Source organism: Myxine glutinosa, chromosome 7 (assembly GCF_964187855.1).
Source record: "Myxine glutinosa chromosome 7, kmMyxGlut1.1, whole genome shotgun sequence".
NCBI lineage: Eukaryota > Metazoa > Chordata > Myxini > Myxiniformes > Myxinidae > Myxine > Myxine glutinosa.
The window spans coordinates 97,634,760-97,706,848 of NC_136267.1; the positions used below are offsets into that span (position 1 = coordinate 97,634,760).

Here is a 72,089-nt window from a genome sequence, read left to right on the forward strand (position 1 = left end):
GCCAGGCCGCGTCCAGGACGCCCGGGCATGTCCAGACTCGCCTTTCCAGGACTCGCCCTTGACACCCGGGCATGCCCGGTCTCGGTTTTCCCGGGCAAACGCCCCGGCATAAATGTGTACATAGGATTTGGATTTGGGCTTCAGGAGAATCTCAGCGAAGTTCGTACCAAAGCTGCTAACGATGGAGCAGAAGCAACTCCATTTGGAGATCGCACAGGACATGCTGGAGACTGTGAACAGTGATCCCAGCTTCCTCAACACAGTGATCACTGGCGATGAGTCCTGGGTTTATGGGTACGACCCAGAAACCAAGTTGCAGTCATCACAATGGAAGCATCCAACATCCCCGAGGCCAAAAAACACAAAATTTGATGCAGTAGCGTTGTTCAGGTTTTTCCGTCATTTTGTCAAAAACGAAAATCCGACGGCGCTCGCTTACATGTCCTCACTCATCGGCGGTCTGCCGTCGAATGACAGCTTCTGCAGGTGGGAAAAAATTCACACGTGCACATTAGGATCGCCTACATACGTGCACCAATCAACGCCTCCCTAGCTTCTTTTTTTTACGCACGAAAAATAAAGGTCGGATACTTTTTGAACACACTACGTACATATATTGCTGCCCGATAAACTGGCTTTTGGGAGAATACCTGAGCTGTTTTGTTTCAATAAAGCAACTCGGACGAATTCCGTCTTTGGTCGCGTCAATTCTTTCGACTCGCGTTGGAGCGCAGCTCCTTCATATATATATATATATATATATATATATATATATATATATATATATATATATATATATATATATATATATATATATATATATATATATATATATACACACACACACACACACACACACACACACACACACACACACACACACACACACACACACACACACACACACACACACACACACACACACACACACACCGGTCCGTCAATTATACTTGTACTTGTAGTTGTATTTGTAAGGATTTAGCCATTTTTGCAATTAACGATTGTACATCATACAAAGGTGGAAATAATCGTCTAAATAAGTTAATTATCGTCGTCTGGCAACACTAAATAGGAGCATCAAGAGTAGGAGCAACGTCAACACTAAATAATTGTAAAGAAACGACGAGGCCGAAACACACCAGCTTTCCACAATTCGAGGTGTATAACATCAGTTTCATTCAGCTCGGTAGGTGATCTACTTATTGATATATTTTTGGTATCATATTGTGAAAACCGTGATCCCAATTGTACTTTGTGTTGATAGAAAATCAGCTTATTCATTGCGTTAGCATTTATACACAGGTAATAATTAACATTGTACAGGATGATGAGACAGGAGTTCATTTGGCTTGTGTAGGCCTTATGTTATTTTCAGTTTTGTTGGCCTGTTCATCCCATAAACGGTTTGTTCGACGTTGCGCGGCTATTGAAAGCGGCTCTTCGGGTTCGTTTTGTTTCTCATTGTTTTAACGTTAATTCTGGCATTTCAAACCGGTTTGTATTATATTGTCATTTTGCTTGCGCCAAGTCGGGGGCCTCAGTCGCTGTCATCGCGTTTAACTTTAAACTCGTGAATGAGTGTTAAGTTATAACAACAAGGTGAACAATTGTAATCTGAAATGAAATCACAATTGTAATTAATATTTAACAATTTATACTCTCTTCCAGAAGCACAAACTCCAAATCGTCAAAACATGACACAGGTAATGGTTGTATCGTTTATTTTTGTTATTATTACTTACCTTTGCCACCAAAGAGGTGGTTTTCACTCCTGTCTCTTTGTTCATCTGTCTGTTTGTGAACAGCATATCTCAAAACGTTGTGGATGGATTCGGTCGAAATTTGGTGGAGACGTTGGGTGTGTGGCAAGGACGAAATGATTCGATTTTGGTGAAGATCCGGATCCGAGAATTTACAAAGTGATTCTTCACCATTCAAAGATAGAGCAAAAAACGATATATGGCACTCTATTACAAAAAGTTGTGGACGGGTTCGAACGATACTTGGTGGATAGTTTGGATGTTTGAGGAGGAAGAATTCATTAAGTTTTGGTGAAGATTCAAATCCGGATCTGGATCAGAGAATTTTAAAGTGATTTTTCACCATTGAGGGATGGGGCTAAAAACGATATACAGAGTGTGCCCTAAGTCTGGAACGATAGGGCAATATTTAAGAAATTCATGATTTTTTCATTCAAGAATGATTTTTTTCGATTCTTGTAAGTGTCCATGATGTCGCTGATTAAGGAAGAACGCATCCCGGTAATCATGCTCATCGGAAATTAGTCAGAAGGAGGTCGCTGAGGAATTCAACAGATCCGGAATTATGGAATGATTCCAGACTTATGGGACACCCTGTGTATATAACATGATATCTCTAAAAGTTAGGGACAGGTTCGGACTAAATTTAGTGGATTGGTTGGGTCATTGATAAGAACCAGCCGATTAGATTTTGGTTCAGGTCCGAATCCAGATCAGGCCTATCGGTGGGATACAAAACGTAAACTGTTCAGCCTGGCGGAGGTATGCTCTATGCCAAGTGCTGTTCGTGTTGTTATTATTACCTTTTTGCATATCTTTTTTTTGTGTACAAAAATGCGATCCTTCCACAACGACGTGCATCCTTTCATGTTGTGGTTTGTTGAACTCCCCTTGAGCCAGTTTGTGTGTTTTATGGTCTAGGTGTTGGGCAGCTCCGTTCGGCTGGTGAGCTATGCTGCGGGCATGCAGTACTTGTTGCGGCGTCTGTCTGCCGCACGGCTCTTCTCAACACACCGCACCTGGGGGCCAGACCAGCTCGATATGGCAATGGCAGCGTCACACAGTGGTATGGTCTAAGCCCTTCGCCCGGCCATATGTTTTGCTATTTGTTGGTTGTAGCGTATTTCTTGTAGCAATAAGATGTCTAAAAGTCGACTTTCTCTTGTGCGTCGGTTTTTCCCATCCGGTCTGCGGCTGTCCTGTCCATCCTTTCGGCACTGGATTCTGTGGGGAGGCGGCCGTGGTCATGCAATTTTCTTTTTCAACACTGGAAGATAACCCGACTGAGGGTAACTTTAGCTCCCTTCCTCCCTTAGTGTAGCAGCATAGCAAACCTGTTGTGCATTTTGTGATACAAGCACCAAATTTGGCACAAATGTACATTAATATGTTGCGAACATTTTCAGATATTGGGCCACTTGAAATTCCGTAATTTTTTTTTTCAAATTTTTTCAAATTTCGTAATTTCAAATTTTTCGGGTGACACCGTCACAATTTCGGTCTTCGAGGCCGGCCGATATAGTGGGGCGGCTTAGCCCAAATATTCAAAAGAATTGTGCATTTTGTGATACAAGCACCAAATTTGGCACAAATGTACATTAATATGTTGCGAACATTGTGTGGTCAGCAATGAAGACGAGAGTCTGAATTACATGTATGCAAAAGACCTTGTGAACCAGTGAAGCAAATACACGGGTAAGCATGAATTAAATCTAGGGCATGATATAATTTCCATGATGTTTACCTCTACACTCAATGGTGGAAGGAGGTAATGTTTTGATCCCAGCTTGTCTGTATGTCTGTTTGTCTTAGTCCACAAAATTCCAGACAAAGCTTGTAGTAGTGGTAGTTGTAGTGGTAGTGGTGATAACAGAAATTGTTATATAGAACTGAACTTATATTATTATTATATGCAGAAAATAACTTCATTTCTATATGCCCTGCAGTGGACAGGTTAATTGGTTTATGCACTGAAGGGGTCACCCTGGTGTGCACTGCTGTGTTCTGCCTCACTGAGTTGTTCAGGTATGATGTACTCAGCACAAGCTTCCGGTCGGCCCGGAGGTGGGGGTGCGGGGCCTGTCACGGAACGTCAAAACAAACGGCCTGCCGGGGCCGCCCAAAAGTCGGGCGTGAGGGGCGCGTCCACTAATGGAACGCCTCTCGCTTCCCAGATCGAGGGCCACGTGGTCAGGAGAACCTCGTCCCTTCCGGTCACACTTTGCCTATCGGCCGGCCTCGAAGACCGAAATTGTGACGGTGTCACCCGAAAAATTTGAAATTACGAAATTTGAAAAAATTTGAAAAAAAAAATTACGGAATTTCAAGTGGCCCAATATCTGAAAATGTTCGCAACATATTAATGTACATTTGTGCCAAATTTGGTGCTTGTATCACAAAATGCACAATTCTTTTGAATATTTGGGCTAAGCCGCCCCACTACCTGTCCTCTCTCACCTCAAATAGCATTACTGCAGTGTCTGAATGAATGAATGAATATGAATGAGCGTTTTAAGGCCATTTTCCCCACTAGAGCGGGGGTTAGCCTTGCGGGCCCCATGACAATCATGGTTCTCTGTTTGAGGCAATGTTTTTATGGCCGGATGCCCTTCCTGACGCCAACCCTGAGTCGCCTCTTACGATGCGCAGGGATACGGTCTACCTATTCTAAACCGGGGTACACACCGGGATATAATATAAAGGCATGTCTGCCAGATATAATATAAAGCAGAATGTCTTGACTCTGTGTTTGCCTCCAAATGTCGTGTATCGAACCCATTATATACGTCTCACACGAGAAGGTGGAAAAGGTTCTGTGCAGTCTTGACCTTGCCTCGATGATCGTCGCAGATTGCATTACTGCCCATGTTCTCTAATCCTGCTCGCTGCCCTTGATTCTCCTTTAGTCAGCTCATGTCTTCTCGGAAATGGGCAAACCTCACTCCTGTACACAAGCAGAGTATAAAAACTGATTTCTCTCAACAACAGACAATTGCGCTTACTTCCAATATAATTAACGTCCTGGAATCCATCATTGCTGCTGATTTCAAGTCTTTCCTGGTTTCAAACGGTCTGATCATCGATGACCATCAGTTTGGATTTCGTCCTCGTCACTCAACTCAAGACATACTCCTACTTCTCTTTTGGCAATGGTGGAGGCCCTCAATCTCTAATAAAAGGTTAGGACCATCTCCCTAGACATATCAGGTGCATCCAACACAGTCTGACATCCTGCTTTGCTTGCCAAGCTCTCTGCCTGTGGCATTCATTCTTTCATTTCATTCATTCATTCCATACCATTTCATTTCATTTCATTCCATTCATTCATTCCATTCATTCATTCAATCTTTCATTCATTCCCTAAACTCTCCAGAACTCCACCCATCCTTCAGCATCCTCAAACGTATTTTTGACTCGAAGGTCGCAAGAATCTCATTTTGCAAGAAATGTTCGTTTCCCATTAATCCTACATTTTTCAAAATCCAATCTCATCCCTCCCCTTCAAATCTTCCCCATCACCCATCCCTTTCAAATCTTCCCCCTTGCCCCTCCCCTCCAAATCTTCCCCATCACCCATCCCTTTCAGATCTCCCCCCTTGCCCCTTCCCTCCTAAACTCCCCCCACACCCCTCCCCTCTGAGACCCTCCCTCACTCCTCCCCTCCTAGACTCCCCTCTCACCCCTCCTCCTCAAAGCGTCCTCCCCGCTTCTTCCCCCTTCCAACTCTCACCTTCAGCTCCCTCAACCTTCTGCCTCACTCTTCCCCCTCCTCAAACAACACCTCACTGCGCCTCACCCAATCACCATCAAACCTTTTGTCCGCCCCATACTTCCCTTTCTCCAAGCTGTTCTGAAATCTCTGACGCACCTTCAACAGCTCTCCCTACCTCTTCCTCCTCTTCCACATCATACCGTACCGCTCCCCCCCCCCCCCCCTGTTCTGTATCCGATGCTCCCCCTTCCTCTTCTTTAACAGTATGGACCTCAAACATCCGGGGCCTTCGCTCAAACTTGACTGATCTCTCCATACAGGTTGCTTCTGACAAACCAGACGTGATCTGCTTAACAGAAACTTTCCTCCTTCATGATGTCTCTGATTCCTTGGTATCTCTCCCAGGTTACTCCCTCCTCCGGTATGATAGACCTGAGCCTCGTCCTGGAGGGGGGGTTGCTATCTTTATAAAAAACTCTCTTCCTCACTCGCCCTGCACTGCCCTCTCTCCACCTCACCCCCAGGAATACCTTTGGCTACGGCTTCCCCTTCGCTCCCACCTTTTGTTCATATGTGTGTTGTACCGTCCACCAAACAGTGATGACTCCATCTACATCTCGCTGTCTGATAACATGGACCAACTTCTATCTACCCATCCCAACTCTCTCTTCCTCATATGTGGTGATTTCAATTGTCACCATGCCAGTTGGCTGGGTGTGGGTACCTCTCTCACCAGCCATGGCTCTTCAGCAAAGGACTTCTGTGACTCACTGGGACTGACACAATCTGTCAATTTCCCGACCCGGATCTCAATCAATGGAGCATCTTCTCTTCTGGACTTGGTTATGACTAACTTCCCTGAAAATGTCTGCTGCTCTTCTTCTGCTCCAATCGGCTCATCTGATCATGTGCTTGTTAAAGTAGACATCTCTCTGACCATTCTCAGAGAGCCTCCTCAGCGTCGACGAGTCTGTCATTTCACTCAGGCCAACTGGCATGGTCTTCAAGCAGCCATCAATCATCTGGACTGGTCTCCCATCTCTACCGCCTCTGACATCAACTCATCCTGGGAATTCTTCCAAAGTAAACTGCTCTCTCTCATGCACAGATTTATCCCATCTCGTCTTCAGTTGTCATACCGTTCCTCCCGTCCATGGTACACGGAATCTTTTGGTGAGGCTATTGCCCAGAAACAACTTGCTTTCGTCTCCTGGAAAGCAAATCCAACGGAAGGAAATCTCATTTCCTTTCACAAAGCCTGAAACAAGTGTGTGTCCACCCTCAGGAGAGCCAGGAAACAATATCTATCCGTTCTCAGGACAGCACTCTCTTATCTGTCTCCCTCTTCCAATTCCTGGTGGCATCTGGTCAAATCTGTTTCTGGTGTTTGTTCCCCCTCCATCCCCTCCCTCACCTCAAACGGCCACACGGCTGACCCCGCGCGTGAAAAAGCTGAATGCCTCAACTCTGTGTTTGCCTCTAAATCTTGTGTCCCAAACCCATCCCTCTCTGTACCCACCGTACCCAGTCGTACCCAGCTGCTCCTGGACTCTGTGTCCTTTCCTCCTGACAAGGTGGAAAAGTTCCTGTCAACCCTCGACTCTGATTCTGCAACTGGACCTGACGGCATCAGCCCACGGGTCCTAAAATCTTGTTCTTCCGCTCTTTCACTCCCTCTCTCTGTTCTCTTCACACTCTCTTTTGCTCAAGGTCATCTGCCATCTGCTTGGAAATCTGCCAACATCACCGCTTTGCACAAAAAAGGTGCAAAAACAGATCCTAGCAACTACAGACCAATCAGCCTTCTCTCAATTATCAGTAAAGTCATGGAATCCATCATTGCTTCAGATATGAAATCTTTCCTCTTCTCCAATGGCTTGATCTCTGATCATCAATTTGGTTTCAGACCTGGTCACTCTACTCTGGACATGCTGCTTCTGCTTTCTCAGCAATGGATGGAGGTCCTCAATGCCAAACAGGAAATTCGAGCTGTCTCCCTTGACATATCACGTGCCTTCGATACGGTCTGGCACCCCGCCCTGCTCACCAAACTCTCCTCTGTTGGTATCCATGGAAATCTCCACGCATGGCTGGCGGACTTCCTCTCTAGTCGTAGTCAACGTGTGGCGCTGAATGGGTTTCTCTCATCTCCTCTTCCTGTTCAGGCTGGAGTTCCCCAAGGCAGTGTTCTGGGCCCTGTGCTTTTTCTGGTCTTCATCAATGATCTCCCCGACTCTCTTGAAAATCCTCTATCTCTTTGCTGATGACTCTACTCTCTGTCGCTCCATTCTTCATCCCTCAGATCGACAGTCTGCAGCCTCCTCACTCTCTGCAGACCTGGACAAAATCACAGACTGGGCAAACAAGTGGAACATGTCTTTCAATCCTGACAAATCTCACACTCTTACAATGTCTCTCCGAAAAGACCGACTGGACAACCCTCCCATCTACTTTCTGAATAATCCTCTCCAAGAAGTTCTGTCACTCAAACTTTTGGGTCTCACTATCTGCCATGATCTTTCCTGGGAAAACCACATTTCAAATCTGGCCTCCAAAGCCAGTCGCCGACTGGGCATCCTCCGTCGTGCGAAGTCCTTCCTTGGCACACCTGAGCTCCTCACCACGTACAAGGCTTTCATCCGCAGCTCAATGGAATACTGCTCTCCCCTCTGGGCTGGTGCTCCTGCCTCACACCTAGCTCGTCTTCACGCTGTTGAAAGCAAAGCATTCAGAATCATTGGAATCTCCCGCGATGAAGCTAACTCCAAGGGCCTTTCACTCACTCACCGCAGGCAGGTTGGTGGTCTTTCCGTCTTCTACCGACTCCTCTCTGGCCTTGCCCCCCCAGCTCTCTCTGGGCTCTGTCCCGCAAATATTCCTACAGGTCGCACAAGATCTGCCTGCAACCCTCTTATGGTTAAACTGCCAAAATCAAGACTCTCTGCTCACCTTCGCTCCTTCATTCCTCTTTTCTCCCGCCTCTGGAACAAACTCCCTCACTCTCTTCAATCCCACTCCACCCTCCAGGTCTTTAAAACAGCTGTTCACCACCATCTCTTATCTTCCCCCATCCAAAACCTTGATCTTTTCTATCCCCGATAATTCCACCCCAATTCCACTTTTTGAAATACCAACTTCTGACCTGGAAGTCCTTGGTGTCCTTGTGTTTTATACTTCTCCCACCCCCCACCCCCCCACCCCTTCCCACGCCTCCTCCCCCCGAGCCCTCTCCCTCCCACACATCTCCCTGCTCTCAAATGTTGTGTGCTCTCAAGTGTTTGTGTGCTTCCCATTCTCTTGTCTTCCGCTCCCTTTTTTTATAAATTTTGTTTGTCTGGTTGATTTGTTTGTGAAGTAAATGTCAGCTCTTTCACGAGCCTCGATTCAGTATACAAAAAAAATAAATTCGAGGCCACTTTCATTCCTTGATTTCTGACTTCCTCCACTCGTAGTCAACCCGCTGCTGTTAATGGAACCCTCTCCTCCCTCTCCTCTTCCAGTGGAGGTTGGAGTTTCCCAAGGCTCAGCCCAGTCTTGTTTCTCGTCTACATGCATGACTGCTATGATGTTTCGGAAAACCAATCTCTTCTCCTTTGCAGATGATTTTTGTTTCATTCGTCAACAACATCTTTGCCTTTTTGCTAACTTCGCTTTGACCTTTTACCATATTTTTTGCCCGTCTTCGGTTTATTTAAAGCAAGGAGATGTATAAGCATGTGTTGGCCACACCATACGCACATCATTTTTTTAAATTACAAAAATGTGTTCTGCAGTTGAAGTTCTCAGATATGATGTACCCGCAGGTGTGCAAACAGTGTGGCCAGATGAAAGAATGGGACCATTTGGAATGTGCGACAGCCGCTTCAAGCTACCTGGCAACGTGGGCTTTGCCTCTCAACTGCATGATACTGAAGCGTGCAGCAAACCTTCATTGCCTGACATTTTGTCGCAGCCAATGGCACACGACCGCCAATCCCTTTTCCTGTCACAGGTCATCTGTGAATCTCAGGCAAGGCCTTAGTTTTGCTCTTGGAAGCAACATTCCTCATGTGTTTGGCAAATGCCAAGTAAAATCTATTAGAAATCCCTTTTGGGGAAACTACCGATATTCAGGATCAATGCTCACCTCCACTTATTTGTTCCTCTTTTTTCACACCTGTGGAATCCAACTTCTATGTTCTCTTCAATTTCATTCTTTCCTCCAGGTCTTCAAGACAGATGTTCACCATATCGGATCTTCCCACATCCAAATCCATGACCTTTTCGACCCTGTTAACCCCCACCCCCGCACCCAAGCCCACCTCCTTCCAAATTTCCATTTCTTTTTTCTTCCTGAGAGTTTCCTTCTGTATCCATGTTATCCTCCCCATGCATCACCCCTACTCCTCATTTGTCCACACATCCCTTATTTGTCCAAGTCTCTATCTGTTGGTGTTTATGCCAGGAAGAGGAACGACAGACGTGCTTTTTATTGTAAGGCAGTTGCAGGAGAAGTACAGTGCATTCAGAACGTATTCAGACCCCTTCACTTTTTTCACATTTTGTTATGTTGCAGCCTTATGCTGAAATCGTTTAAATTCATTTTTTCCCTCATCAATCTACACTCAATACCCCATAATGACAAAGAGAAAACAGGATTTTAGAAAGTTTTGCAAATTTATTAAAAAGAAAAAACTGAAATATCACATTGACATAAGTATTCAGAACCTTTGCTATGACACTTGAAATTTAGCTCAGGTGCCTCCCATTTCTCTTGATCATCTTTGAGATGTTTCTACACCTTGATTGGAGTCCACCTGTGGTAAATTCAATTGATTGGACATGATTTGGAAAGGCACACACCTGTCTATATAAGGTCTCACAGCTGACAATGCATATCAGAGCAAAAACCAAGCCATGAGGTGGAAGGAACTGCCTGCAGAGCTCAGAGACAGGATTGTGTCGAGGCACAGATCTGGGGAAGCCGACAAAAAAATTTGTGCTGCATTGAAGGATCCCAAGAGCACAGTGGCCTCCATAATTCTTAAATGGAAGAAGTTTGGAACAACCAGGACTCTTCCTAGAGCTGTCCGCTCGGCCACACTGAACCGCCCGGCCACAGAATGCTGTCCGCCCGGCCACAGAATCTTGTTTCTCACAGTCTGGGAGTCCTTTAGGTGCTTTTTTGCAAACTCCAAGCGGGTTTTCATGTGTCTTTCACTGAGGAGAGGCTTCCATCTGGTCACTCTGCCATAAAGCCCAGATCGGTGGAGTGTTGCAGTGATGGTTGTCCTTCTGGAAGTTTCTCCCATCTCCACACAGGATCTCTGGAGCTCAGCCAGAGTGACCAGCGGGTTCTTGGTCACCTCTCTTACCAAGGCCCTTCTCCCCCGATTGTTCAGTTTCGCCGGGCGGCCAGCTCTAGGAAGAGTCCTGGTTATTCCAAACTTCTTCCATTTTAGAATTATGGAGGCCACTGTGCTCCTTGGAACCTTCAATGCAGCAGAATTTTTTTTGTAGGCTTCCCCAAATCTGTGCCTCGACACAATCCTGTCTCTGAGCTCTTCAGGCAGTTCCTTCGACCTCATGGCTTGGTTTTTGCTCAGATATGCATTGCCAGCTGTGAGACCTTACATGGACAGGTGTGTACCTTTCCAAATCGTGTCCAATCAATTGAATTTACCACAGGTGGACTCCAATCAAGGTGTAGAAACATCTCAAAGATGATCAAGAGAAATGGGAGGCACCTGAGCTAAATTTCAAGTGTCATAGCAAAGGGTCTGAATACTTATGTCGATGTGATATTTCAGTTTTTTCTTTTTAATAAATTTGCAAAACTTTCTAAAATCCTGTTTTCTCTTTGTCATTATGGTGTATTGAGTGTAGATTGATAAGGGAAAAAATGAATTTTAACGATTTCAGCATGAGGCTGCAACATAACAAAATGTGAAAAAAGTGAAGGGTCTGAATACTTTCTGAATGCACTGTACATGGAGAAGAGGAAGACGTTGTTTCTTTGGTTTGTTGATCTGGAGAAAGCATTCAATAGGGTTCCACGTGAAGTCCTGACATGGGCATTGAGGAAGTTAGGAGTGGAGGAATGGTTGATCACAGTAGTGATGGCAATGTACGAGACAGCACGCACAGCTGTAAGGATGAAGGACGGGAACAGTGGTGAGTTTGAGGTGAAGGTGGGAGTGCATCAGGGGTCGGTACTAAGTCCACTACTATTTGTAGCTGTGATGGAGGTACTGGCTCGGAACATAAAGGAGGGTTTACCGTGGGAGTTGTTGTATGCAGATGGTCTGGTGTTGATTGGGGAGAGTATGGATGGACTGAAGGAGAAGATGAACACATTGAAGGAATGTATGGAGGCAAAAGGTCTGAAGGTGAATATTGGAAAGACGAAGGTGATGACAAGTGGTAAAGCATGTGGTGAGGTGGAAATAACTGGGAAGTGGCCATGTGCTGTGTGCAGGAAGGGTGTCGGAGTGAACTACATTCAATGTACAATGTGCGCTGATTGGGTTCCTCAAAAATGTAGTGGTCTGAGAGGGTCATTAACCAGTGTGGCAGCTACATTCAAGTGTAAGGTGTGCACAGAGGGAGCTGCAGATGGAGGAAATGTTGAGTTGGATCTTGGAGACTGTGTGAAGCTGGAAGGTGTGAAAACATTTTGCTACCTCGGAGACATGCTGAATGGAGAAGGTGGATCAGACTCTGCAACGGTTGATGGAGTGAGATGTGCATGGAAGAAGTTTCGGGAACTGAGTGGTGTGATGATGATGAGGTGAGTGTCGTTGAAGCTGAAGGGAAAGTGTATGCTGCATGTGTGAGAAGTGTTATGATTTATGGGAGCGAGACATGGGTAATGAACTTCGAGCAGCAACGAAGGCTGGAAAGAGTGGAAATGCGAATGGTTCGGTGGATGTGTGGAGTATCGTTGAGAGAGAGGAAGATAAATGATGAATTGTGAAAGATGATGGGAATAGAGCTTGTGATTGATGCTGAGAAGCAGGTTGAGATGGTTTGGTCATGTGTTGAGGAAGGATGAAAGTGAATGGTTGAGAAGAGTGATGGAAATGAATGTAGAAGGAAGTAGAGGATGGGGAAGACTGAGAAAGACCTGGCTAAAGGTGGTGGAAGAAGAAATGCGGGCAAGGGGGTTAACAAGGGGAGATGTAGAAAATAGGGCAAAATGGAGAAGATTGTCATGGGGCCAGCAAGGCTAACCCCCGGTCTCGCAGGGAAAATGGCCTTAAAATGCCTGTTGTTGTTTTAGAAGTCAGCTTGAAGGATTGATCCTCTGGGCATTGTCCTCTACCCACACATTTAATTCCTTCTCCATTGCTGAAATGTAATTGTCCCTGACCTGTGTAACTGCTTCGGTGCTGGGTACTACTGCGCTAGCCGCGACAATTTCGCAAATCGCCTTCTCGTTTTTCTTTTTGTAGCGCATGGTCAACTCGTTCACACCATAGTGCCTGCCCACAGAGACCACACTCTCACCTCTTGATAGTCGGTCAAGCAGCTCCACTTTCTGGCTCAGGCTAATGACTTTTTTTTGCCTCTTGGAAGCAGACACATCTCCTGCACGACTCGTATGCTTATTATCCATGATCGAACGATGTGCGCAAAAGTTCATGAGCACAAGGAAGCATAGCAGGTCAAGGCCGAGGGATGAGGACAAAGAATGAGATCCAGGACATGGTGTGCATAAGTGGTTGTGGGTAGATGGAGAATGGGTGGGTAGTATGACAATATTTATACGCACATACAGCTGCTTTATTTATGCGTGACGCGTGGGAGATACTTTTACAACTGTTATGCGCATGACTGGTGGGGGATGATTGGTTGGAGCTTCTTTGTGTTTATGTGTGGCTGTTGGAAGATGATTTTAGAACTGCATTATGTGCAATGCTGTTGGGAGATGGTTTTTGCGCCTGCCAAAAAACACAAATATGCGAAGCACAGGGCGAATGTAGAAGCAGGTCACATTTTATGAACCGCAAATACGCAGAGTTCCCGAATGTCGAATCCGCGAATGTCTGGGTTCCATACGATAACACGATATTTCAAAAAGTTATTGATGGGTTATAACAAACTAGGTGGATGAGTTGGTGAGATGAAAAGAACAAGCCAATTAGATTTTGGTTTAGGTCAGCAGTTCCAGCCTTTTTGGTGGGATACAAAACGTAAACCGTTCAGCCTGGCGGAGGTATGCCACATGCTGTTCTAGTTTAGTATGTTGACGCTCAATGAGATCATGAGCTCAGACATGAGCACTCCTTGTTTTCAGTGATCACTTTTGATTCAAGTTTGCATGAGTTTTCTGAAACTGATACTGAATTTTTTGCAGATGTGCCAGCGGATTACTCTACAAACTCTGTTGTGTCTCTGTGGGTACAGCTGTTATGACTTTTTTTTTCTTCTTCTTTTGCTTCTTCTTCTGCTTCTTCTTCTTCTTCTTCTTCTTCTCCACCCCTCCCCCCCCTCCCCCCCACATCCCAATAGGTGACTGTGCTTTCTGTTTCTACTTTGCAGAACCTGCACTTGTCTGATTGAATCAGTCTCTTCGCTCCATTTTATTAAAGCCATTGGTATAGCGCCCTTGGTCTTGGGCATTTATTATAATTTGTTCCTCAATCCCAGTTGAGCTGACCTTTTCTTCGACATTCCAATGAGCCTTCTTTGTATATGCCCAATCTGTCCAACCTTTTTTTTTCTTTCTTTCTTCTTGATATAATCTCTGCTCTTTTATCGATTCCTCAGTTGGCGGTGCATATCTGTTGTTATTTCGCTTTAGATTATATTTTGATTTTTTCTTGCAATCACTGTGGATGCTTGCATTTCTGTTTCAGTTTCATTTGTGACATTTTTATTAGCACGTCTTTGAATATTTTTTTGCTAGGTGGGTTAGGGATACCTTTTCTTGCCTAAGTCACACATAGGCGGATATTTTGGCGACTACTGGCGACTGCCGGCGATCAAGATTTTTCGGCGACCACTGCCGATTTCGGGCGGTCAAATATGGTCAGGCGGCAGTATGGCGACTGCAGGCGGCCACATTGCGACTGCATTGCGACGACGCCCCGAGTGGGATGGCGACTGTTGAAGATCGACGACGACTGCATTGCGGATGCACGGCGGCAGCGTGGCGACAGTCTGGCGGCTAGATTACGACCGATGGCGGATCGCGGCGACTGCATTGGGGCCGGGTGGCAGTTTACTCCGACATCCGCAAGACTGCAATAAGACCGCCGGCGATTGGAGACGATTCACACAACTTTTTAAATCTTTATTTCTCTATTTTACATTTCACTTTATTCATTTCAATGATATATGACATGAAGCATAAAGATGTTTGATGTACAACAAGAAAGTTAATAAAGATGTATCATTGTAATGTAATAATCAAACTTTTCTGCAGGGAGAGAGAATGGAAATAAAGTCCAACAAATTATTTCCACTGGTCCCAAGTCCCATAAATAAAGTTTCCAAAGTCCCAAAAATAAAGTTCCCAAAAGTCCCAAGTCCAAACAATAAAGCCACATCCTTGTCGGCACCACAGGACCCCACTCCACGGAGACCTCACACCATCCTGTCTTGCCGTGGAATCGTGGTATGTCGTAATGCACTCGCCAGGCAGTCGTATCTCTGTCGCCAATGGCCGTAACTCGGCCGCCACTAGTCCTACTGCTGTCGTCGTCGGTCTCCCATAGCCGCAGGGGAGACGTGGCTGTTCTTCTGTAGTCGATATGCAGCCGCAACAGTGTCGGCCCGTAGTCGGGAAGATGCCGCAGGAAGGCCGTATGGCATTCGCATCTCTGCCGTGCTAGCTGGTGGGGCGATTGCGGAAGACTATGAGCGACTGGGTTGCGGCCGCTTTACGCTCTTATTACGGATACCGACGACAGCATGGCGGTTCCATCACGACAGCATGGCGGATTTTTTTCGATTGCGACTGAGCGCGCCGTTTTTAAACATTTAAAAAACTTTTTGGCCCCTTTGCGGCTCTTGCCGACTGCAGCCGACCTGGGGAGGATAACCACGACTACAGGCGACCGTCCATTACGGTTTCATTACGATTGTCGGCGGGTGGTGGCGATTTTTTCAGTCGCCAGTAGTCACCGACAAATCCGCCTATGTGTGACCTAGGCATCTGGTTTGCTACTTGTGTTTGCATACAAATTGGATTCGGTAATCTGTTGAGCTTTTCACCTCCTCAGCCAATCTTTCAGTTGTTTGTCTGTGCACTCGGCAGGTACATTCTGAGGTTGCAATGGATTGCGTAGAACGTTTGACCGAGGAGTTTTGTTGTTTTAATATCTAATCCATTGATTTCAACTTGTGGTCGGTTTATTATTCCACAACTGTATTGGAATACTGGTACTGCGACTTGGTTTAAGGCTTTGATTTTGTTTTTTGGGGATTTTTATGTTTTAGAATCTGCCTCATTCTACGCAGGTATTCTTTGGCAATTGTCTGTTTGTCCAGGCCATTGCCTTTTTACCCTGTGATCAAATTTTCAACAAACTTTTATTATGATAATATGGAGAAAAATTAATAATTGGGTCAAAGGGCAAAGTCACAGTGAATACAACTCGCCCTTATTTGCGCATCCACTGCTGCGCAGTGCTGGATGGCCAAGTTTTTTTAAAAGTTTTTTTATTACTGCTGTGCTACCTCCACCCCACCCCCCCCCCCCCCCACCCCCCAGAATTTCCATGTTTTAAACGTTTCCCGGTGTGTACCCTGGATAAGAATAGGTACACCGTATCCCTGCGTGTCGTAAAAGACGACTAAGAGGGTTGGCGTCAGGAAGGGCATCCGGCCATAAAAAACATTGCCTCAAAAAGGGAACCATGACAATTACAACGACATATGGGCAGGGTACAGCCTGAAGTGGAGATCGGTTTCTGAGGTTTGGGACATGGAATGTAGGGACAATGACAGGGAGATCAGGAGAAGTGGTGGAAGTATTGGTCAGAAGAAGAGTGGACATATGTTGTGTGCAAGAGACGAGATGGAAGGGAAGTGGTGTGAGAATGGTGAAGGGTAGGCAGGGACAGAAATAGAAGTTTGTGTGGCAAGGGTGCCTGGAGGGCGTGAATGGTGTTGGTGTCCTGTTTTCTGAGGAGTTTGTAGACAGTGTGGTGAGTGTGACTAGAGTGAGTGATAGGTTGATGATGGTGAAAATGATGATTGGAAAGCTCTTGGTGAACGTCATCTCGGGATATGCTCCGCAGGTTGGTCGAAGCGATGAAGAAAAGGACAAGTTCTGGTGTGCGATAGAGAAGCTGATGGAAAACGTGAAAGATGAGGAAGTTGTTGTGGTAGGAGGAGACCTAAATGGACATGTGGGAAGGAGTATGGATGGTTTTGACGGAGTTCATGGGGGTTACGGATATGGTGTGAGAAATGGAGAAGGTGAAAGGATTTTGGAGTTTGCTAATGGAGCTGATTTGTTGATTTGTAATACTCAGTTCCAGAAAGAGGATAATAAGCTTGTTACATACACGTCAGGTGGGTCGACGACAACCGTTGACTACCTGATGGTGCGTAGGCGAGATAGGGGGCACCTCCGGGACACAAAGGTGATCCCGGGGGAGGAGGCTGTTTCACAGCACCACTTGGTTGTCTGCGACGTAAGGGTGAAAGGTGCGAGGAGAGCTCGGCGGGTGAAGTACCCAACTGAGAATGAAGGTGTGGAGGTTGAAAGAGGTGACAGTAAGGGAGGCATTAAAAGAGAGGCTGAGTAGGGTCGAGGATGATGTGGTTGAGCTTGAAAGTGGTTGGATGTCAATGAAAGCTTGTCTGTTGGGAGCCGTTGGTGAGGTATGTGGATGGACAAAAGGACCACCGAGGCACTCGGAAACATGGTGGTGGGATGATGAAGTTGGAAAGAGGATTGACGAGAAGAGGAAGAAGTTCAAGGAGTGGCAGAAGGTGAAGGGTACGGGAGCAGAAACAGCAAAGTATGAAAGTTATAAGGCAGCCAGGAAGGCTGCAAAGGAAGAGGTAGCAAAGGCGCAGGAGGCATGTAGGAAAATGTTCGGAGAATACTTGGATTCGGAAGAGGGTCAGAAAGCAGTATTCAGGATTGCAAAGCAGATAGCGAAAGAGAGGTGTGATGTGATGGGGGTGAGTTGCTTGAAGGATAAAGTGGGACAAATCGTTGTCGACCCAGATGGAACTAGAACGGGCACTCGGTAGAGCGCATACCTTCGCCGCAGCTACTGTTCTGTACTTGGCATGGGAGTGTAGGGAACAGAACAACAAAAATACGATTTTGACCTTTTCGTGACCTTGACCTTGACCTTTGACCCGATTGCTCCCAAAATCTAATCAAATGTGTCCCGTATAATAACCAATCATCCCACCAAATTTCATGCAATTCGGTTGAATACTTTTTAAGTTATGCGAATAACATACACACACACACACACACAGACATACAAATAAATACACAGCGATCAAAACATAACCTTCCGCTTTTGCGAAGGTAATTAAAGGAAGATGGAAAAGATATATGGAAATGCTGTTGAATACAGAGAATGAATGGGATGGCAACATAGAGAGTAACCCTGTTTTAGGACCGGCAGAGAAGATAACTGAGAAGGAAGTTGAGGAAGCGATAAAAGCAATGAAGGGTAGAAAAGCGGGAGGGCCGACGGGAGTTGTGGGAGATATGTTGAAGGCAGCAGGAAGTTGGGGTTTGAAGAGAATGACAGAGATCTGTAATCTGGTGGTGAAAGAAGGCCGCATTCCAGTGGATTGGGAACTGAGTACGCTCATCCCTCTATACAAGGGGAAAGGTGACCCTCTGGAGTGTGGCTCGTACCGAGCGATAAAGTTATTGGAGCATGGAATGAAGGTATTGGAAAGGGTGTTGGAGAGGAGGATAAGGAAGAAAGTGAAGATCGACGAAATGCAGTTTGGATTCATGCCAGGAAGAGGAACGACAGACGCGCTTTTCATTGTGAGACTGTTGCAGGAGAAGTACATGGAGAAGAGGAAGAAGTTGTTTCTTGGGTTTGTTGATCTGGAGAAAGCATTCGATAGGGTACCACGCAAAGTATTGACATGGGCATTGAGGAAGTTAGGAGTGGAGGAATGGTTGATCAGAGTAGTGATGGCAATGTACAAAAGAGCGCGCACAGCTGTAAGGACGAAGGACGGGAACAGTGGTGAGTTTGAGGTGAAGGTGGGAATGCATCAGGGGTCGGTACTAAGTCCACTACTATTTGTAGCTGTGATGGAGGTGCTGGCTCAGAACGTAAAGGAGGGTTTACCGTGGGAGTTGTTGTATGCAGATGATCTGGTGTTGATTGCGGAAAGTATGGATGGACTGAAGGAAAAGATGAACACGTGGAAGGAATGTATGGAGACAAAAGGTCTGAAGGTGAATATCGGAAAGACGAAGGTGATGGCAAGTGGTAAAGCATGTGGTGAGGTGGAAAGAACTGGGAAGTGGCCCTGTGCTGTGTGTAGGAAGGGTGTCGGAGTGAACTCCATTCAATGTACAATGTGCGCTGAGTGGGTTCATCAAAAATGTAGTGGTCTGAGAGGGTCATTAACCAGCGTGGCAGCTACATTCAAATGTAAGGTGTGCACAGAGGGAGCTGCAGATGGAGGAAATGTTGAGTTGGATCTTGGAGACGGCGTGAAGCTGGAAGGTGTGAAAACATTTTGCTACCTCGGAGACATGCTGAATGGAGAAGGTGGATCAGACTCGGCAACGGTTGCTCGAGTGAGATGTGCATGGAAGAAGTTTCGGGAACTGGGTGGCGTGCTGATGATGAGGGGAGTGTCGTTGAAGCTGAAGGGAAAGGTGTATGCTGCATGTGTGAGAAGTGTTATGATTTATGGGAGCGAGACATGGGTAATGAACGTAGAGCAGCAACGAAGTTTGGAAACGGTGGAAATGCGAATGGTTCGGTGGATGTGTGGAGTATCGTTGAGAGAGAGGAAGACAAATGATGAATTGCGAAAGATGATGGGAATAGAGCCTGTGATTGATGCTGTGAAGAGGAACAGGTTGAGATGGTTTGGTCATGTGTTGAGGAAGGATGAAAGTGACTGGTTGAGAAGAGTGATGGAAATGAATGTAGAAGGAAGCAGAGGACGCGGAAGACCGAAAAAGACTTGGCTAAAGATGGTGGAAGAAGAAATGCGGGCAAGGGGGTTAACAAGGAGAGATGCAGAAAATAGGGCAAAATGGAGAAGATTGTCATGGGGACCGCAAGGCTAACCCCCGCTCTAGCAGGGAAAATGGCCTTTAAAATGCATGTTGTTGTATGTTGGTGTGCTACCTCATTTTGTTCGCCTGCATTTTGAGATGTTTTCTCGTTTAACGTTTGAGCTTTTGTCATGAAATTTTCAACAAACCTTTATGATTAGAATATGGAGAAAACCAATTTATATATTTAACTTTTATTTATTTATTTTTTGCTATATATATTTTTTCATCAAGTTTAGTTTGAGGACAAAGTGTATGTAGATGGGTTTTGCATTTTGAGATGCTTTCTTGTCTACTTAGTTATTCATTTTGTACATCCATTATGGCAGAGTGTATTTTGATAATTAAAAATTGAAATTCGCTGGTCATTATAAAGCTAAACTTATTTGAAGTGGGATTTGCACCAAAAACGCACTTTTACATTCGTGGCCAAAAATATTGGTACCCTTGCACTTTTTTCAAATAATGCACCATTTCTTCCAGAAAATTGTTGAAATTAAAAAACCTTTTGGTATCCACACATTTATTACTTTGGTTTGCAGTGGAACAAAACAAAAAAAGCAGAAAAAATTACTACATCTGAGCTTATTCCACACACAAATCCTAAAATGGCCTAGACAATATTATTGGCACCTTTTTGAAGTTGTTAGACATAATTGGATTTCAAGCAGGCGATTCTCCTTTACCTTGGAATTGAACTCCTCTTTGGAGAGTTGCAGTAGCCTGCAATATAAAAATCACTCATTCAAAGAGTTTGAATGGAGAAAAGGAGTCATTCTGCAGTGTTGTGTCACTGTGTGAACCGCAATGAGCATGGAGAAAAGAAAGAAAACCAGAGAATTGTCTGAGGAGGTCAGACACAAGATTGTAGCCAAGCGTGGACAATCTCAAGGCTACAGGTCCATCTCCAGAGACTTTGATGTTCCTGTGTCCACCGTACGCAATGTTATCAGGAAGTTTAAGGCCCATTGCACTGTAGCCAACTTCCCTGGACTTGGCCGTAAGAGAAAACTTGATCAAAGATTGCAGTGAAGGATTGTTGGAATGGTGGAGAAAGCACCTTGATCAACTGCCAAACAGTTTCAAGCTGAACTTCAGACACGAGGTACGACATTTTCAACTCACACCATCCGTCACCAACTCAATGAAAGGGGGTTCTAAGGTAGGAGACCCAGGAGGACCCCACTGCTGAAAAGCCTGAACTGGAGTTTGCCAAAACACACCTGAACAAGCCAAAATCATTCTGGGAGACCAAATTAGAGCTTTTTGGTAAAACACATCTCTATGTGTACAGAAAACAATATGAAGCCTTCAAAGAAAAGAACACCTTCCCTACAGTCAAACATGGAGGAGGTTCAGTGATGTTTTGGGCTTGCTGTGCTGCCTCTGGCACTGGGTGCCTTGAATGTGTGCATGACATCATGAAATCAGGAGATTTTCAAGGCATTTTGGAGTGCAATGTTCAACCCAGTGTCAGAAAGCTGGGTCTCTGTTGAAGGTCATGGGTCTTGCAGCAGGACAATGACCCCAAACACATCAAAAAGCACCCAGGAATGGTTCAAGGCAAAATGCTGGACTGTTCTGAAGTGGCCAGCAATGAGTCCTGATCTAAATCCCATTGAACACTTGTGGGGAGACCTGAAAACATCAGTTGGGAGAAGGCACCCTTCAAATCTGGGAGAACCGGAACAGTTTACATAAGAGGAGTGGGCAAACTGCCAGTCGAGAGGTGTAGGAAGCTCGTTCATGGCTATAGGAAGCGCTTGACTGCAGTTATTTTGTCCAAAGGCTGTGGTGTGCTACCAAATATAAAGTCTAGGGTGTCAATTTTGTCAATGCCATTTATTTTTATTTTCTGATTTAAAAGGATATACTGTATTAAGTTCTGAATCAAAATCAAAGGTTCTGTAATATTAACAGTGAAATAATGAATTGTGGAGACCAAATACTTTTGTCAATTTCAACTTATTTTTAGAGAACATTGTGGGTTATTTGAAAAAAGTTCAAGGATGCCAATTTTTTTGGCCACAGCTGTATATCGTGACTACTGTTCGTTAAGAATGCCTTTGTAAGTGTCTACTCTAATAATACTGCCATGATATGGTTCACATTATTTGTTGACATTGAGCATTTTAAAAAATGTTTCGCTTTTCTTTGTGCTTTGTAGAATGCAGAGACATCGGCTTCGGTAACAGCAAAACCAAAAAGTGACGACCAATTCTTTGAGGTTGGTTCCGTTGAATGCTTAGTCCAGAACTGTCCTGACCTCCTTCATAGAGGTGAGCATATTGGAGTAGAATCTTGAGTGTGGTGAAATGGTAGACCCAACTTAGAGTTGTGGGTTGAGACTGTACAGGATGTGATTGTGATGTGCATAGAAGCTGAGTAGTAGTTTTATCATACATTCCCTGCAATTCATATGGACTAAATAAAGTTCGCTGGAATGTACGATAGTCATCCACTGCAAAGAGCTTCATCAAAATGCAGGTTTAACTTTTATAGCCAAACTCTTCACTGTCACCTCCTGGTCTGAGAATAGCCTCCAGACTTGTGATTCCAATGCACATTGATCCACTCAGAGTTTTTAGTGCACAATATCGATATGCTTTGCTTGCAGGTTCGTCCACTGACCATGCACTTGATGGAAACCATTTAAACAGTCAATGCTTCTGAATGAAACCACCCCACGAGGTGGTTTCGCTTGATCGCATTCAACTTCATGCGCATATAGTGGCACAAATTGGCCAGTCAGGAGGTGTTGATGCAATGTGAAACCCTTTCCCTTTCGCCGAGTAAACAACCATACGGCATTCAGACCGAGTGTGTCAGTACATGCTGTAATCAAGATAATTGAGCAGGATTTTGTGGCTGCATCGTGTTTAAATGACGCGTTCACAAGCTGCAGTTGAAGCGCGTTAATTAAGGAATGAAAACAAATGGCAGAAAGCTGTATGAGCGCCATTTTGCAGGAGGCATGTGGAAGTATCTGCGACACTGGATGAAGCGTTGATCGATCTTAGCGACAAACAAGACCAGTGCTGCCATCCATTGAATAAAGGCTAATGCAGTGTAGGAGAATGTTGTGAAGACACAGGAGACTCCAATATGACCGAAACAGCTTTTACAAATAAGGCTTTATTTTAATTAATAGATCACTTGTTTCAAAATAATAATGACTACAATAACTCAACGAATTTGGCAATTCAAGTCGTTGGTTCTTCTTCTTCGGCCGGCCCTCTGCGCAGCGCTGTTCTCGTTCCGTTCGTCAGAGCTTCTGGTGACCAGACTGTCGAGTCCAAGAAATGTTCACGCTTTTATGGGCACAGCAGTTTTAATCCTCCCTGCGCTAATTTTAATCCCTTCTCCGCAAAATACTAATCCTCTCTCCGCAAATGTTACTTGGTCATCCACGCTCGCCTCACCGGCACCAGCTCGCTCCCCCAGGCGTTGACAACCATCCCCTCCTGCTGGGAGTTCCTCCAATGCTACATTTGCTTCACAATAGTGAAAGCCTAGGAATGTGCTCTAGCCCGGGGCCGTGACAAGGTGAACAAGAGATTTCCAGGTTTTCCAAATTACTGACATTCTCTGAGCTACCTGTTCACTCACCAATCTCAATCAATTAAAAGTAAAGATCTATACTTCCACAATTCCCTCATCTTTTTGTTTTTGTTTATATTAACCATTAATCTAAACATCAATACAAGTACAAGTAAACAATCAATCACTACAATTAAACATCAATGCAAGTACTCAAACCACAACTTTGGTAATCCAATTCCCTTAGGCATACACCGTCTCCGTCATCCTGCAAGAATCACAAAACATTTCGTTGGTCCTTGACTCCTTCCATATTGTTAATTCAATCTATTTCACTTGCATCACAAATATCTTTGCAAAACAACACTTCACCATCACCAAGACACAACAATTTTCACTTCACCATTTTTCAAATTTATAAAGCATCTGCAACATCTGGCAAAATGTTTGCCTCCAAACAAATGTTGACTCTTTGTTTGAAAGGAAGGGCTGATCACTTGTGTTTGAATTCAGGTATGAAACATTTTCTTCTAATGTCTTCATAGCACCTGCACTACTTCGTGTAGGGTCTCGCTGTTGTAACAACTGTGCGGAGTCATAGACTGACCCTGCTCTCCATGCAGCATTCTTGCCACTCTTGCTGTAAACCATAGTAATTCCTGAACAAGGCCTTCGCCCAGTTATAGTCGACTTGCCTCCTCCCTCATTATGAGTGGGCAGCAAGTATTGGTGTGACGTTGATTGGCCAGCAAGATGTGGAACAGGGATGCCAGATGCATCCACAATGATGTTGGGACCATGGTGTTCAGGTCATCCATGGTCCATACCAGGAGCAACCAGCAGAATCGTGCACAGCTGTTGTGAAAAGGCACAGCCGTTTGCTTGCAGCTCCATGCTGGTTCCCCGGAAGTTGGTGAAGTAATAACATATGTCCCCGCATTTCGTAGAGGTTGCAGGTAAAATGTCGTTGTCCTGCAACTTCTGATGTGATGAATGTTCGAAGCCTTCGAACAAGAGTAAGTGATCGCCTTTCTTTCATATGTTGCAGTGTGATCCAGGCAAATGGTCACATAAATTTCCTTGGTGAAGGTAAGCATCCATCTCCAAGTTACACAGGAGAATGTCTTCATCATTCTTTGAGAAAGAGGGTGTATGCCAAGATTAACTTCATTTTTAGCCACAAATTTTCTTTCTCGAACTTCTTCCCAATTCCGTTAGCACTCCCTTCAAAATGTGATCTCGTCTTATCCTTATGCTCAGTCACATCTGAATCTGCTTTCCACACACACTGAATCAGATAGGGTACATCTTACCATGAAATCAGCATAATCATGTATATCTTCCGACAGTTTCACATTCAACAATTTGTTGTTTTTCCTTAAAACATTCAAAAAGTTATATTCATTTATATGCGTCACACAAATAATATTCAATCAGGTATGTATTTCACTACTAAACTAAGAATAGCATCCACAATTGCTTTCAGGTTAATATAGTTCAAAAATTAACTCATGCAGGTATTTAGCAATTTTTTTCCAAACCAACAAATTAAGCATAATGTATTATTACCATAATTCCTCCCCACTGTTTTTTTTTTTTTTTTTTTTTTTTTTTTTTTTTCCAAACTGTGTAACTTGTGGTGATAGAAGTTCACCGGTTGACACTATTCACAACATTTTTGTTATGCCCTTATCTTAACTCTACTGTATTCATTTGCAACATCACTTGATTCATTCTTTTAATCTCGGTATTTATGTCGCCATAAAAGTCTTCCTTTTCTGGTTCCACATTTCTTTCCTCATTTGTCACTTCATGTGTTATCATCGTGTTGTTGGTTACCTTATTCAAACACACCGTCACTAAGGCTTTCAAGCAAGCCACCACTAAAACAATTGTCAATATAACTACTAAACCAACAAACAAGTATTTGAGTATTTTAGCTGCTACTCCTCCAAATGTGTTTCCCAACCATGCAAAGGCACCCCCTTTTATATAATCGTGGTATCTTGCTCCCTCTTGTCCCACCTGTAGCCATCTGTAAAACATGTGAGCTACCCCTTGTATATGTTCATACCTATAACATAATTATATGTCAATGACATTCAACATTATATACCAAACTAACAAGCTTCCTAAAAGGTAAATAAAGAACATCCCTTAATATGTAACATAAATCAGATTATTTGTCTTACCCTGATCCCCCTATCTCCCGGGGTCGAACTAAATCCCCTAATCATGAGTGTAGTTGTGATACATTATCCCTCATGCTGTGCTAATATCAGTAGGTAATTGTATGTCATGTAGGCAAATAAATGTCACAAACATTCATTCATTCATTCATCTTCCCTAATTCAAGTAGGAATATTAAATGTTGAAAATGTAATGTTTATCAGTGCAAGGGGTGTTTAAAAATGTAATTCAAATGAATGTAAATCACGACTATCATTTATCTGCCACTGAATGTTCTGCTGGGCTGCTAGGTGCAGCCTCATTTTCTGTGGGACCGTCCAACTTAGCCCCATGTGCTCGCTTGCAATGAGAGGCATGAATCCAACTTTCTATTTTGGGTCCATATTTGTTTCTATTCTTATCAATCTCCTATGGTTTATCAATTCGTTCCAAAATACCGCAACCAAAGGTTTTAACCAAAGCTCTATCTACCAAACTATTTCCAATGTGAACTCAAAATGCCAGTGAAACAATGATTCGAAGAATTATCTTCAAGGGGTCAATAAATTTATTTTATAACCAGATCTAATTTTCCCATCCAATAGTTTGCCTTGCCACATGTCATATTATAACACTTTAATAAACCTTCGAAAAATGTTTCCCATCACAACAAATTTCCTCTTTTTTTTTTTACAAATAGCCATGTGTAAATTACGTATTTAACTACAATTTCCTCTCAATTTGTTTGGCCTAACTGGCCGCAAAAGTGGCTGCCAACATGCAGTACCTTTTTTTATCTACCAAGCGCAGATACATTCAAAGTACACCGCCGCCATGCCAAATAATTAAATATCCTACAGCGCGGCATTGGGAAGGAGAGGTGTACGCTAATTGATTGATTAATTGTATAATTAAAATCAATAAAAGATTATCACAAAATATTTTCTTAATCAATTGGCTAATAGCATAACTAAACCAAGTGCTTCATCCGAAGATGTATCTTTTAGGAATTTAATTAAATAAGTCATTTATAAAAAATAAAAAATAAATCAATTACTCAATAAATAATTAATCGGTTACTCAATAAATAATTAATCGGTTAAATGATTAATCAATAAATCAAAAACATCCTTGATAGCCACATCACTTGGTCACTGTCATGTCCAAATATCAGCTTCCTAACTCAAAAGGTGCCTGAGTTAATGGACCGAAGAGAAAGGAAATTTGATTGATTAAATAAGTACTTCATTAATCGCTAATTATTAAATAATTATTGTAGCCGAATCCATATTTAGATCTTTACCAAAATCGGATCAAATCATCCTTGTCAGACACCCAACCGGTCCACCAGGTTTCGTCCAAATCCGTCCACAACTTTGAGATATCTTGTTGATAAACGGACAGACAGACAAACAGACAGACAGTGGTGAAAACATAACCTCCATCCAACTTTAGTGGCAGAGGTAACCAGAGTGAAACTGAGTATTCCCTTTCAGCATGCGTCACTGCCGAGCCCCCTTCGGTGCCCAGCAATGATGATGCCTGGAGTTGCAATGACGATGCCTGGAGTTGCAAGTTTGCAATGCCTGGAGATGGCATAGGAAAGCACAGTGTACAAAAATGCAGACATGCACGTACGCCACACGTACGCACGCAAACGATCATTTAACCCTGTTTTTCGCTTTGTGAGTGCAGTGTAAAAACCCATCTTCAACAACAATTAACTGAAAACAAACAAGAAAGAAATTAAACCAACACCGCGAGTGAAAACTGAGTACTCCCTTTCAGCATGCCACTGCCAAAGCCCCTTTTGGTGCCCAGCAATGACGATTTGCAATGCCTGGAGATGGCATAGGAAAGGTGCGGTGTCACATTGAAGCACAGGAAAAAAACACAAAAAAACAACAGCACTGGCTTTGCTTCCTGGAAGCTTCCCGCAAAACGTCGAAGGAGCGGGAGCAAGAGACAGGTAGCAGCACAGGTAGCCGAAATGGAAATGAGGGACAATGAGGGAAAAATGTTCGATTTGACCCTGGGGGCGTCGGTATGCAATTTTCATCCAATCGCCATCTTTCACAATAATTCTGGACCGGCATCAGATGGCGTTGTCTGTCATTAATTTATATGTTAATCGAACGAGTTTTAGGTGTTATAAGAAATGGCGGGAAAAATTGGCGGGAATTTTTTTTCCCCCCCTCTCCTCCACCCTTTTTTTTTTCTCTTACCTTGGACCCACAGTTTTCGTCCTACACAATTTCATCTAATTTGTCTAAATCCAACTAGCCGTTCCAAAGATATAAGCCGTTTTATCACGATACCACAAATTGGAAGGAGAGAAAAAATATATATATATATTTCCATTTCCCGCCGTCTCTCGCACGCCAAGCGAGTCCTCTACCATTTGGGCGGGCAACTCAAAGGTACGTTGCAAGTGCTAAACAAGTGTACGAATGTGCAAACGAGTGTACAAGTGTAAACGGGTGTACGAGTGTACGTGCCTTGCAGAACTCGCAAACAAATCGCCCCATGGTGCACTCATGGGTCGATTTGTTCCCAGTAAAAGGCTTTTAATAACCAGCGTATGACGTACGCATCCTTGCAAACACGGTCCCAATTACCCAGGTGAATGCAGGCAAACACACAGACGCGCGTCTCACAGCCCGCGCTTCGTGCTCATCAGTGGCGCATTTCTCAGCGGCGCGTGTCAGAACTGGCGCATTAATTAAACAGCGCAGAAAAACGTATTTACAAAAAAGTCGTCAACTCGGATAATCGCTAGAAAATCGTTGTCGCCGATGTACCATCCGTGATTTTGCTCGCTCATTCACTATTTCTGATTCGCCATCAAGGATCTCTATCACTTACACAGCATACTAAATTCCGCATTGTAATGAGAATTCAACAGGATTACGACCCAAAAAAGAACGAGCAGACATTTTGTAGGACGATACTTTGGACTATACAACGTTATAACGTTAAAATCGTTACATATATTTTACAAGGTCGCCGATAAATTATAATGGCTTAATCATACAGAAATGGTTCTTTGGGTAGGTCCACAGCACCGGAGCCCAGCTCAAAAAATGGTTCTTTGTGTTTTTTTTTTACTCAGCACCCTAGACCAACTCAAATGGATCTTTGTGTAGCTAGCACAGCACCGGAGCCAAAGGGTCTCATCTGTATCTTCCTTCTGAGGGCTTTCGTGCACCAATAGTGCATTGTGGAGACTCCCAGACACCACCTTCTCCATATATATACAAAATAACTAAACACAGGTTCATACATCATAATGGACAATCGACAAGGAACCCACACTAACTTTTAGAATGACTTTGTCCAAGTCGATGGTTCAATTGATCCTCGTACGGTAGCCACCATATTGTAGGAGAATGTTTTGAAGACACAGGAGACTCCAATATGACCGAAACAGCTTTTACAAATAAGGCTTTATTTTAATTAATAGATCACTTGTTTCAAAATAATAATGACTACAATAACTCAACGAATTTGGCAATTCAAGTCGTTGGTTCTTCTTCTTCGGCCGGTCCTCTGCGCAGCGCTGTTCTCGTTCCGTACTCGTTCCGTTCGTCAGAGCTTCTGGTGACCAGACTGTCGAGTCCAAGAAATGTTCACGCTTTTATGGGCACAGCAGTTTTAATCCTCCCTGCGCTAATTTTAATCCCTTCTCCGCAAAATACTAATCCTCTCTCCGCAAATGTTACTTGGTCATCCACGCTTGCCTCACCGGCACCAGCTCGCTCCCCCAGGCGTTGACAACCATCCCCTCCTGCTGGGAGTTCCTCCAATGCTACATTTGCTTCACAATAGTGAAAGCCTAGGAATGTGCTCTAGCCTGGGGCCGTGACAAGGTGAACAAGAGATTTCCAGGTTTTCCAAATTCCTGACATTCTCTGAGCTACCTGTTCACTCACCAATCTCAATCAATTAAAAGTAAAGATCTATACTTCCACAGCAGTATCAAAGATAGTATCGTGAATACACATAGTTCCTCTGTGATTTCAAGTGGGTAGCTGACTTTTTTTGCTATAATGGCAAATTGAAACTGGAGAATGCAAAAACAAAGTCCAGGTTTACTCTGTATTTGATCAAGATTTTGTTTTGAAGGTCACATTTCAGGAATAACTAACCACACTCAGGAAATTCCACAAACATGGTGGAACTCCACCACTATGAAGCATCCAGCCATACCTCTCGTTCAACAGCAGATTTATTAAAACATGTACAACTGTTCGGTTTAACGATGTCCCTGTCAAATCATGAGATGCATCACCCATGGATTTTTGTGCTTTTGGCCTCCTAAAATGGGCTCTGAGAAATCGATACCCTTCTACAGTAGAAGGACTTTGGAAAGCTTGTCAGCAGGCATTGAAGAAGGTGGACCATTATGCCGTTACAAAGGGACTTTTTGAAGGGAAATGGCTGTCATGCTATTATGGAATGTTAAGGTCATCAAACTGAGCATTATATGTGATGGAAAAAGTAATGCTTAATATATATATCACAGATTCCTCTGTATTTTCCTCTCATGTTTCATGAATGGTTTCAATTTTGTGCAAACTGATTGTTTTTCTCTTTGCATCGGAAGCCAATTCACTATCCGTATACAAACAGAACAAAGTCTCTTGCCTCATAAAATATCTTTTTTTTTTTGAAGTACCCAGGAACCATATTGAAGCTTACCCTTTCGGATCTCTCCCACTCCAAACCTTTCCTGGATGAAGACTCTATGGATTGTAACATTTCCTTATGTGTGGCATGGAAGTTAATCAGATGATTCTTTCTGTGCCCTGCACACAGATTCAAATTGGTCATTTTGCATTTTGTTCTCAGCTTGGTTTCTTCGTTATCAGGGGATGGCTCCTACAATGAACATTCACTGTGCCACTGGCATGCCTCCTCCAAGGCACGTCCTAATGAGCATGGCATGTTATGAAAAGAATAATAATTGATAAATAAACGTGCTTTGACTGAAAAGTGCAGTGATGAACCATGTTGAACTCGAAGATTAATTAAGTTTCACAGGCCCCTTTGCTATGCCGAGCAAAGCGCATCAGCTACAACAACTGAGCTATTAAATTGGCAATCATTCATCATTTGGGCAGCCATTTTTTCACGCAAACAAACATTGCCCTTTCATTACCCAGCTCGGTCATGACTTGACAACCAAGAATATGAACATTACCCGACTCTTGTACAACACAACAAGTGGAGCACTCAATAACCTTTTTCTTCTTGATTTGAAAATCGAGTAAACGCTCAGCTATTGCATCCATGAGAGTTTTAACCGTGTCTTCTTTATAACTATGTACTGCGTAGCTTCATTTTTTTATACAAATGTTACTGCAAGTATGTAAAACAAAGTTTCACCTTCATCTTTATGATTGTATATGCTTGGGCTTGAGCTCAAGGTCAGGTTAACTGTCATCAAGAAGGTCATAGGAATGATTTTTCTTTTAAAATGTTAAGAAATTGGTTCATGTCTGTCTGTCTTGTCAGTTTATGATCGAGGAACAACTAATTTAAATTGGATGTTACATTTTGAAAACGAATTGAAAATGAATAGGAAGTCAAGTTTGCAGTTTTGCCTTACTTTTTCTCTGAATTTTTTTGCAACCGCACCTCACATGCACCGGCACATGCCCAGAGACGATTGAGATAACATTTTTACTTTTTTTTTGATTGAATATGTTTGAGTCTCTTTTCCTGGTACTCAAACAAAATTGAAAATCATTCCAAACAGGAAACTTGCTGTTTTAAGGACATTGTAAAGGACACAAACAACAGGCACAAATAATGAAACAAAAAACTAAATACTTTGAAAAAACAGAAAGCATTGGAGTCATCAGAAGGAACCAAAATAAAAAAGTGAAGAGCAAAGATGGAGGCATCAGGAGGAACCTGGATAGGATTCGGATTTCAGCCGCTACTCCTCTACCCTCAAACCCATCCAAGCGCAGCCAAGTGAGCCTTCCAGAAGAAAAAAAAATTCTGCAAGAATTCACTTCTCTGAAGACATAGATAAAGAAGGAGAGAAATAAAGAAGCAGCAAGAATTGGAATGAATAAAGAGAAATATGAAAAAGTAGAACTAATAATATAACTAATATAGTGAGTTAGACAGGGTGATGTAATAGACAATTGGTAAAATGACGGTAAAACCCGGGATTAATTTATTTATATGCCTTTAAACTCTTATTTAAATTGAATTTAATACTTGAACACTGAAGAACACAAATTGCCTTTATTATGCTTCCAAGAACAATGCTATATATAATATATGTAGCAGAAGAGGTTGAAGAAGAGGCCGCTGATATGGCTATATGTACGATTACGATTGACACTGTCTTCTATTTCTGTAGTGCTAAACGACTTCCGATGGAGTCCATGGTTTCCAAACATCCATTTGTACAAACATGATACTTTATAATCATGTTTCCGTCTTTCGAATATTCACTCAAATCACATGAATACAATTCTTTGAAAATGCCAAGCGCTAAATGCAGGAAATCGTACCTTGACAGTTACTTACCCATTCACACCATAACTCACAACTCACTCCCATGGGATTCGCTCCATCACTCTTCCGCCATTTCACACGTCATTCTCTCCACAAGGTTCTTTCCCGTCAGGAGAGAAAGCATTCTCTCCACGGGGTTCCTTACCGGCACGAGACAGCTGCCCTTTTCACTTTGCCCTGCCCCTTCAACTAGCTCGTTGTCCCTCGTCCCCTTTTTCACGACACACATTTGATCTACTCTAATTTATTCATTCTTGATTTTAAAAGCTCATTTGATAACGTTTTATGATAACTTGATAACTTGACACTTAAGCGGGTGACATAGTCACAATTTCGGTCTTCGAGGCCGGCCGATAGGCACAGTGTGCCGGAAGGGACGAGGTTCTCCTGACCACGTGGCCCTCGACTTGGTGGGGTTTGTCCGCACAATGTGGGCGCTTTCAGGATGAACTTTAGCCGGGGAGCGTTTGGGCGCCCCGGTCTGATACTGCCGCCCACGCGCAGAACAACTTGTGAGTGCACGTGGGTCCCGGCGGTCCCACTGGCCTAGCGCTACCATGTTTAGACAGCGAACTCCGTCCCCGGGCACCACGTCTGACTCTTATTCAGTGAGACATGGCGACGTGGGCACGGTAGGACACCCGCGGAGCCCCGGCGGACCGGGGACGCGTGAGCCTACGCGTTAGCGTGCTACGGCGGAATCAACGGCTTCGGCCACGGCCGGGCCGAGTATCAGCCCGGTCGCCCGGAAATGAACTGGTTCGACGCCCGCGCTAGATTACGTGTTGGTGAGGTGTAATCATCAACACTTCCGGTTCCTCGGGCGAGTGAGGCGTGCTTCGAGCTCTCCACGGCATCGAAGTTTGAGTGTTTTCCCATTCTTGTCTTTGTCAAATTCCCACTGGTTATTTTGCTGTGTACGTGTTATTGTGTGTTTCTAGTTGGTGTTGGTTTGTGGTTCGTGCAAACTTGTGTGTAGTTAATCGTTTTCTGAGTCGTACCTCGTGCGCGGCCTGGTGACTTGGGGCTTCCCTCCCCCCATCGGTGTTTTGTCGGTTTGGGTTATTTCCTTCGCTGTATTGCTTGTTTCTTTTATTTTGTTTTCTCCCCCTCACCTCACCTCCTGAGACAAAGAATTCTATATTGATTCTTTCTCTCCTCCCGGACACGTGCTTGTTCGCTCTCCTCCTCGTCTCGGCTTGTGCCCCGCCCCCTGTATCTCGTTTTCTTCCGCCTCTGCTCCTTTCTCAAATCCACGTTCTCGCTTGGAGACTTTTCCCGGATTGTTTTTTTCATCGTTCTGTTTGGATATTGTTGGAATATGTTTAAACCGCAGCCGTGATGCTGACGCCCCCCCCCCCCCCCCCCACCAGAATTTACATGTCTTAAACGTTTCCCAGTGTGTACCCTGGTCAGAATAGGTACACCGTATCCCTGCGTGTCATAAGAGACGACTAAGAGGGTTGGCGTCAGGAAGGGCATCCGGCCATAAAAACATTGCCTCAAAAAGAGAACCATGACAATCACAAGTACATATGGGCAGGGTGCAGCCCGAAGTGGAGATCGGTTTCTGAGGTTTGGGACATGGAATGTGGGGACAATGACAGGGAGATCAGGTGAAGTGGTGGAAGTATTGGTCAGAAGAAGAGTGGACATATGTTGTGTGCAAGAGACGAGATGGAAGGGAAGTGGTGTGAGAATGGTGAAGGGTAGGCAGGGACAGAAATACAAGTTTGTGTGGCAAGGGTGCCCGGAGGGCGTGAATTGTGTTGGTGTCCTGTTTTCTGAGGAGTTTGTAGACAGTGTGGTGAGTGTGATGAGAGTGAGTGATAGGTTGATGATGGTGAAAATGATGATTGGAAAGCTCTTGGTGAACGTCATCTCGGGATATGCTCCGCAGGTTGGTCGAAGCGATGAAGAGAAGGACAAGTTCTGGTGTGCGATAGAGAAGCTGATGGAAAACGTGAAAGATGAGGAAGTTGTTGTGGTGGGAGGAGACCTGAAGACATGTGGGAAGGAGTATGGATGGTTTTGAGGGAGTTCATGGGGGTTACGGATATGGTGTGAGAAATGGAGGAGGTGAAAGGATTTTGGAGTTTGCTGATGGAGCTGATTTGTTGATTTGTAATACTCAGTTCCAGAAAGAGGACAATAAGCTTGTTACATACACGTCAGGTGGGTCGACGACAACTGTTGACTACCTGATGGTGCGTCGGCGAGATAGGGGGCACCTCCGGGACACAAAGGTGATCCCGGGGGAGGAGGCTGTTTCACAGCACCACTTGGTTGTCTGCGACATAAGGGTGAAAGGTGCGAGAAGAGCTCGGCGGGTGAAGTACCAACCGAGAATGAAGGTGTGGAGGTTGAAAGAGGTGACAGTAAGGGAGGCATTAAAAGAGAGGCTGAGTAGGGTAGAGGATGATGTGGTTGAGCTTGAAAGTGGTTGGATGTCAATGAAAGCTAGTCTGTTGGGAGCCGTTGGTGAGGTATGTGGATGGACAAAAGGACCACCGAGGCACTCGGAAACATGGTGGTGGGATGTTGAGGTTGGAAAGAGGATTGACGAGAAGAGGAAGAAGTTCAAAGAGTGGCAGAAGGCGAAGGGTACGGGAGCAGAAACAGCAGAGCATGAAAGTTATAAGGCAGCCAGGAAGGCTGCAAAGAAAGAGGTAGCAAAGGCGCAGGAGGCATGTAGGAAAATGTTCGGAGAACGCTTGGATTCGGAAGAGGGTCAGAAAGCAGTATTCAGGATTGCAAAGCACATAGCGAAAGAGAGGTGTGATGTGATGGGGGTGAGTTGCTTGAAGGATGAAGTGGGACAAATCGTTGTCGACCCAGATGGAATTAAAGGAAGATGGAAAATATATATGGAAATGCTGTTGAATACAGAGAATGAATGGGATGGCAACATAGAGAGTAACCCAGTTTTAGGACCGGCAGAGAAGATAACTGAGAAGGAAGTTGAGGAAGCGATAAAAGCAATGAAGAGTGGAAAAGCGGGAGGGCCGACGGGAGTTGTGGGAGATATGTTGAAGGCAGCAGGAAGTTGGGGTGTGAAGAGAATGACAGAGATCTGTAATCTGGTGGTGAAAGAAGGCCGCATTCCAGTGGATTGGGAACTGAGTACCCTCGTCCCTCTATACAAGGGGAAAGGTGACCCTCTGGAGTGTGGCTCGTACCGAGCGATAAAGTTATTGGAGCATGGAATGAAGGTATTGGAAAGGGTGTTGGAGAGGAGGATAAGGAAGAAAGTGAAGATCGACGAAATGCAGTTTGGATTTATGCCAGGAAGAGGAACGACAGATGCGCTTTTCATTGTGAGGCAGTTGCAGGAGAAGTACATGGATAAGAGGAAGAAGTTGTTTTTTGGGTTTGTTGATCTGGAGAAAGCATTCGATAGGGTTCCACGCAAAGTATTGACATGGGCATTGAGGAAGTTAGGAGTGGAGGAATGGTTGATCAGAGTAGTGATGGCAATGTACAAAAGAGCACGCACAGCTGTAAGGACGAAGGACGGGAACAGTGGTGAGTTTGAGGTGAAGGTGGGAGTGCATCAGGGGTCGGTACTAAGTCCACTACTATTTGTAGCTGTGATGGAGGTGCTGGCTCAGACCGTAAAGGAGGGTTTACCGTGGGAGTTGTTGTATGCAGATGATCTGGTGTTGATTGTGGAAAGTATGGATGGACTGAAGGAAAAGATGAACAAGTGGAAGGAATGTATGAAGACAAAAGGTCTGAAGGTGAATATCGGAAAGATAAAGGTGATGGCAAGTGGTAAAGCATGTGGTGAGGTGGAAAGAACTGGGAAGTGGCCGTGTGCTGTGTGCAGGAAGGGTGTCGGAGTGAACTCCATTCAATGTACAATGTGTGCTGAGTGGGTTCATCAAAAATGTAGTGGTCTGAGAGGGTCATTAACCAGTGTGGCAGCTACATTCAAATGTAAGGTGTGCACAGAGGGAGCTGCAGATGGAGGAAATGTTGAGTTGGATCTTGGAGACGGCGTGAAGCTGGAAGGTGTGAAAACATTTTGCTACCTCGGAGACATGCTGAATGGAGAAGGTGGATCAGACTCGGCAACGGTTGCTCGAGTGAGATGTGCATGGAAGAAGTTTCGGGAACTGAGTGGCGTGCTGATGAGGAGGAGAGTGTCGCTGAAGCTGAAGGGAAAGGTGTATGCTGCATGTGTGAGAAGTGTTATGATTTATGGGAGCGAGACATGGGTAATGAACGTAGAGCAGCAACGAAGGCTGGAAAGGGTGGAAATGCGAATGGTTCGATGGATGTGCGGAGTATCGTTGAGAGAGAGGAAGACAAATGATGAATTGCGAAAGATGATGGGAATATTGCCTGTGATTGATGCTGTGAAGAGGAACAGGTTGAGATGGTTTGGTCATGTATTGAGGAAGGATGAAAGTGACTGGTTGAGAAGAGTGATGGAAGTTAATGTAGAAGGAAGTAGAGGACGGGGAAGACCGAGAAAGACTTAGCTAAAGATGGTGGAAGAAGAAATGCGGGCAAGGGGGTTAACAAGGAGAGATGCAGAAAATAGGGCAAAATGGAGAAGATTGTCATGGGGACCGCAAGGCTAACCCCCGCTCTAGCAGGGAACATGGCCTTAAAATGCATGTTGTTGTTGTTGTTGTATTTGATAACGTTTTATGTAAAAAAAGAAAAAAAAAGTGTTCCTGTGTTCAGGAACCAATTAATCACTTGTTGCATGTATTTAAAGGGGATTTGTTGATCCGGCTTATGACACCTTTTCAGGAACACTGTGTTTGTAAACCGGAGACTCCCTGTAAATACTTGCATAGTATACTGTTCTATCAACTCTCGTTTATCTCCGTCCCCTCAAGGTGGACGGAGCTTGTTTTCACCCTTGCTGTTTGTTTGTGTGCATGATGTCTCAAGAAGGTATGGATGGATTCGGCCAAAACTTTGTGGACAGGTTGGGTGTGTGACAAGGAATAATTTATTTAGTGATTCTTCACCAATGAGAGATGTGATCAAAAACAATATAAAAAAAATAAAAAAAAATACTGTAGATATTTATCTGATACTGATCTGATAAAATATATAGGATACTGATAAATATATATGGTTTCCAAACATCCATTTGTACAAACATGATACTTTATAATCATGTTTCCGTCTTTCGAATATTCACTCAAATCACATGAATTCTGATACTGATAAAAAAAAATACTGATCAAAAACAATATATAGGATGATATTTCAAGAAGTTTTGAAGAGTTCTGACAAAACTAGGTGGATGAGTTGGTTAGGTGACAAGAACAAGCTGATTAGATTTTTCTTCAGCTCCAGATCCAGATCCGGCCTGTCAGTAAGATACAAAATGTAAACTGTTCAGACTGGTGGTTTTATGTGCTCTACCGAGTGCCATTCTAGATGTATTCTGCATGAATAAAGATTCAAGATAATGTATTACTTTGTTACATAGCTCAGAAAGAGGAGGTTCTCGGCTACAATGTTTAAGATGACCCTTCCGGACCCTGAAATGGAGTCTATTTTCCATTGACCTCTATCAGAGATCGGTTGACTGAACGATATCAAATTTGGAAATTATTCTTGTCTCTGAAATTAACAGCTGTGCTGTATTCCATCACCATTGGAAGAGGTGAGCTTTTGGGCCTGAGTGATCTGAGAGCGAATGACTCCTTTGATTCATCAACGCTCTGTCTTAAAATCCATAGGTGGGGCCAGCTTGTCGGTGATGGTGGAAGTGCGTTTGGCATTCATACTGTTACGTTTGTGGGAATGTCGGTCATTTTGGAGGTGTGTTGTTTGGGGTGTGTTGCATAGGGGTGTCAGTTCGGTTGTTGTTCCCCAAATATGACCTTTTTGTTTTTATTTTTCCTTTTTCTTAAAGTTTACCCCATACCGACTCCCTTTACGCCACATGATTTTGACTGTTGGTGGTGTTGCACAAAAACAGCTTTGGGAAGGATTCATCCCTTTTTCTGAGAAGCAAAAAAAGGGCAGGAAAAGGGAGAGGAAGAAGAAACGCGGCCGGCGTGGAGGCCTTGCTGATTTACCGTTTCCTGGACATTGTGAAGCAGATTTACAAGGATCTAGCAAAAGTAGTGTGCCTGAAGAAGTCGAAGTTCCTCGGAAACCAAAAGCTGTTCCAGAAGCAAGAAAGTGCAGGAAAAAGATAGAGAGGAAGAAGAAGAGCGGCTCTTGGCAGGGTGGGAAAACGCGATTCGTGCTCGTGGAGGTTGATGAAAGGAGAGGGGGATTGCGGAACGTTGGTGAACCTTGGTTCCCGCCAAGCCCGCTCTGACGAACATTGAGTAAGCTGCTCTTCAAACAGTCCTGAACCCCATTCCATCCCCATCCTCAAATTGCATTTTATTTAAATTCCCTGCGATTATTATTTTATTACTTTGCTTACCTTCCCTTCCCTTCCCTGGGTTAGATAGAGTGTTGTGTGTGAATGTTGTGTCGCATTTCACCTTTCATATCAGTTGTATGTGGCCTGTGTTAATTGTTTCAATCTGTCATTATTAATTAATTAATGAAGTCTGTCATACTTGTACTTATATGATTTGATTATTGTATCGTTTTGCATTATTTGAAGTAAATTGATTGTATTTCATTTTGTTTGATTGACCTTTTTCGGATCGGTTTGCAAGCTCCCCTGAGCTGCCAGTGTGGCAGTTTAAACTCCTTGCACTAAACCAAAAGTTCAAGCTTCCAAAAACCGCTCAGCCAGCTTGCGGGCCTCGGCCCGGCGGGTTGGGGATAGGACTTGGGGGCGCTGACATTAGTCACCCTATAACACACTTAGTCGGGAGTGACGTTTGGGACTCAGGTCCTCATCCTCGACGCCCGTAACAATACCATACCTGGCCACCAATAAATAATTACCGTACTTGACTGACGCTGTACAGACTTGTCCGGCCAGATTGAGAATAATAGCTGCATTTGTGTGGTTTTCCACCATTGAGACAAAGTCTTTGCCTCCACAGATTTGAGAATGCTTGCCAATTTTTTCTCCTTCCTCTCCGAAACTGAAGTAGCGTGTGGATGTTGAATGGCTGCCTTAACGCAGCCCAAATGGGCTGCAACGGACCTTGTATCCGGGCAAGTGGCTTTTGCCACCCAGCTCCTTACCCATGATCGATTGGATTGGTTTTGAATGCAACTTTATGCGGTCCTGCCTGGTCCCAAATGGCCCCAGACATGTGAATGAGCCTCAGACACTGTGTTGACAGGAAGGAGGAATGCCTCTTCCATTATAATCTTAAGAATTGCGAATGATTTGCAAAAATACATTGTGCGAATGATAGGATGTTTTTACAGCATTTGATATGCATATTTTTGAAATGTCAATGAATACCTTGACAATGCATGCAGTAATCTTGCACCCTGTTTTGCTAACCCATGACTACTGTACCACAGATTTCATTGCCATGTTCCCGGAAGCCCCACGCTCACCCGTAACGGTTGTGACAGTGACACAGAAAACAAAGCACAATATGTCAGTGTGGAGTGAGGAAGTACAGGAGGAAAGGGAGAAAATGCTTGATAACGTAAGTCTACTTCCCAACCATAAGTTACTCCTTCATTCGGTAGATCTGCTTTTTTTAAAACCGTGTTTCCTTCAATATTTATGGTATATAAACTGGAAAGGCACTCGTTAGAGCGCATACATCCACCAGGCTGAACAGTTTACATTTTGTATCCACTGATAGGCCTGATCTGGATCCATGCTTGAACCAAAATCGAATTAGTTTGTTCTTGTCACGTGCCCAACTCAGCTAGTTTTGTCATAACTCGTCCAACTTTTTGAGATATCGTGCTATGTATTGATTTTGGCCACATCTCTCGATGGTGAAGAATCATTAAAAAAAACATTATTGTATCCAGATTCAAATCTTCACCATGATCTTGCTATAATTCACCAAATGTCTGTCTGTCTGTCTGTCCGTTCGAAGGTACCGCAAAAACGGCTGAACCGATCGCAACGATATTTTGGGTGGGTAATCCTAGGCCCCCTTGGAGTAAAATAGGCTATATTGTTTTTCCAAGTTTTCCAATTTTGCAATTTTCCAGTTTTTCCAAACACGATGGAATAATATTTACCGATATGAACAGTGATGTGGCTTTTATTGAAATTCTACAAATACTGTTTAGATTTTGATGAGAATTACGACCCGCAGCGAATCCGGAAGTGGACAGATGACGGCAATGGCCGGGTTTGATAATATCCCAATACAACCGTCATTCAATCGTTACGTTTAATCGTTAAACGTTAATCGTGTTAATCGTTTTGTTAAAGTATCAATTGATCATTGGAATTGAGTGAATACAATTACGATTTTGAATTCGTAATTGTATTCACCCAACCGTACGAAACTTCACATCAGGATTTAAATATTTGTTTATGTCATGAATGTTGTTAAAAGTTTATTTTTAATATTAATGTTATTTAATTTGTGATTGGAGTTATGCTGTTTGGAATGAAAAAAGAGATATCGAGTTTAAGTGAATGACGGAATGCCGTGATGGTTTCTATTTTCTAAAAGTTTATAAAAGTTTTAGCTCTTTCACGAGCCTCGATTCAGTATTAAAAAAAAAAAAAAAAAAAATAAAGTGACATTCGCGGATCGCGAATGATATGCAGATTCGCCATTGACTGAGTATGGAACGCACGTACCTGTTTGTTTGCAAACAGGTACGTTTTTCGTGGAAGTCCTCCACGAACTTGTCCATGTTTGACGTGCGACTGAAGGTGCTACAGGAATGTGGAATTTATTGGTTTCATGCTTTAGCATTCACCGTTTCTGCATTGTCTGTTTGCTTCTGGCCTCCCACCCGTGCGTAGCACGCGTACCTCACTAGTAGAATCAATTCGTCCTTGTCACACATCCAACCTGTCCAAGTTTTGGCCGTATCCGTCAATAGCATTTTGAGATATCGTGCTCACAGACAGACAGATAGACAGACAGCGTGAAAACATAACTTCCGTCCTCCTTTGGTGGCAGAGGTAATAAATGCACATCAAAGGAAAAACAATTATTGGAGAGGGTGGCATTGGTCTCATCATACTGGTTTTCTTGTGTTTTATAAATTGATAGTAAGATCGGCATGTTCAAGTTTTTGCAATTATTTTTTTGATATTTGAGGGTGGTTCAAAGTTTGCCTTGGCTTTCTTTATTTAAAAAAGGATGTCAAGGTTTGTGCGGAAATTGGAGTGCAAAAATTAATGGACATGCCACAGTATGAGAGGCATGCATGGGGTTTGGAGGTGGGGGAGGGTGGCCAGGGGATCAGCAGCAGGGGCGGATCCGAGGATTTAAAATCCGGCCAGATTTTAAATCCGGCTTTTAAATCCGGCCAACAGTTCAGCAGATTCACAATGACTGGTGGCCAAAGTAGCGAACTGGTGTGCTGACCTGCCCAGCCGTTCCTTAGATGAAACAAGAATGTCCGCACTGCGGTCACAACCTGCGACAAAATCCAGTAACAGGCTGATTGGGAAACGTGCATTTAAAGCACTTAAAAAAAAGATGAACAACACGATTGGGAGAAACACATTCATTGTGCTATTAAAAGATTAACACCTCTTATCGTACACGTATCCTGTAAACACACGCATAATTGACTCACACGTGAAGAAAAAGGCGAGTGGTGCGCACCACTCTATATCTTCCACTGGACTTTTTCCAATATCATAGCATATAATTTATCAGGAGAAATGACAGAAGAGACCAAGACTGCAAAGGCCACCAACCTGTATATTGAGCTTGAAGTAAATGCTTAGACACAACCTTTTGAGAAAAGATGCTAAGGACATTAGATTCCATAGTCTTGACAGAGGACCAATAGGGGGGATCCATCTGAAATCTGAAATAAAGCTTCAAAGGTCGTAAATAATTTTTTCGTGGAAAATGTCGGAAATGTGGTGGAAAATGTCGGAAATGTGGTGGAAAATGCCAATCAGTAGTTGCTTGCAACAAGTTTAAGAAACACGAGATGGACCGTTTAGAAACCGTTGACACCCTATGAATGTTGTAGTTGATCATGCCATTAATTTTGATTGCATTTAAATGAAAACCATTGGTTTGTGTCAATGTAATGCTCTGTGATCGTTTTGAGCCGTCTATGGTGTATCCTGACTGATGTCATCCTTGCATTTCTAGTTTATTGATGGCGCGAAAGAAATTTGCTTTGCCTTGCGAGCCGAAGGCTACTGGGCTGACTTTATCGACCCTTCCTCTGGTCTTGCAGTAAGTCTGGGTTTGTAAATAAAATGTAATTCAATCGTAGTTTGTTGTATCGAGAGTTGCAGGTGTGACTCAAGCCATGCTATTCCTGGTCCAATAAATGAATGAATGAATGAATGAATGATCGTTTTAAGGCCATTTTTCCCCGCTAGAGTGGGGGTTAGCCTTGCGGGCCCCATGACAATCATGGTTCCCTGTTTGAGGCAATGTTTTTATGGCCGGATGCCCTTCCTGACGCCAACCCTTGGTCGCCTCTTACGATGTGCAGGGATACGGTGCACCTATTCTAAGCCGGGGTACACACCGGGATCATTCATCCCAGCAAGCTGGTACTCAATTTGCCGACCTCAGAAGGATGACAGGCTGAGTCAACCCCCCTGGCGTTAATTCAGTGATCGACTGGGATTCGAACCCAGGATCCTAGGATCCCAAGCCGGCACCCTAACCACTAAGCCAACACCAGGCTAAGCATTAATTGCATTGCATTGCAAAGGCAATGCATTAATTAAGAAGAAGCCTTTTTGTCCCCTGTCGCACCGCAGAGCGAAAGGGGGACTATGGTTTTCCCCTCCGTCCGTGTGTGCGTGAGTGCGTGCGTGCGTACGTGCACTGCAATATCTTTATAAAAGTAAGCGAAGGACCGAATTCTAATTTGGTGTGTGGGTGCCAACTAGGCATATGGAAGAACCCTATTGAAAATTAGGTCGCCACGTCAAAATCCAAGATGGCTGTCACCATATCTAAACCTTGTGAGCGCGATATCTTGAAAAGTAAATGTCTGAACCTTGTGAGCGGAATATCTTGAAAAATAAATGAACTACTAACTTCTAATCTGGTGTGTGTGTATATAGGCATAAGGAAGAACGCTATTGAAAATAGGGTCGCCACGTCAAAATCCAAGATGGCCACCACCATATACACTACTCACAATAAGTTAGGGATATTGGCAGGTTCTTCGGTGTGGTTGATTTTGTGTATTAATTATGTTGAAAAAAGTTGTTGGTCCTAATTCTATGGTTATTAATGAGTGTGAAAAAACACAGCATTCTTGATTTCAATACCCTAAACCTAACCCCTATAAAAAAAATAAACTCACTCCCACAATATCCCTAATTTATTGTGAGTAGTGTATATGTCTGAACCTTGTGAGCGAAATATCTTGAAAAATAAACGAACTACTAACTTCTAATCTGGTGTGTAGGTGTATCTATGCATAAGGAAGAACGCGATTGAAAATTGGATCGCCACGTCAAAATCCAAGATGGCCGCCTTGCGTCTTCCAGTTTGTCAACTCACATCACCACCGATGGGGGACCTAGGCGTAACGCTTGTATACTTTAATATGCCCCTGCATGGCAGCCATCTTGGATTAAACGCAAATAAGTTTTAAAAAATTCTTGGAAACCGCTGAATGGAAAAATTTGAAACTTGGCACATCGTCAAGTACTCCCAATGGGGAACAAAAGCATGATAATTATGACATCGGTGAAGTGGTATAAAAAAAAACCCACCGTTTAGAGGCCATTTTTTCCCCGCAAAGTGGGGGTTGGCCTTTTCGGGGACCGTGGTTGTTGTTGTTTTTTGGTCCTCTTTTTGAAGCAATGTTTTACGGCCGGATGCCCTTCCTGCCGCCAACCCTGTTTGTCGCCTTTTTACGATAAACAGGGAATTACCAGTGAACTGGTACTCAATTAGCCGACCTCGGAAGGATGACAGGCTGAGTCAACCCCCCTGGCGTTAATTCAGCGATCGACCGGGATTCGAACCCAGGATCCTTGGATCCTAAGCTGGCACCCTAGCCGCTAGCCCGACACCAGGGCTGCATCGGTGAAGTGGTATACCAGCCACAAATGTTTTAATCGAATGCTTTATCCTAAAAATCTGAAATTGCATGCACATTATCTATGACCCATTTGTATTGAAATGCACGACCGGTGAAAAGTTTTAGAACACCTCAATTTTTCCAGTTTTTATTGAAATTTACGCAGTTTAATGTCTCAATGTACTCTGAAATTAAGCATAGAACAAATAAACAATTGGAGATAAAAAAGAAATCATAGAATCATTTTGTTTAACAAAATTTAATTTAAATTTTTGACTCTGCAAAGTAGCCACCTTTTGCAGATATAACCGCCGAACACACTCGTGGCATTATTTCAACAATGGAAATCAAATATTGTTCGGGAAGTTCTTCCCAACACTGTTGCAGAAGTTCCCACAAATGTGTTGCACTTGTAGGTTGCTTTGCTTTCACCCTTCTGTCCAGTTCATCCCAAACCAGCGCAATGGGGTTTAAGTCTGGAGACTGTGCTGGCCATTCCATGATTTGAAGCCTTCCGTCTTGTTCTTTTCCTCGAAGGTAGTTTTGACAGAGCCTGGAGTTGTGTTTAGGGTCATTATCTTGCTGTGGGATGAACCCCTGACCAACTAGGCGAATACCAGAGGGTATTGCATAGCGCTGCAAAATGCTGTCGTAGCCCTTTTGGTTCAGGGTGCCAGTCACTCTGTGCAAGTCGCCGACTGGATCCAGCAAAAGAGCCCCAGACCATCACGCTTCCTCCTCAATGTTTGACAGTTGGTGTCACACACTGAGGAACCATCCTTTCGCCTACTCGACGATGTACAATAACCCTGCGCGATGAACCAAAGATTTCAAATTTTGATTCATCGGTCCATAAGACCTTCGTCTTCAGTAGACCACTGGCGGTGGGTGCTTCATGGCCCTGGCAAGCCTCTTTTTCTTATTTTGCCATCTTAGCAATGGCTTTCTTACTGCCACTCGACCTGTCAAACCTGCAGCTCGAAGTCTTCTCTTCACAGTTGAAACTGAGACTTGCTTATGTTACGTGCTCCCCCCCGACCGCCTGGTCACGGTGTACCTCCGAGCCCTGAGAGGAGTCACGGCAGAAAAATGTGTTATTCTGTATGTCAAAGATCAATGGTAAAGCCACACCAATTGTTACAAACAAACAAGTATTGTATTAAGATCACACAAGAATAACAGTACAACAATAATATGAATCAAAAGTACAATCAATATCCTATGATGGTACCATCAGTTTTGTAATATATAACTCACTGTGCTCCAACTGAGTGAAAAAAGAACATCCCCAATGTCTCTAATCCCTGGCTTCAATCCAAAGTTGATCCGCTCCAGCGATCGACAGATCAATGTCCAATCGAGACCAGAATCCCGTTGGGTTGGCAGTTACAGTCCTGCTGCCAAAGCTGTGCAAAGGCACCCTCCAGGCGACTGGGAAATCACACCCTCGGGTATGGACGTTCCGCGGCTCACAGTCGGCGAACCTCCGATTTGCCTTCAAAATCCGCGTTGCACACACACACACCAGATACATCTGAATGCGGTGAAAGCGGTTGAAGTCAAGCAAAGAAAAACCTTGCGCGACGCGCCAAGGCTGAAGCGAAGCAAAGAAACCTTGCTCGGCGTCCAAAGCGCGCGAGTCAAAATGGCCGACGGCCCGTTCTCGAGACGTAACGGCCCGACGATAATTTTCTCCGGGAATCGATCGCAAAACCTGACACCCAGGTTAATCTGTCACAGCGACAACCACTCTGTCGCAGGAATCCCTTTCCTGGGAAACCCAAAGTTCACTCGTGACTCTTGCTCGCCAACGTTCGCTCCGGACCGCAAAGCATCTATGCTTCTTGTCCGACACCACTCGCTCCGCCTTCTTTTTTTCTCTTCGTCGTCGTCGTCGTCCGGTTCCCGATCCGGTTTCCGGTTTCTTTTAGCTCTAACTTTTTCACCTTTTGAAAACAGTTCATAAACAATAAACCTTTTGAAAACAATAATAGCACATGGAATCAAAAAGGTTTACAGTGGATGAAAACTACCACAACGGAAGTGACGAATCCGTAACACTTACTTCGACCAGTGTTAAGCTGTGCTTGAAGCTGTTGTCCTGTGAGCTGCCTATCACGCAAGCTGTTGACTCTCAGAAACTTGTCTTCTGATTCTGTTGTGGCTTTGGGTCTGCCAGACCTCTTCCTGTCAGAGTTTCCTCCAGTTTCCAATATACTACTTCCTGCAGTGCAATATTGTCCAAATAATGCTTCAGAGGGTGTAATAACAGTCTGTTCCAATACTGCTTTTGTACAGACAGGGGGTTTGTAATCAAGTAATCAGCAGAGGTTGGGACACCTGTAGGAATTGTTTGCATCAACTTTCAAGGCTTAATTTACTTACATTGCTGCAGAACAGCTGTAAATTGTTAACCCATTACTTGTTCCCTGAAGAAGGCCTTTATTTTACAATATACAGTCATGTGAAAAAGTAAGTACACCCCATGTAAAGTTTTGACTTTTTCAACATATTTCAACATACAGCTATTTGATCTTCATTTCAACAATATTGATAGATAAAGGTGATATAATATAACAAATATCATGAAACATTTACATTTTGTAGTCCATTGTATAATTTAAATAAACATAAATGCAAATTTCGCATGTGGAAAAGTAAGTAGACCCCTACATTTATCACTACTTCAAATACCTAAAATTAGAATCAGGTGCACCAGCTCAGGTGAAAATGATTGGAACATCGTTAGAGAGGATCTTGGAGGAACCTGTCTTATTTAAACCTCAGACATTTAGTTTGGTTTGCTCTTTGTTGTTGAAGTGTGCGGCGTCACCATGCCTAGATCAAAAGAGCTCCCTGAGGCCTTCAGAAAGAAGGTTATAGATGCCTACGAGTCTGGGAAGGGATTTAAAAAGATCTCCAAACAATTTGAAATCAATCATTCGACTGTCCGGAAGATAATCTACAAGTGGAGAAGATTCCAAACAACTGCCAACTTGTTCAGGCCAGGCCGCCCCAGCAAGTTCAGCCCGAGAGCAGACCGCAAGATGCTGAAAGAAGTCTCTAAGAACCCCAGAATGTCATCACGGGACCGACAGGTAGCTCTTGCCACTGTTGATGTCAAAGTGCAAGAGTCTACCATTAGAAAGAGGCTGCACAAATTTGATCTACATGGAAGGTGTGCCAGGAGGAAACCTTTGCTGTCCAGAAAGAACATCAGGGCAAGACTAAAGTTTGCCAATGAACAGCGAGGCAAAGACCAGCACTTCTGGAACAATGTGCTCTGGACAGATGAGTCAAAGGTAGAGTTGTTTGGCCACAGTACCAGAAGACATGTTTGGCGAAAACCAAAGACAGCATTTGACCACAAGAACCTGATGCCTACAACTGTAAAGCATGGTGGTGGAAATATTATGGTTTGGGGCAACTTTGCTGCCTCAGAGCCTGGGCAGCTCACCATCATAGAATCCACTTAATTCTTCATTGTACCAGAGGGTGCTTGAGGATAATGTGAGGCCATCTGTTGGAAAGTTGAAGCTCAACCGAAGGTGGACCTTGCAACATGACAGTGACCCTAAACATACCAGTAAATCCACCAAGGAATGGCTGAAAAGAAAGAAATGGAGAGTTCTGGAATGGCCAAGTCAAAGCCCGGATCTAAATCCCATCGAGATGTTGTGGGGGGATTTGAAACGAGCTGTGCATGCAAGAAACCCCTCAAACATCGCACAGCTGAAAGAATTCTGCATGGAGTGGGCAAAAATTTATCCCAGTCGATGTCAGAGACTGGTAGACAGTTATAAGAAACGCCTACTTGAGGTTGTTTCTGCCAAAGGGGGCAATACCACCTATTGAAGCCAAGGGTGTACTTACTTTTTCCACATGCGAAATTTGCATTTATGTTTATTTAAATTATACAATTGACTACAAAATGTAAATGTTTCATGATATTTGTTATATTATATCACCTTTATCTATCAATATTGTTGAAATGAAGATCAAATAGCTGTATGTTGAAATATGTTGAAAAAGTCAAAACTTTACATGGGGTGTACTTACTTTTTCATGTGACTGTAACTGTGCAATTTACATTAATTTCCCGTTTTTGCCAACCTAAACTTTTTTTGTAACCTCGAGCAGTTTACGGCTTACCTTTGTACCTTTTCAGGTTATTCACTGGACATTAAACTGTGTAAATTTCAATAAAAACTGGAAAAATTGAGGTGTTGTAAAACTTTTGACCGGTAGTGTATTACAAATGGGTCATACTTCCGACACTTCATCCTGTACAAAGTTAATGTACAAAGGTATTTAGACCTGGATTAGAAAATAATTGTTGCCGTTCTTTAACGGCCATGATTGTCATGGAACCATGATTGTCATGGGGCCCGCAAGGCTAACCCCCGCTCTAGTGGGGAAAATGGCCTTAAAACGATCATTCATATATTTTTGTTCTTTAACGGCCACTATTATCCCACCTAGTGGGGTCAGCCGGGGGAAGCTTGGCCCAAGTCTTTCATGAACCGGTCTGGCCAGGCCTGACATTCGCCTAGATAAGGCCGGAATTTGGAATTTGGCCATGGTGGCAGCGATACTCACCTACTCTTTGCGAAGGACACCATAGGATCTTTAACGTCCACCAACCCATGCTTGCAGACGGGACTCCCAGTTTAACGTCCATCCGAGGGCCGGCACACACATTGATGGACCACCGTGCGTGTGAAACACCAAACTGACAGTTTATAGCTGGGTCGGGATTCGAACCCAGGCCAGACAGCTTTGAGGCGAGTGTGCGTACTTCTAGGCCATCTTGTCAGCCCTGGATTAGAAAATGAAATGATCAATATATACATATATATATATATATTTTTTTTTTGAGGGTGAAAAGCAGGGGTGTGGTTAATACTCCATCGTGGTTAATACACCAGAAATACGGTAGATTATGGGATCAAGAGGTCAGTTGTGCAACTGTTGTTGTACTTGTGTGCTTCCCTCTCCCTCCCCCTCTTGTCTCCCGCTCCCTTCATTGTATGTTTTATGTGTCTGTGTATGTTTTCTTGTTCAATGTATTGGCTCTTACACGAGCCTCGATTATGTACACAAAAAAAGAAAAAGAAAAAAAAAGTGGTCCAGTTCGGTATAATTTCTGTAACTGCGCTAACTTGTGAACCGGTGATGGAATTTTGACCGCATTTAGTATAAGTATATATTATGATGCAAAGATGAATTGATTAGATTTTGGTGTCAAAGGTCATGTCAGGTAAAAATGTAATACTTTAGAATAGCTGAATGCATTTTAATCAAACTTGGTACAAATATGTATTATCTATATTATAATAGCCGTAGATGATTCTGTCTGTCTGTCTGTCTATCTGTTGGGTGTCTGTCCGGGGTGTGGCTTACTCGGTTTGCAGAGTAGCTCCACCCATAGCTCCACCCATTCTGGGAGTGGCTATAAACAAATATCCACCATTTTATTAACTCGCATAGCTTTGAGTCCTGTTTTGTAGGCCCGTGGTGTCTTGCTCTCCCCCAGTTTTATTTCAAATCAAATTCGATAAATCATTTCATTTTTCACAGTCGCTAACATAGTTTTAGACTCGGTTGAAAAAAAACGGGAAGAAAATCCGATGAAAGTTGCCGTTTATAGAACGAAATGAATTCTCAAAGGCCTGTAACTTCAAGGCCATTGAGTCTCTCTCACGCCTTTATCTCCAATCTAACTCACCATATGATTTCATTTTTATCGATGGTTTTACTTTTAGACTCGGTGTCAGCAATAATTGAGAACAATCCACACACGCGGGAAAATGCAGAGATATATTTTTTAAAATCGCGTCATGGTGTATCATACACCGCCCAACATGACACCGCCGGCAATGTGTCGATATATATTAAAAATTCGCTTTTGCTTTTCCGTTATGATATATTACTATTTCGTTTGATGATAGTCGTCACAAAAACGTCAACAATGATGCCGACATATATTTCTTCGTTTTTATTTCATTCAACATATTAGCCGGAAGTAAAATATGTTTCAGGAAATTACCGAGAGATATTTCTTCGTTTTTTTTATTAGTTATGTGCGCATACACTTTAAATAGGTTTATTTGAAATCTTTAATTTTCCACAAACATTCCACACACGCGGGAAAATGCAGAGATATATTTTTTAAAATCGCGTCATGGTGTATCATACACCGCCCAACATGACACCGACGGCAATGTGTCGATATCTATTTTAAATTCGATATATCATTTCATTTTTCACAGTCGCTAACATAGTTTTAGACTCGGTTGAAAAAAAACGAGAAGAAAATCCGATGAAAGTTGCCGTTTATAGAACGAAATGAATTCTCAAATGCCTGTAACTTCAAGGCCATTGAGTCTCTCTCACGCCTTTATCTCCAATCTAACTCACCATATGATTTCATTTTTATCGATGGTTTTAGAGTCGGTGTCAGCAATAATTGAGAACATTCCACACACGCGGGAAAATGCAGATATATTTTTTAAAATCGCGCATGGTGTATCATACACCGCCTAACATGACACCGACGGCAACGTGTCGATACATATTAAAAATTCGATATATCATTTCATTTTTCACAGTCGCTAACATAGTTTTCGACTTGGTTGAAAAAAAACGGGAAGGAAATCCAATGAAAGTTGCCGTTTATAGAACGAAATGAATTCTCAAACGCCTGTAACTTCAACTTCAAGGCCATTGAGTCTCTCTCACGCCTTTATCTCCAATCTAACTCACCATATGATTTCATTTTTATCGATGGTTTTGGACTCGGTGTCAGCAATAATTGAGAACATTCCACACACGCGGGAAAATGCAGAGATATATTTTTTAAAATCGCGTCATGGTGTATCATACACTGCCCAACATGACACCGACGGCAACGTGTCGATATATATTAAAAATTCGCTTTTGCTTTTCCGTTAAGATATATTACTTTTTCGTTTGATGACAGTCGTCACAAAAACGTCAACAATGATGCCGACATATATTTCTTCGTTTTTATTTCATTCAACATTATTAGCCGGAAGTAAAATATGTTTCAGGAAATTACCGAGAGATATTTCTTCGTTTTTTAAAATTAGTTATGTGCGAATACACTTTAAATAGGTTTATTTGAAATCTTTAATTTTCCACAATATAATTTACTTGCCATTTATCATTTGATGATTACGAGACAAATTCCTCTTGAGGATCGTGACAATTCATGCGCTGCGTGGAAACTTCTATTTCCAAAATGAATGAGACGATCGATGAAGAACGCAGACTTGAACAGGATGCAGCAAGAAAACGAATGAGACAGGCGAACGAGTCCATTGACGAACGTCAATGCAAACTTGCGGGGTCACCCGTGGGAATCCCACGGGCATGGATGTGTGTGACATTTCGACATATTGAGTTAGATGCTGCACATTCATTTTTACAAAATGGTTACTGGCAAGTCATCAGATCCAGAAATGGTGTAAAAACCACCGTTTAGAGGCCATTTTTCCCCGCAAAGCGGGGGTTGGCCTTTTCGGGGACCGTGGTAGTTGTTGTTTTTTTGTCCCCTTTTTGAAGCAATGTTTTACGGCCGGATGCCCTTCCTGACGCCAACCCTTTTTGCCGCCTTCAACGACAAACAGGGAATTACCAGTGAACTGGTACTCAATTAGCCGACCTCGGAAGGATGACAGGCTGAGTCAACCCCCCTGGCATTAATTCGGCGATCGACCGAGATTCGAACCCAGGATCCTAAGCCGGCACCCTAGCCGCAAGCCCAACACCAGAAATGGTGTCATGAACACAATTTATTTACGCACAAGCACAAAAGCAAGACGGGCCGATTTCCGATTCCGACGGGCTGACGGGCGAGACGGGCCGATTTCCGATTCCGACGGGCCGATTTGGAGCAAGAAAAAGAACGAGACGGGAGAAAAAGGAGAGAAACGAGACGGGGAAAGCCGATTGGAGAGGCGAGTGAGGCGCGATTGGAGAGGAGTGTGAGGCGCGATTGGAGAGGAGTGTGAGGCACGATTGGAGAGGAGTGTGAGGCGTGATTGGAGGGGAGTGTGAGGCACGATTGGAGAGGAGTGTGAGGCACGATTGGAGAGGAGTGTGAGGCGCGATTGGAGAGGAGTGTGAGGCGCGATTGGAGAGGAGTGTGAGGCGCGATTGGAGAGGCGTGTGAAGGATTGGAGAGGAGAGGAGTGTGAGGGATTGGAGAGGTGAGGGATTGGAAAGGAGAGGGATGTGAGGGTTTGGAGAGGAGAGGAGTGCTAGGTGGAGAGAGGAGAGTGTCAGGTGGAGACAGGAGAGTGTCAGGTGGAGACAGGAGAGTGTCAGGTGGAGAGGAGTGAGGGGTCACATATTATGTGAAATAAATAAATTGTGTTCATCACACCATTTCTGGATCTGATGACTTGCCAGTAACCATTTTGTAAAAATGAATGTGCAGCATATAACTCAATATGTCGAAATGTCACACACATCCATGCCCGTGGGATTCCCACGGGTGACCCCGCTAGTCTATATTATAATAGGCGAAGGTGATTCTGTCTGTCTGTCTGTCTGTCCGGGGGTGTGGCTTACTCCGTTTAGAGAGTAGCTCCACCCATTCTTGGAGAGGCTTCATGTAAACAAATATCCACCATTTTATTAACTCGAATAGCTTTGAGGCCTGTTTAGTTAGGCTCGTGCTGTCTTTCTCTCTCACACAGGTTTATTTCAATTCAAATTCGATATATCATTTCATTTTTAACAGTCGCTAACATAGTTTTAGACTCGGTTGAAAAAAAAACGGGAAGAGAATCCCATGAAAATTTCCATTTATAGAACGAAATGAATTCTCAAAGGCCTGTAAAATAAAGCCCATTCATTGAGTCTCCATCACGGCTTTATCTCGACTAATTCACCATCACAATCGCTGGGATGGTTCAAGTCTCAGTTTCAGCTAAAGTTGAGAAAATCGGCGGCATGTATTCCAACAGCCGTTTTGAATGTGTCGACTGTTATGTCGGCATGGGGAAGGAGAGAGGGGAAGGAGAGAGGAGAGAACGTTCCCAGGACTTCATTATTTAAATTATCACTTAGTAAAAATACAGTGACTGAATACTGAAGTTCGGGATCCAATCGAAGTGTAATTATATTTTTCCATATCCCTGGGGTGTACATACAGAGTTTGTTTTAAGCGAGTCAACTCTTTTCCAACCATGGAATTAAACAATACAGTACTTCAAAAATGTACATAATAATGTAAACTAACTATGGAATACAATATTTATTAATAACGTTTGGTTTTAATCTATTTTTACTTTGTAAAGCGAAAAGTTATCGATACATTAAAGTTTAAAAATGAAGAAGAGTCATGGGCTCCATAGGGCTACGATCGGCTTCTGTATGTCTGTATGATTGGATGTGCATTTTAAGACTCAATCAACACGTCTTCGATCATGAATTACTTTTAGAACAACTCGAGCAAAGGACACGAGGTAATGCCTGTTTCGTTCGGAGCGATTATACACCACCCAAAGAAAATGCGTTTCATAGCTACAGGAACTAAAATCGTGAAATCTTTATTTATTTATTTTTAAATCGTGAAATCTTTATTTTAGTTTAATTTAATTTAAAAAAAAATGTTTTCACATGAGTTTCCGTGTGTGTGTCACCCATTCTCCAGTGTGTGTGTGTGTGTGTGTGTGTGTGTGGTGTGTGTGTGTGTGTGTGTGTGTGTGTGTGTGTGTGTGTGTGTGTGTGTGTGTGTGTCCCACTACCGTGTGTGTGTGTGTGTCCCACTACCGTGTGTGTGTGTGTGTGTGTGTGTGTGTGTGTGTGTGTGTGTTGTGTGTCCCACTACCGTGTGTGTGAGAGTGAGGAGCGATTGGAGAGGAGAGTGAGGAGCGATTGGAGAGGAGAGTGAGGAGCGATTGGAGGGGAGTGTGAGGGATTGGAGAGGAGTGTGAGGGATTGGAGGGGAGTGTGAGGTATTGGAGAGGAGTGTGAGGAAGTATTGGAGGGGAGTGTGAGGAGGAGTGGGATTGGAGAGGCATGAGGGTGGAGAGAGGAGAGTGACAGCTGGAGAGGAGTGAGGGGTCACATATTATGTGAAATAAATAAATTGTGTTCATTACACTATATCTGGATCTGATGAATTGCCAGTAACCATTTTGTAAAATTTAATGTGCAGCATCTAAATCAAGATGTCCAAATGTCACACACGTCAATGCCCGTGGGATTCCCACGGGTGACCCCACGAGACTGCAGCAAGAAAAAGAACGAGACGGGAGAACGAGACCCTCAACGAACGTGATCACAGACTCGCGCAGGATGCTGCTGCAACAACGATGAGGAGGGTTGGAGAGGAGCTTGGGGTTGGAGAGTGAGGAGCTAGGGGTTGGAGAGTGAGGGGCTAGGGGTTGGAGAGGAGCGAGAAATTGGAGACGAGTGAGGGGTTGGAGAGCGAGGAGTTGGAGAGTGAGGAGTGAGGGGCGAGGTGTTGGAGAGCGAGGAGCGAGGGGTTGGAGAGCGAGGAGCGAGGGGTTGGAGAGCGAGGAGCGAGGGGTTGGAGAGCGAGGAGCGAGGGGTTGTAGAGCGAGGAGCGAGGGGTTGGAGAGCGAGGGATTGGGGAGCAAGAAATTGGAGAGGAGCGAGGGGTTGGAGAGTGAGGATTGAGGGGCGAGGTGTTGGAGAGCGAGCAGTGTGGGGTTGGAGAGCGAGGAGCGAGGGGTTGGAGAACGAGGAGCGAGGGGTTGGGGAGCAAGAAATTGGAGAGGAGCGAGGGGTTGGAGAGTGAGGAGTTGGAGAGCGAGGAGTTGGAGAGTGAGGAGTGAGGGGCGAGGTGTTGGAGAGCGAGGAGCGAGGGGTTGGAGAGCGAGGGGTTGGAGAGCGAGGGGTTGGAGAGCGAGGAGCGAGGGGTTGGAGAGCGAGGAGCGAGGGGTTGGAGAGCGAGGAGCGAGGGGTTGGAGAGCGAGGAGCGAGGGGTTGGAGAGCGAGGAGCGAGGGGTTGGAGAGCGAGGAGCGAGGGGTTGGAGAGCGAGGAGCGAGGGGTTGGAGAGCGAGGGGTTGGAGAGCGAGGAGCGAGGGGTTGGAGAGCGAGGAGCAAGGAGTTGGAGAGAGAGGGCAGATTGGAGCGGAGAGTGAGGGCCGATTGGAGCGGAGAGTGAGGAGGGATTGGAGAGGAGAGTGAGGAGGGATTGGAGAGGAGAGTGAGGAGGGATTGGAGAGGAGAGTGAGGAGCGATTGGAGAGGAGAGTGAGGAGCGATTGGAGAGGAGAGTGAGGAGCGATTGGAGAGGAGAGTGAGGAGCGATTGGAGAGGAGAGTGAGGAGCGATTGGAGAGGAGAGTGAGGACGTATTGGAGGGGAGTGTGAGGAGGGGAGTGTGAGGAGGTATTGGAGGGGAGTGTGAGGAGGTATTGGAGGGGAGTGTGAGAAGGAGTGGGATTGGAGAGGCGTGAGGGTGGAGAGAGGAGAGTGTCAGGTGGAGAGGAGTGAGGGGCACATATTATGTGAAATAAATAAATTGTGTTAATTACACCCTTTCTGGATCTGATGAATTGCCAGTAACCATTTTGTAAAATTTAATGTGCAGCATCTAAATGAAGATGTCCAAATGTCACACACGTCCATGCCCGTGGGATTCCCACGGGTGACCCCACTAGTGTTGCAATAATGTGGGTGGAGGCATATCGGTCGACGTCGCGATGGCGAAGAGTGCCGTTCTAGTTTTTATTTTATTTCATTATTTTCCTCCACAATCGTAAATAACGTGTCACTATTGATGGTATGCTTTTATGATTTCCTCTTGAGGCTGGTTTGTCACAATGCAGCATTTTGGGCCCAACTTTATTTTTGGTCTAAATCATTGAGCTCTCCTCTTCTTTGCATAATCATCTTTGCCATTTTACTGATGGCTCTACTCTGTACAGAACAGTACACCGTGTTTCCGTGGGCAGACTGCAAAAATGTACAAATCTTTAATCAGTTACTTGGTATACACGTCTTTCAAGGCAAAGTCTGAAGCTTTCACAATGTACTCTTTAATGATCAGCTGGCAAGCTCTCCCCCTGCCCTCCCTGTCAAGTTTACTTTTGTGGCCAACCATCAGAAATAGGTGCATTCCTGGAGCTCCCCTGCCCCTGGATAGCACGCAATCTTCCAACAACCCAAACTTGGTTTTCCACCAAAAGTCTAAGCTAGATGCTCACTTCTATTTCTTCCTCTCTATTGTTTTCTGTGGAACTGGCTGTCTGTTACCTGCTTTTCTTTCTTCTCGTGCTTCAAGTGTTCTGTCCATTGTGGGTTTGTTCTTTATTCTATTCCCGCCTCAGATCTCTTCAACTTGTGCAGACCCCCTCGCCTTTCATTTTCCCTACTCCATCCCTTCTGACACTCAACTAATCTTCTGTGTTATGTACATCCGTTTTTGTCTGCCCTTACATTTTTTTTTTATCACAATTTTACATGACTGCTGGAATAGAGGCGATTCATCCAATGCGTTTGCAGTCCCTCAGATGTACAGTCGTGGCCAAAAATATTGGCACCCTTGCATTTTTTTCAGCTAATGCACCATTTCTTCCAGAACATTGTTGAAATTAAAAAACCTTTTGGTATCCACATATGTATTTCTTTCGTTTGCAGTGGAACAAAACAAAAAAGCTGAAAAAATCACTAAATCTTAGTCTATTCCACACAGAAATCGTAAAATGGCCCGGACAATAATATTGGCACCTTTTAGAAGTTGTTCGAAATAATTAGATTTCAAGCAGGTGATTCTCCTTTACTTTAGAATTTAACTCACCTGTGGTGAGTTGCAGGTGCCTAAAATAAATAAAAATAACCACCTTTAGAGGCCATTTTTCCCCGCAAAGCGGGGGTTGGCCTTTTTTCGGGAACCGTGGTTGTTGTTGTTTTTCGGTCCCCTATTTGAAGCAATGTTTTACGGCCGGATGCCCTTCCTGACGCCAACCCTTTTTGCCGCCTTTTAATGACAAACAGGGAATTACCAGTGAACTGGCCTGCAATATAAAAATCACTCATTCAACCAGTTTGATTAGAGAAAAGAAGTCATTCTGCTGTTTTGTGTCACTGTGTTTACCGCAATGAGCATGGAGAAAAGAAAGAAAACCAGAGAATCGTCTGAGGAGGTCAGACACAAGATGGAGCCAAGCATGGACAATCCAAGGCTACAGGTCCATCTGCAGAGATCTTGATGTTCTTGTGTCCACTGTACGCAATGTTATCAGGAAGTGTAAGGCCCATGGCACGATAAGCCAACCTCCCTGGACGTGGCCACTAGAGAAAACTTGATCAAAGATTGCAGCGAAGGATTGTTCAAATGGTGGAGAAAGCATCTTGATCAACTGCCAAACAGATTCAAGCTGACCTTCAGCCACAAGGTACGACAGTTTCAACTCGCACCATCCATCGCCAACTCGATGAAAGGGGGTTCTATGGTAGGAGACCCAGGAGGACCCAACTGCTGAGAGAGAGAGAGATAAGAAAGCCCAACTGGAGTTTGCCAAAACACACCTGAACAAGCCAAAATCCTTCTGGGAAAATGTCCTGTGGACAGATGAGACTAAATTGTAGCTTTTTTGTAAAGCACATAATCTCTATGTTTACAGAAAACAAAATGAAGCCTTCAAAGAAAAGAACACCTTCCCTACAGTCAAACATGGAGGATGTTCAGTAATGTTTTGGGGTTGCTGTGCTGCCTCTGTCACTGGGTGCCTTGAATGTGTGCATGGTATCATGAAATCAGGAGATTTCCAAGGCATTTTGGAGTGCAATGTTCAACCCATTGTCAGAAATCTGGGTCTCCGTCGAAGGTCATGGGTCTTGCAGTAGGACAATGACCCCAAACACTTCAAAAAGCACCCAGGAATGGTTCAAGACAAAACGCTGGACTGTTCTGAAGTGGCCAGCAATGAGTCCTGATCTAACTCCCATTGAACACCTGTGGGGAGATCTGAAAACATCAGTTGAGAGAAGGCACCCTTCAAATCTGGGAGAACTGGAGCAGTTTGCACAAGAAGAGTGGGGCAAATTGCCAGTAGAGAGGTGTAGGAAGCTCATTCATGGCTATAGGAAGTGCTTGACTGCAGTTATTTTGTCCAAAGGCTGTGCTACCGAATATTAAACCATATCATAATTTAATTTTCATATTAATTAATTAATATAATTAATAATATTATTCATAATAATGTGAATATTAATATATATTAATATATCAACAATTAATTTATAATAATAATAATGTTAATAATTCATATCATAATAATTATAATTCAAATTATTAATTCATATTAAGCCAAATAAGATATGATCATAGGTGTCAATAATTTTGTCAATGCCTTTTTTTTTGTATTTTCTGATTTAAAAGGATATATTAAGTTCTGAATCAAAAAGAAAAGTTCTGTAATATTAACAGTGAAATAAAGAATTGTGGAGACCAAATAATTTCGTAAATTTCAACTTATTTTTAGAGAATATTGTGAGTTATTGGAAAAAAGTGCAAGGGCGTCAATATTTTTGGCCACGACTGTATGTTAAACTGGGCATCTTATTGATCGTATTTGGTTCATTGGTTTGTTGGAGGTTTAAAACCTCACGGTGTACTTCATAAAGTGTAGGTGAACTATCGCTGGCACCATAAACAAATTACAAATTCCTGCTTTTACTACAACTGGGAAGGCAACGGCAAACCACCTAGTGGTAATCCTTGCCGTAACGCTGCTTTGGCACCAGTTAGTTGTTATATAATTCTTTCAGGTATGACTCGAGTGTCGTTGGTCTTGTATGATTTTGATAGTTGTAGGACTAAGGTATATTTTGATCGTATGTATTACTGGGTCTGTTTTATTGGCCTCTTTTCTCCAACTATGACTGATTGTTTTGGTTGCCCTTTGATGCTCCCTCCAATGAATTGTCTACATAGTTTCCCCTTGCTGCAGGCAAAGGCAAGCATTAATTATCCATTCGGTGTCCCTCAAGGCAAGTGTTTTTATTTATTTTGTTTTTTTTGCAGTTTTTTGGTGCTTATACCAATAGCACCATGTTTGAGACCGATGATCGATACAGCCACCTGGGCTTTCAAGTGGAAGATTTGGGTTGTTGCAAGGTGATCCGGCATCCACTGTGGGGCAGGCACGTATTTGTCGGCAGCCTCTTCACGACTGCTCCGCCAGAGTGCCCGCTTGTACAGCATCTGAGTGAGCCCCAGAGCTCATGACCTTAACCTCCACCTTATTTTTCCTTGTCGTATTTAATCTCTGTAGATTCACTGTTCTGCTTCATCTGATGCTATACCATTCGGTTGTAGATTTTCAGATCTTCGTAACTTCAGTGCTATTCTTTCTTTACATGCGTTATTTTATGCCTCGATCTGTTCCTCTTTGCCATTTTGGACGATGTTCAATGCCAAATCATCTTTGCTTCCGTTCTGTGCACTCTCATGATCTGGGTTTCCTCTGTACGACATTATATCAATGTTACGCATTGTTTAAATGCTATATCTTGGCCTGAACTTTTTTTTTTTCTTGCTATATTGTCAACACCTGCATTTTATGATGGTCCGTTCTTTTAATTGAGCAATTAGTGAGTCTTTAGAACTATTGTTTTGCTTTTGTGTGGTATTGGGATTGCTACCTATTGTTAGCACGTATGATGGACAAACGATATTGGGGTTGTGCGTTGTTCATTCCATTCCGGATGTGAACCCTGAGATCAGATCAGATCTCGCGAGATCTTGGAGACGGCGGCAGGGATTTTCGAAGCTCCACACGGTCTCCACGTTTTTCGAAGTTAAGTCTGTTCACAATTGTATTTTGTCGAAACTGTATTTATCTTTCGGTGTGTGAAGTTATTGTGTGCAACTTTGGTTGTTTCTCGGTGTTTATCTTTCATAAATTGATCGTCTGTTTGCCGTGTCGCGAGCAAGGCCTTGTACAGTGTGCACTGTACAACCTTGAGGCTTTGTTTTTCTCTCAGTGGTCCGTCGTTTGTGATCCAATAACTTTCGTTCTCTGTATTCCCAGGCTTTTCACCCATTGCCTACTTCCTTGTGTAAATCTCAACTCAAAAAAAAAACAAAAAAAAAAAAACCAACAACATTTCCTTCTCTGTTCTCATTCGTTTATTCATTCTTATTCGTTCGTTCGTTCTTCGACCACGTGTTTCTCCCCCATTTCCCCAGATAGTTTTCACTCATTAACCTTCAATGTTTACACTTTCCCCTCAAGTTATGTATTCCGTCATATTTTATAACACCTTTTTCTTCTTCTTCTTTAAAAGGCTGCTTTCGACTTGCTCACCAAATCAATTCATCCCAAAAAATATATCCATCTCCTATAGTGCCTTTGTTCTACATTCCCTAAACTCTCCTGCACTCCATCCTCCATCCAGCGTCCTTAAACGTATTTTTAACTCGAAGGTCACAATAAACTCATTTTGCAATAAATGTTCGTTTCCCATAAATCGTACACTTTCAAAAATCCAATCTCACCCCTCCCCTCCAAATCTTCCCCATAACCCCTCCCCTCCAAATCTTCCCCATCACCCCTCCCCTCCAAATCTTCCCCATCACCCATCCCTTTCAAATCTCCCCCCTTGCCCCCTCCCTCCTAAACGACTCCCTCACCCCTCCCCGCCAAGACGCCCCCTCGCCCCTCCCCTCCTAGACTCCTGCCTCACCCCTCCCCTCCAAATCTCCCCCATATCCCATCCCTTTCAAATCCCTCCCCTTGTCCCTTCCCTCCCAAACTCCCCCCTCACCCCTCCCCTTCAAATCTCCCCACCCTCATTGCTTCTCAATTTACCCCCGCTCACTCCCCCTCCTCAAAGCATCCTCCCCGCTTCTTCCCCCTTCAAACTCTCACCTCCATCTCCCCCAACCTTCTGCCTCGCTCTTCCCCCTCCTCAAATAACACCTCATTGTGGCTCACCCAATCACCATCAAACCTTTTGTCCGCCCCATCCTTCCCTTTCTCCGAGCTATTCTGAAATCTCTGACACACCTTCAACAGCTCTCCCTACCTCTTCCACCTCTTCCACATCTTACCCTACCCCTCCTACCCCCTGTTCTGTATCTGATGCTCCCCCTTCCTCTTCATTAACGGTATGGACCTCAAACATCCGGGGCCTTCGTTCAAACTTAACTGATCTCTCCATACAGGTTGCTTCTGTCAAACCAGACGTGATCTGCTTAACAGAAACTTTCCTCCTTTATGATGTCTCTGATTCCATAGTATCTCTCCCGGGCTACTCCCTCCTCCGGTATGATAGACCTGAGCCTCGTCCTGGAGGCGGGGTTGCTATCTTTATCAAAAACTCTCTTCCTCACTCGCCCTGCACTGCACTCTCTCCACCTCACCCCCAGGAATACCTCTGGCTACGGCTTCCCCTTCGCTCCCACCTCTTGTTCATATGTGTGTTGTACCGTCCACCAAACAGTGATGACTCCATCTACATCTCGCTGTCTGATGATATGGACCAACTTCTATCTACTCATCCCAACTCTCTCTTCCTCATATGTGGTGATTTCAACTGTCATCATGCCAGTTGGCTGGGTGTGGGTACCTCTCTCACCAGCCATGGCTCCTCAGCAAAGGACTTCTGCGACTCACTGGGACTGACACAATCTGTCAATTTCCCGACCCGGATCTCAGTCAACGGAACATCTTCTCTTCTGGACTTGGTTATGACTAACTTCCCTGAAAATGTCTGCTGCTCTTCTTCTGCTCCGATCGGATCATCTGATCATGTCCTTGTTAAAGTGGACATCTCTCTGACCATCCTCAGGGAGCCTGCTCAGCGTCGACGAGTCTGGCATTTCACTCAGGCCAACTGGCACGGTCTTCAAGCAGCCATCAATCATCTGGACTGGTCTCCCATCTCTACCACCTCTGACATCAACTCATCCTGGGAATTCTTCCAAAGTAAATTGCTCTCTCTCATGCACAGATTTATCCCATCTCGTCTTCAGTTGTCATACCCTTCCTCCCGTCCATGGTACACGGAATCTTGTGGTGAGGCTGTTGCCCAGAAACAACTTGCCTTCGTCTCCTGGAAAGCAAATCCAACGGAAGGAAATCTCATTTCCTTTCACAAAGCCCGAAACAAGTGTGTGTCCACCCTCAGGAGAGCCAGGAAACAATATCTCTCCGTTCTCAAGACCGAACTCTCTTATCTGTCTCCCTCTTCCAAATCCTGGTGGCGTCTGGTCAAATCCGTTTCTGGTGTTTGTTCCCCCTCCATCCCCTCCCTTACCTCAAACGGCTACACAGCTGACTCCGCACGTGAAAAAGCTGAATGCCTCAACTCTGTGTTTGCCTCTAAATCTTGTGTCCCAAACCCATCCCTCTCTGTACCCACCATACCCAGTCGTACCCTGCTGCTCCTGGACTCCGTGTCCTTTCCTCCTGACAAGGTGGAAAAGTTTCTGTCAACCCTCGACTCTGATTCTGCAACTGGACCCGACGGCATCAGCCCACGGGTCCTAAAATCCTGCTCTGCTGCTCTATCTCACCCTCTCTCTGTTCTCTTCACCCTCTCTTTTGCTCAAGGTCAACTGCCATCTGCTTGGAAATCAGCCAACATCACCGCTTTGCACAAAAAAGGTGCAAAAACAGATCCTAGCAACTACAGACCAATCAGCCTTCTCCCAATTATCAGCAAAGTCATGGAATCCATCATTGCTTCTGATATGAAATCTTTCCTCTTCTCCAATGGCTTGATCTCTGATCATCAATTTGGTTTCAGACCAGGTCACTCTACTCTGGACATGCTGCTTCTGCTGTCTCAACAATGGATGGAGGTCCTCAATGCCAAACAGGAAATTAGAGCTGTCTCCCTCGACATATCACGTGCCTTCGACACGGTCTGGCACCCCGCTCTGCTCACCAAACTCTCCTCCTTTGGTATCCATGGAAATCTCCACGCATGGCTGGCGGACTTCCTCTCTAGTCGTCGTCAACGTGTGGCCCTGAATGGGTTTCTCTCATCTCCTCTTCCTGTTCAGGCTGGAGTTCCCCAAGGCAGTGTTCTGGGCCCCGTGCTTTTTCTGGTCTTCATCAATGATCTCTCTGACTCTCTCGAAAATCCTCTCTATCTCTTTGCTGATGACTCCACTCTCTGCCGCTCCATTCCTCTTCCCTCAGATCGGCAGTCTGCTGCCTCCTCACTCTCTGAAGACCTGGACAAAATCACAGACTGGTCAAACAAGTGGAACATGTCTTTCAATCCTGACAAATCTCACACTCTTACTATGTCTCTCCGAAAAGATCGACTGGACAACCCTCCCATCTACTTTCTCAACAATCCTCTCCAAGAAGTTCTGTCGCTCAAGATTTTGGGTCTCACTATCTGCCATGATCTTTCTTGGGAAAACCACATTTCCAAGCTGGCCTCCAAAGCCAGTCGCCGACTGGGCATCCTCCGTCGTGCGAAGTGCTTCCTCGGCACACCTGAGCTCCTCACCACATACAAGGCTTTCATCCGCAGCTCAATGGAATACTGTTCTCCCCTATGGGCCGGTGCTCCTGCCTCACACCTAGCTCGGCTTCACGCTGTTGAATCCAAAGCTTTCAGAATTATTGGAATCTCCCGCGATGAAGCTATCTCTGAGGGCCTTTCACTCACTCACCGCAGGCAGGTAGGTGGTCTTTCTGTCTTCTACCGACTCCTCTCCGGCCTTGCACCCCCAGCTCTCTCTGTGCTCTGTCCCCCAAATATTCCTACAGGTCGCACAAGATCTGCCAGCAACCCTCTGATGGTTAAACTGCCGAAATCTCGGCTCTCCGCTCACCTTCACTCTTTCATTCCTCTTTTCTCCCGCCTCTGGAACAAACTCCCTCACTCCCTTCAATCCCACTCCTCCCTCCAGGTCTTTAAAACAGCTGTTCACCACCATCTCTTATCTTCCCCCATCCAAAACCTTGATCTTTTCTACCCCCGCTAATTCACCCCAGATCCACCTTGTTTGAAATTCCAACTTCTTTCCTGGAAGTCCTGGCAGTGTCCATATGTTTTATACCTCTCCCACTGTCCCCTTCCCACGCCCCCCCCCCCCCCAAAGCCCTCGCCCTCTCTCAGATCTCTCGATGTCTCCATGTCTCTCGGTCCCTGCTCTCAAATGTTGTGTTTGTGTCCTTCCCCCTCTCTCCCCATCTTGTCTACCGCTCCCTATGTTATATGTTTTATGTGTCGGTTTGTCTTTCTGTGTGATTAATGTTCGCTCTTTCACGAGCCTCGATATTGTATACAAAAAAAAAAAAAAAAAAAAAAAAAAAAACCCTGCACGATTCAAATTGGCATGCATCGGTACCCATGACAAACTTGTCAAATCACATGTCTGTCTGCCTGTCTATTTTGATCCAACTCGACGTTGCTTGATCTCTGTGGCACATAAGCTGTCTTTGTTAATTTTTTGCCGTTATATCAGATTGTGATATGAAGGGCCCACCTTGAGCTTCACCACAAAAGGCATTTTTGTCGTTATTCAATTTTGACTGATCCTGCTGTACACCATTATTCACCATGCAGTGAATAGGATTGTAAAATGAGAAATTGGGATTGTCCTTGAGGGATAATTGCTGCATGTACAACTCAAGGTATTTGGTCTTGCCTTTGTGTTGAGAAGTGACAAGGCAAAATTTGTTTCATCAAAGTTTATCTTCAGCAGTGAGGGTTGAAGAATAAGGCCTTTTCATGCATTTTAAGCACGTTATAACATCCCTTCAATACACCCTTTGTGCAAAGGCTTGATATTCTAAACCGAGCTGTCACTGCCATTTTGAGGAGGAATTTTGGAGAAATGCAAGTCTCTCTTGTTGAGGAATAACATTTATCAACGGCTCCGCTCAACCGTGTTCGTCACAAAATGTACAAGATGCTGGAAAAGCAAAAACATCGACAACCTTCACTTTTGTTCTCCACTCAAGTGCTGTTATTTATTTTTAACAATGCAAAGCATGTTCTACCTGGCACAGAGCATGAGCTCCGATTCATATGTTCATTAAAAACCACATATGGTTCGTTTTGCTGTGTTTTTGTTCGAGTTTTGTTTTTTTTTAACTCTAATTTTAAAGACTGCCGAGTGTTAGTGTGATTACGTTCATGCCACACTGTTGTGTTCCCTCCCTTTAGTTGTCTTCATGATGGAGTTTATACAGGTTACACAATTGCTGCTGCTATTTTTGCTAAGATTAGTACATGTGAATCCTTGACCTGTGGTAGTAATCCTTCACCAGCCCAATGTCTGGCTACGTACTTTTTTTTTTTTGCTTTTTTTTTTACCTTCCATTTACTGACTGATTAAAGTGGCACAGTCTAGTTCATCAGTGTTCACCAGCTGCCATGAGGTTAAATTTTGAACATTCTCTCTGGTCTTTCACCCTCTGCTCTCTCCATGCTTTGTTTCCCCCACTCCCAAACCTTCTGCAGGGTACACACATTCCACCATCAACCCACTTCTGGTGAAACTACCTTTATCCAGGATCACTGCTCACCTCCTCTCATTTGTTCCTCGTTTTTTTCCCTGCCTCTGGAACCAACTTCCACATTCTCTTCAATCTCATTCTCCTTCCAGGTCTTCAAGACAGCTGTTAATTACCATCTCAGATCATCCCCAATCAGAAATCATGATCTTTGCTGCCCTCTTTCAGCTTACCCCAATCCATCCACCTTACACATTTCAAATTTTCCATCCGTGGAGTTTTTGTATTTCCATCTTGTCCACCCCATGTGTCCTCTCATGTCCCTAATTCCTCCCCAGAATAATCGTTTGTCCAAGTCTCCCTCTATCTTGACCTTCAACTCTGCAGTTGGTGTCCTCCCTCCCCTCTCTCTACTGCTCCTTTTGTGTGTGTCTCTACTGTTCTTTTTGTGAGTTTTGTATCCTGTTTTTGTCTTGCGTCCTGATCCGTTCGGTATACTAGCTCTTCCATGAGCCTTGGCTATGTATACAAAAATGTTTGTACACCAGGTTATTAGTTACACCACCAAAGGTGGACGGAGGTTACGTTTTCACCCGTCTGTCTTCCTGCCTGTGAACAGGCTATCTCAAAGTTGTGGATGGAGTCGGATAGGTTGGGTGTGTGAGGAGGAAGAATTGATTTGATTTTAGTGAAGATTCAGATCTGGATATGATAATTTTTTAATGCGATTCTTCACCATTGAGAGATGGGGCCAAAAATTATAAATAGCAAGGTATTTCAAAAAGTTGTAGACTAGTTGGGTAGGTGATAAGGACAAGCCGATTATGTTTTGGTTCATGTGCTGTAATGATTGCCGTTCTAGTTGTCCCCCGTCGCACAGCGTAGCGAAAGGGGGACTATGGCTTTCCCCTCCGTCCGTGTGTCCGTGCGGGCGTGCATGCGTAAGCAAAGGACCGCATTCGAATTTGGTGTGTGGGTGCAACCCACGTCAAAATCCAAGATGGCCGCCGCCATGTATGTCTGAACCTTGTGAGCGTAATATCTTGAAAAATAAGCAAAGTACCAACTTCTAATCTGGTGTTTGGGTGTATCTGGGCACAAGGACGAACGCTATTGAAAATTGGGTCGCCATGTCAAAATCTAAGATGGCCGCCTCCATGTATGTCTGAACCTTGTGAGCGAAATATCATATCATAGCATGTTTTCTGCGTCTTCCACTTTGTCAACTCACATCACTTCACCGACGGGGGACCGAGGCGTAACGCTTGTTTACAACAAAGAAATACAGTATCGGGTTATTCACAAAGAAACGCCGTGCTATTTACAAGAAAGAAATGCGGGGTTATTTTCAACACAAACACCAGGTTATTTACAACAAAGAAATACAGTATCGGGTTATTCACAAAGAAACGCCGTGCTATTTACAAGAAAGAAATGCCGGGTTATTTACTGTATTTCTTTGTTGTAAATAACCTGGTGTTTACCAGGTTATTTACAACAAAGAAATACAGTATCAGGTTATTTACAAAGAAACGCTGTGCTATTTACAAGAAAGAAATGCCGGTTATTTACAACAAAGAAATGCCGGGTTATTTACAAAGAAACGCAGGGTAATTTACAAGAAATAAATGCTGGGTTATTTACAACAAAGAAATCCAGTATCAGGTTATTAAGAAAGAAATGCCGGGTTATTTACAAAGAAACGCAGGGTTATTTACAAGAAAGAAATGCCAGGTTATTAACAACAAAGAAATACAGTATCGGGTTATTCACAAAGAAACACCGTGCTATTTACAAGAAAGAAATGCCGGGTTATTAACAACAAAGAAATACAGTATCGGGTTATTCACAAAGAAATGCCGTGCTATTTACAAGAAAGAAATGCCGGGTTATTAACAACAAAGAAATACAGTATCGGGTTATTCACAAAGAAATGCCGTGCTATTTACAAGAAAGAAATGCCGGGTTATTAACAACAAAGAAATACAGTATCGGGTTATTCACAAAGAAATGCCGTGCTATTTACAAGAAAGAAATGCCGGGTTATTTACAACAAAGAAATACAGTATCGGGTTATTTACAAAGAAATGCCGTGCTATTTACAAGAAAGAAATGCCGGGTTATTTACAACAAAGAAATACAGTATCGGGTTATTTACAAAGAAATGCCGTGCTATTTACAAGAAAGAAATGCCGGGTTATTTACAACAAAGAAATACAGTATCGGGTTATTTACAAAGAAATGCCGTGCTATTTACAAGAAAGAAATGCCGGGTTATTTACAACAAAGACATACAGTATCGGGTTATTTACAAAGAAACACCGTGCTATTTACAAGAAAGAAATGCCGGGTTATTAACAACAAAGAAATACAGTATCGGGTTATTCACAAAGAAATGCCGTGCTATTTACAAGAAAGAAATGCCGGGTTATTAACAACAAAGAAATACAGTATCGGGTTATTCACAAAGAAATGCCGTGCTATTTACAAGAAAGAAATGCCGGGTTATTAACAACAAAGAAATACAGTATCGGGTTATTCACAAAGAAATGCCGTGCTATTTACAAGAAAGAAATGCCGGGTTATTTACAACAAAGAAATACAGTATCGGGTTATTTACAAAGAAATGCCGTGCTATTTACAAGAAAGAAATGCCGGGTTATTTACAACAAAGAAATACAGTATCGGGTTATTTACAAAGAAATGCCGTGCTATTTACAAGAAAGAAATGCCGGGTTATTTACAACAAAGAAATACAGTATCGGGTTATTTACAAAGAAATGCCGTGCTATTTACAAGAAAGAAATGCCGGGTTATTTACAACAAAGACATACAGTATCGGGTTATTTACAAAGAAACACCGTGCTATTTACAAGAAAGAAATGCCGGGTTATTAACAACAAAGAAATACAGTATCGGGTTATTCACAAAGAAATGCCGTGCTATTTACAAGAAAGAAATGCCGGGTTATTTACAACAAAGAAATACAGTATCGGGTTATTTACAAAGAAACGCCGTGCTATTTACAAGAAAGAAATGCCGGGCTATTAACAACAAAGAAATACAGTATCGGGTTATTTACAAAGAAATGCCAGGTTATTTACAAGAAAGAAATAATAATAATAATAATAATACATTTATTTTATATAGCGCTTTTCAAGAAGCCCAAAGACGCTTTGACAGAGTACAAAAAACAAGTGCAAAAAGACAAAAATCAATAGGTAAATAATCAAAGCAAAAGGAAGGAGAAGGAGAAGAGATATTCAGGGGTTAAATGCTGTGGGTTAAATGTTTAATGCAGTGTTGAACAGGTGGGTCTTGAGTGATGTTTTGAATGTGGTGAGTGAGGAGGAGTCTCTGATGGTGTGAGGTAGTGAGTTCCAGAGGGTGGGAGCAGCGATGGAGAAGGCCCTGTCCCCCCAGGATCTGAATTTGGTCCGGATGGGGGAGGGGGGGGGGGGTCAGGAGGTTGGTACCAGCAGAGCGAGGTTGTGGGTGGGAGTGTGTCTGGAGAGGAGGTCAGCCAGGTAGGATGGGGCCAGGTTATGGAGGGCTTTGTAGGTCAAGAGGAGGATTTTGTACTGGATTCTCTGGGGGATGGGGAGCCAGTGAAGCTTGGAAAGGATGGGGGTGATGTGGTCACGGGTCCGGGAATGGGTGAGTCGACGGGCAGCGGAGTTCTGAGTGTATTGGAGTTTATTGGTGATTATTGAGGGTGAACCATAGAGGAGGCTGTTGCAGTAGTCCAGACGGGAGGTGATGAAGGCGTGGATGAGGGTTTCTGCAGCCGTGGAGGAGAGGGATGGACGGAGACGGGCGATATTTTTCAGGTGAAAGAAGGCTGTCTTTGTGATGTGTTTAGTGTATTTGTCGAAGGAGAGGGTTTGGTCAAAGATGATGCCAAGATTCCGGATGTGAGGGGAGGTGGATACTGGGAAACCGTCGATGTTGAGGGCAAAGTTATGGGTGGATTTGGTGAGCGTTTTTGGGCCAATGATGATTATTTCAGATTTATCATAGTTAAGTTTGAGGAAGTTGATTTGAAGCCAGGATTTTATTTCAGTGATGCAGTTTGTCAGGATAGAGTGGGTGGCGGTGGAGATGAAAAGCTGGATGTCATCGGCGAAGCAGTGGAATTGGAGACCATGACGGCGGATTAAGTGACCAAGGGGGGACAGGTACAGGATGAAGAGGAGGGGCCAAGAACTGAACCTTGGGGGAGGTGAGCAATGGGGGATTTGCAGTTATTGATGGAGATGAACTGGCGTCTGTCAGAGAGGTATGATTTGATCCAAGAGAGGGCAGTGCCGGTAATGTTAAAGGTGGTTTCAAGTCGGGTGAGGAGGATGGTGTGATTGATGGTGTCAAAGGCGGCGCTGAGGTCGAGGAGGATGAGAATGTTGAGGTTGCCAGCGTCAGAGGAGAGGAGAAGGTCGTTGGTGATTTTGATGAGAGCAGTTTCAGTACTGTGGTTGGAGCGGAATCCAGATTGGAATGTTTCATAGAGGTTATTGGCAGAGAGGTGATGTTTGAGTTGAGTGGCTACAGCGCGTTCCAAAACTTTTGACAGAAAGGGTAGGTTGGAGATGGGTCTGAAGTTATTTAGGGTGTCAGGGTTGAGTCCAGGTTTTTTCAGAATGGGGGTAACAGCAGCAATTTTGAGGGATGGTGGGACGATGCCTGTAGACAGGGAGGAGTTTATTGTTGCAGTGATAAGTGGAGAGAGAGCAGGAAGGGAGGCCTTGACAAAGCTGGAGGGGATGGGGTCAAGAGTGCAGGTGGCAGTTTTCATTCCTATGAGGAGTTCAGAGAGGTCAGTAGGGGAGACTGGGGAGAATTGAGACAGGGGTTGGCAGGATAAGGGGGGGCAGGTGGTTTGAGGGGGAGCGGGTGTGGTGGTGGTTAAGCTGTTGTAGATGTTGTCAATTTTGCATTGGAAGAATGAAAGGAAGGAGATGCAGTTGTCTACTGTGAATGACTGGGTGGTGGTGTTCAGGGGGGTGAGGAGTTTGTTTATTGTAGAGAAGAGTGTTTTGGGTTTCCGGAGCCAGAGTGGATAATTTGAGAGTAGTAGGCGGCGCGGGAGAGGGCATCTTTGTAGTGTTGTAGGTGGTCCTTGTAGGCTTGGGAGTGAATTGTGAGACCTGTTTTATTGCGGAGTCTTTCAAGTTGGCGAGCACGAGTTTTCATCATGTGGAGTTCAGGGGTAAACCAGGGAGCAGAATGGGTGAAAGAAACTTTTGGTTTTTATAGGCGCAAGCTGGTCAAGGCAGGAGGAGAGAGTGTGGTTGTAGTAGTCAGTGAGGTCAGAAGGGGTGTGGAGGTCAACGAAGGGAGAAGTGGACATTTTTTCAGAGAGGGTGGATGAGAATGAGGTAGGTGAAAGCGCGTTTAGCTTACGGAAGTTGATAGTGCGATAATGCCTTGGTGCTGGGGTGGGGATGTTGATGGTCAGAGTGATGGCTAGGTGGTCAGAGAGGGTGAGGTCGGAGCCAGAGAGATGGTGCAAAATTAATCCAGTAGAGCAGACAAGGTCCAGAATGTGACCACGGTTATGGGTAGGAAAGTTGACATGTTGAGTGAGGTTAAAGCAGGTGAGTAAATCAGTGAAGTCAGTGGTTATTGTGGAGACAGTGGAGTCCATGTGGATATTGAAATCACCGAGGAGGAGGATTGAGGGGGAGAGGGAACAGAGCTGGGTCAGAAAGTAGGAGAAGTCAGACAGGAATGATGGGTGTGGTTTGGGAGGGCAGTAGACGACAGCCATGACTGACTGTGTGTGACCAGAGAGTTTAAAAGCCAGGTGTTCAAATGATGGAGCAGATGAGATGGAGAATGCCGGGTTATTTACAACAAAGAAATACAGTGTCGGGTTACTTACAAAAACGCCGTGCTATTTACAAGAAAGAAATGCCAGGTTATTAACAACAAAGAAATACAGTATCGGGTTATTTACAAAGAAACGCCGTGATATTTACAAGAAAGAAATGCCGGGTTATTTACAACAAATAAATACATTATCAGGTTATTTACAAAGAAACGCCATGCTATTTACAAGAAAGAAATGCCGGGTTATTAACAACAAAGAAATACAGTATCGGGTTATTTACAAAGAAACGCCGTGGTATTTACAAGAAAGAAATGCCGGGTTATTTACAAAGAAACGCAGGGTTATTTACAAGAAAGAAATTCCGGGTTATTTACAACAAAGAAATACAGTATCAGGTTATTTACAAAGAAACGCAGGGTTATTTACAAGAAAGAAATGCCGGGTTATTTACAACAAAGAAATACAGTATCAGGTTATTTACAAAGAAACGCAGGGTTATTTACAAGAAAGAAATGCCGGGTTATGTACAACAAAGAAATACAGTATCGGGTTACTTACAAAAACGCCGTGCTATTTACAAGAAAGAAATGCCGGGTTATTTACAAGAAAGAAATGCCGGGTTATTTACAACAAAGAAATACAGTATCGGGTTATTTACAAAGAAACGCCGTGCTATTTACAAGAAAGAAATGCCGGGTTATTTACAACAAAGAAATACAGTATCGGGTTATTTACAAAGAAACGCCGTGCTATTTACAAGAAAGAAATGCCGTGCTATTTACAAGAAAGAAATGCCGGGTTATTAACAA

General features: G+C 43.9%; 1 protein-coding gene across 4 annotated transcripts; it reads left to right on the forward strand.

Annotated features, from left to right (window-relative positions):
- Nucleotides 1-1,307: 1,307 nt before the first annotated feature.
- MMADHC (metabolism of cobalamin associated D) lies at nucleotides 1,308-59,528 on the forward strand. 4 transcript variants are annotated; one of them, XM_068122783.2, is made up of 8 exons: nucleotides 1,308-1,403; nucleotides 1,669-1,703; nucleotides 2,682-2,826; nucleotides 9,276-9,481; nucleotides 21,861-21,972; nucleotides 39,362-39,492; nucleotides 42,106-42,192; nucleotides 59,045-59,528. In XM_068122783.2, the coding sequence occupies exons 2-8, from the start codon at nucleotides 1,695-1,697 to the stop codon at nucleotides 59,246-59,248; spliced, it is 894 nt and encodes a 297-aa protein (XP_067978884.2). In that variant the 5' UTR covers nucleotides 1,308-1,403; nucleotides 1,669-1,694; the 3' UTR covers nucleotides 59,249-59,528. The 4 variants fall into 4 exon arrangements, with proteins under 4 accessions (XP_067978884.2, XP_067978883.2, XP_067978882.2 ...); XM_068122782.2 differs by having other exon boundaries at nucleotides 1,311-1,444; nucleotides 1,672-1,703; XM_068122781.2 differs by having other exon boundaries at nucleotides 1,314-1,444.
- The last annotated feature ends 12,561 nt before the right edge of the window (nucleotides 59,529-72,089 follow it).

Coding starts and splice junctions, on each gene's coding strand:
- MMADHC (XM_078782032.1), top strand. CDS start 2,713: ATGCTGCGGGCATGCAGTACTTGTTGCGGCGTCTGTCTGCCGCACGGC. Junction 9,482..21,860: donor AGGTCATCTGTGAATCTCAG/GCAAGGCCTTAG, acceptor TGTGCTTTGTAG/AATGCAGAGACATCGGCTTC. Junction 39,493..42,105: donor GGGAGAAAATGCTTGATAAC/GTAAGTCTACTT, acceptor TTGCATTTCTAG/TTTATTGATGGCGCGAAAGA.